At 54.3% G+C, this 70,581-nt stretch overlaps 1 protein-coding gene and 1 long non-coding RNA gene across 4 annotated transcripts; both read right to left on the bottom strand.

Moving 5' to 3' along the window:
• Positions 1-23,556: 23,556 nt before the first annotated feature.
• MAPKAPK2 (MAPK activated protein kinase 2) lies at positions 23,557-69,895 on the bottom strand. Of its 3 annotated transcripts, none has more exons than XM_052654256.1 (11): positions 66,636-66,931; positions 29,185-29,303; positions 28,690-28,829; positions 28,452-28,525; positions 28,128-28,207; positions 27,522-27,648; positions 26,849-26,924; positions 26,366-26,490; positions 25,767-25,852; positions 25,586-25,666; positions 23,557-25,075 (listed from the first exon to the last, which is right to left on the bottom strand). In XM_052654256.1, exons 1-11 carry the CDS (start codon positions 66,880-66,882, stop codon positions 24,932-24,934), a joined length of 1,299 nt encoding a protein of 432 aa, XP_052510216.1. In that variant the 5' UTR covers positions 66,883-66,931; the 3' UTR covers positions 23,557-24,931. The 3 variants fall into 3 exon arrangements, with proteins under 3 accessions (XP_052510216.1, XP_052510217.1, XP_052510218.1); XM_052654257.1 differs by having other exon boundaries at positions 28,461-28,525; positions 66,636-66,902; XM_052654258.1 differs by lacking the exons at positions 29,185-29,303; positions 66,636-66,931 and adding an exon at positions 69,587-69,895.
• Positions 36,442-61,996, bottom strand: LOC128061866 (uncharacterized). Its single transcript, XR_008200748.1, has 2 exons — positions 61,876-61,996; positions 36,442-36,752 (listed from the first exon to the last, which is right to left on the bottom strand). It is a non-coding gene; the product is annotated as an uncharacterized LOC128061866 (long non-coding RNA).
• Positions 69,896-70,581: the final 686 nt, after the last annotated feature.

The following is a 70,581-nucleotide window of genomic DNA, read 5'->3' as shown; positions in this document are numbered from 1 at the left end:
GATGTACTCTGCATATAAGTTAAATAAGCAGGGTGACAATATACAGCCTTGATGTACTCCTTTCCTGATTTGGAACCAGTCTTCTGTTCCATGTCCAGCTCTAACTGTTGCTTCCTGACCTGCATACAGGTTTCTCAAGAGGCAGGTCAGGTGGTCTGGTATTCCCATCTCTTTCAGAATTTTCCACACAACACAATACAGTAAAGCAATTATCCTCCAATTAAAAATAAACAATTGAGAGAGAGAGAGAAATGGAGAGTGTGGCATGGAAGTCAAGGGGATCAGAAGGAGCCAAATCCCGCCAAGAAGCCTCAGGATGCACCCGCCAGCAGGTTAGGAGCACCACCCTCCTTCCCCAGGATCATCTATCACGATGTGGCCTCATCACCATCGTGAGATCGTTCAGCGGCAGCTGCACCACACTGTCGGCCATACGAGGTGTTATGGGTTGAACAATGTCTCCCCTCAGAATTTGTTCAAGTTATCTCCATTTTAAAAAGAAAGATCTGTTCAAGTCCTAAACCCCCAGTACCTGGATTGTGATCTTGTTTGAAAATAGGGTCTTCGTAGATGTCATTAAGATGAAGTTATACGGAAGCTGTGCCGGCCCTAATCCGGTGACTGGTCCTTACAACGAAAGGGAAATAATCGGGATCCAGAGACATAAACACAGGAAAGAGGGTTCTGAGAAGACAGAGGCAGAGTTGGAGATATGTTGCCACAAACCAACGAACACTAGGATTGCTGGCGATCGCCAGGAGCCAGACAAGGCAAGGAAGAGTCTTTCCTGGCGCCTTCGCAATGAGTATAGTCCTGATGACTCCTTAATTTTGGATTTCTAGGCCCAGACTTGTGAGAGGATACATTTCCGTTGTTTTAAGACACCCAGATTGTGGCCACTTTTTTACAGAAGCCCTAGGAATTAATACCCTAGATTCAGTTAAAAGCCCATCTTTTAAATTTGAACTATGACCAAGTCACTTCAACTTCATTCTGTGCTGTCCACAGAAGATTTTTACATTAAATCCGTGGTATGTGCTCATCTGTGTCTCCTTAACTCTTCAATATTTTGGACAATTGACCTAGCTTTTGATAAATGTGGCTGCTCTATCTTTGCCCCAAAGTAGGCATGGCATATCAAGGCCACAGCATGTCAGACATCAGTCAAGGTCCTTCTGCCAGCTAGAAATAAGAGACAGCTAGAGCTCATCCAGAAACTGTTCATGTCAGACCTTCTCAGAGGCCTTGATGAGATCCACGAGGTCGAGCCTGCACCCTGGAAGTCCACATCTACTGGTCCAGTGGCCATGTGAAACAAGCAGCTTGTTTAGAGCAGAGAGACCTCGGATCTGCCCTGTCCACACCAGACGGCCGCCGTGCAAAAGTGTCTGCTCGTTTTGGTGAGTGAGCCTGAATTTCTCTGACCCACAGGCTTGCCCCAGCCTGCATGTCGGAGATGCTTTGTCTCCCAGGCATGGCTTTTTGGCTCCTCGGAAGTCTGACTCTGCACTCCCATCTGCAGACTCTTCTGCAACTGAGACTCTTCTGGTCTCAGTTGTCTCCCAGAGCCCCATCAGGACACAAAGCCATCACAACCTTCCAGGTGAAACTTCGGTGAAATTGACTGAACCCTGGTGACGGCTGCTTTCTCCTCTGCTTGCTCGCACACCACTGTTTCATAATCCGGGGCTCCTCTCCCCTCTGAGGGTGGAGGCAGGCAGTGGGAACAGTGCTTCCACATAGAAACTGGGTGTGGGAGACAGAGAGGAAAGAGAAACATATGCCAAGAGAAACACACGTCACGGGAGCTGAAATGTGTCCAGGAGGAGAGGGGACGAACGTAAGTCCATCTTTTCTTCGAGAAATCACCATTTCGGGTGAAATCTTGAGTTGGAGGAGGGAGGGGAGGGAAGCTCCTGACCTGCAGCTTTCTTGGGCTGTGGAGACTGCCTGAGGGGACTGCTTATTAGATGGCTGATTTTGCTGCTCTGGGTTCGTTCTTTCCTTCCCTTCTCCTATTGCTTTATAACACATGATAATCTTCTCCCTCCCCTCTTATTTCCATGGGAAAATACTATGAATGAGTGCTGCTGTTATTTTCCAGGCAAGAGTACTGGAGTGGGGTGTCATTGCCTTCTCCATGAATGAGTAAAGTCCTATTAATATGAGTAAATAATTCATCATTCCCAAATCACAGCATCTTTATTCCTACGTCCTGCATCAAATGGCTTTACTATCCACAGTCTCTTTGCTAGATAAGGAGTCAGCACCTTCTCTCAAGCCAGAAAGGGAGACATCCAGTGATTCCCCACCCCCCATCCCCCCGCCAGCTTCCGAGAAGCTTCTTACGATGTGAGGATTAATTGGACAGGCGTGACTAGAACTAGAGTCTCCTTTGTCATTGCCTATGGTAGTTACAGTAATACTAGCTTGCTGTGACAGGTAAACCCTGCAATCTCAGTAACCTAACACGATAGAAAAGTATTTGTCACTCCCGGAAGGGATGTGTGTGGAGGGGTCAGAGCAAGAGATACAGACAAGAATCCTGTTCCACACGTCATCCGTGGTGATGGAGGTTCTGTGTCAGAGTCACCCCGCAGAGACGGGGTGAACCCCAAATACTCCCAAATGTGGTTCACACTGATAATCACACACACACACACACACCTCAAGAGGATATGGAAAGTTTTATTGCTCACATAACGAGGCTCTCTGTGGAGAATAGGGCAGCTTCTCAGACTTCTTCATTCCTGGGGAACAGGTCCAGGAGTGGTTTGGGAGATAGCAGGGAGCTGGGGTCTCATGATATTTAGGTGAGGGGACTTGCTAACGGCTCTGAGGCTCGGGCTGACCCGCACGGTTTGCACCTCCCGCTAGTGCCAAAGGCCAGGGCAAGTTTCCTGGAGATGGAAGAGGCGAGGGGAGGGGTAGGCTCGAAGGATGTCCCAATCAAACATCAGAAACGAAGTCAGACTCTTCATTCACTTTGCTTCAGCAACACACAGCTTTCATTGCTGCTTTGAGTGTCGACACAGAGGCCAGAAGCGAAGGTAGAAAGGAAAATGGAAGACCGATGGGAGGTTTTCACAGGTAAAGCAGGGAATTCGGGCATTTCCTTTCTGCCCCCATTGCACCGATTAGAACTCAGTCGCTGAGGAAAACGCAGACGCGAGCTGGGCAGCTGTGGAAGGGGTAGGAACCCATGGCTCGGGGCCAGCCTTCCCTGCCACGGTGGATTGCAAGCAGCAAGCAATCTAGGCTTTGTAGGGCCCAAAGCCTGAGTAATGTAGAGGTGGTCTTTAAGAAAAAATAAAGGAAACAGGCCCCAAACTAGAAAAGGGCCTGTGCACGTCAGGGCTCTGAACTGAAGCTCCATCAGCTTCACTGTAAAGGTCTCATAGGACAATTGTAAATCAGCCAGCTCTTGCCCCTTTTCAGGGTCACTGGGGACGAACCAAGAGGAAGGGGGCATGGGTTCTGACACGGCTACAGAAACTCCTTTCTGGGCTCTGGGGGTAAACTGGCATGCTGGTGACCAGCTATAGAGTTCACGGAACTCCAGCCCAGATCCTATGAAAACAAAGGCAGATGTGTTATAAGAACTGGCAGAAATATTGCTACTGGTTGGTGAAACAGATAAAATGTTACCTCTTTGAGACCATATCCCTAAAGGAATGGCTTCCCTTTGCTTTCGCTCTGTGTGTAGCTATTCAGCGACTTAGGGCAGGGACACTTCTTAAGTAACAGCTTTATAGCGTGAAGTGTGAACAATATTATTTGATGTTACATGATTTTAGAAAGCTTGGGAAGCAGCAATATCCCTCCGCAGGCCTCCAGCCCTGAGATTCTCTGATTTGAGGACATTCTTAATGTCCATCACCCAACCTGGTCTCTGATGTACCAGAGAGGGAAGCAGCTGGCTTTTTTTTTTCTTTCTTTTTTTTTTTTGCTTTTGCTTTCCAGGTTAAAGAAGTGAGTTCAATCCCTGGATGTGGATGAGTCCCTGGAGAAGGAAATGGCAACCCACTCCAGTATTCTTGCCTGGAGAATCCATGGACCCATGGACAGAGGAGCCTGGCAGGCTACAGTCCTTGGGGTCGCAAAGAGTCGGACACAACTGAGCCCTAACCTAGGAGAATAAGGATGTACTCAATTCTTTTCCTTTTAATTCCCAAAGCAAACTTCAAGTCTTCCATGTGTGGACACTGAGCTGGATGACCCATGAATACCAGCAGGAACAGGCTTAATCTCTCGGGACCTCTCCCAGAAGGAGAATGGGAAAAAGCCACATTTTATCTTTTTACTAACCTCTAGTCAAAATGTAACCTCTTGTTTTTATTAAGAGGATAGGAAACAAATACAGACCACAGTAGCATTAACAGTGCCCATGACCTTGTTGCTGATAGAAATCACAGACATTCTGTGTCCCATTATGGCTGTTTTAGATGTCTCAACACTCATCACTATTTAGAAATGTCAACAATTTGTTGGCCCACCACCAGATCTTGTTAATTAATGCGTTAGTAAAGAAGCACATTCATTATGTAACACCATTGTCATTTTCACATTTTGATAGCTGTATATTAATAAAATTGGGCTTCCCAGGTGGCACTAGTGGTAAAGAACCTGCCTGCCAATGCAGGAGATGTAACAGACTCAGGTTTGATCCCCGGGTTGGGAAAACCCCTTGGGGGAAGGCATGGCAACCCACTCTAGTATTCCTGCGTGGAGAATCCCAAGGACAGAGGGGCCTGGTGGGTTACAGTCCATGGGGTCGCAGAAGAGTCAGACACAACTTAGTGACTAAACAAGAACAATGGGATCCCATAAGAATTGCGACGCCCCACCCTCTTGTAGACAATAGCAAGGCTTTGAATGTCTGGGCTTCAGCGTGAGCCAGTCCCGCTGCGGCCCAGAGCTTCTGGGGATGCACTTTTCTTTTTTCCTTGATTTTTATTTATTTTTATCCGGCTCTGTTATACCACAGTGAACCTTCTATTTGGAAAAAAGCGACATGAAAATATACTGCTAAACTGCTGATGTTCAGCTGCTCAGTTGTGTCCCTTTGTGACCCCACGGGCTGCGGCGCGCCAGGCCTCCCCGTCCATCACCAACTCCCAGAGTCCACCCAAACTCATGGCCATTGAGTCGGGGATGCCATCCAACCATCTCATCCTTCGTTGTCCCCTTCTCCTGCCTTCAATCTTTCCCAGCAACAGGGTTTTTTTCCAATGAGTCAGCTCTTCGCATCAGGTGGCCAGAGTATTGGAGCTTCAGCTTCAACATCAGTCCTTCCAATGAACACTCTGGACTGATCTCCTTTAGGATGGACTGGTTGGATCTCCTTGCCATCCAAGGGACTCTCAAGAGTTTTCTCCAACAACTCAGTTCAAAAGCATCAATTTTTCAGTGTTCAGCCTTTGTTATGGTCCGACTCTCAATCCATACATAACTACTGAGAAAACCATAGCTTTGGCTATACAGATCTTTATTGGCAAAGTAATGTCTTTGCTTTTTAATATGCTGTCTAGGTTGGTCATCAGAAAAGGCGATGGCACCCCACTCCAGCACTCTTGCCTGGAAAATCCCATGGATGGAGGAGCCTGGTAGGCTGCACTCCATGGGGTTGCAAAGAGTGGGACACGACTGAACGACTTCACTTTCCCTTTTCACTTTCATGCATTGGAGAAGGAAATGGCAACCCACTCCAGTGTTCTTGCCTGGAGAATCCCAGGGACGGGGAGCCTGGTGGGCTGCCGTCTCTGGGGTCACACAGAGTCGGACACGACTGAAGCGACTCAGCAGCAGCAGGTTGGTCATGGGTTTTCTTCCAAGGAACAACTGTCTTTTAGCTTCATGGCTGCAGTCACCATCTGCAGTGATTCTGGAGCCCAAGAAAATTAAGTCTGTCACTATTTCCATTGTTTCCCCATCTATTTGCCATGAAGTGATGGGACCGGATGCCATGATCTTAGTTTTCTGAATGTTGAGTTTCAAGCCAGCTTTTTCACTCTCCTCTTTCACTTTCATCAAGAGGCTCTTTAGTTCCTCTTCACTTTCTGCCATAAGGGTGGTGTCATCTGCTTATCTGAGGTTGTTGATATTTCTCCCAGCAATCTTGATTTCAGTTTCTGCTTCATCTGGCCTGGCATTTCACGTGATGTACTCTGCACAGAAGTTAAATAAGCAGGGTGACAATATACAGCCTTGATGTACTCCTTTCCCAACTTGAAACCAGTCTGTTGTTCCATGTCCGGTTCTAACTATTGCTTCTTGACCTGCATACAGGTTTCTCAAAAGGCAGGTAAGGTGGTCTGGTACTCCCATCTCTTGAAGAATTTTCCACAGTTTGTTGTGATCCACACAGTCATAGGCTTTACTGTAGTCAATAAAGAAGAAATAGATGTTTTTCTGGAACTCTCCGCTTATTCTATGATCCAATGGATGTTGGCAATTTGATCTCTCATTCAACATACTAAATACAAATAAATAATAGAATGAAATGACCAAAAACTTCTCTAAATAATGTAGCTGCTGAAATCTAGACAGATGCTAGGTTATTAAAAAGAATTTTCAGGGCTCCCCTGGTGGTTCAGATGGTAAAGAATCTACCTGCAATTCAGGAGACCCGGGTTCGATCCCTGGGTCAGGAGGAGCCCTTGGAGAAGGGAATGACAACCCACTCCAGTGTTCTTGCCTGGAGAATCCCATAGACAGAAGGGCCTGGCAGGCTACAGTCCATGGGGTCTCAAAGAGTCAGATGCAATGAGTGACTAACACTTTCACTTCCAAAAACGGGCAATTTCAAGACATAGATCAAGTATTAAAAGAGAGCCTTAAAAAAAATGGAATTCTCAGGACATCTTTTAAGCCTCAGCAGCATCCATCGGCTCACCCGGTATTTACATCAGCTTCCTGACAGGAACCAGGGACGGTGCCTCCAGGACTTCACTCCACTCCAGGGGCACATTTTTTCCACGTGCCCCTCGTAGGCTGCACAGGTTTGTGGCTGCATTGTGGCAGCCGCTGGTAGGCCTGCAGGGAGGTCAGGCTGAGGAGTGCGCTTGCGGGGCATGGTTAGTGCGGTTGCTGCCGCAGGACCCACTGAGGGCAAAACAGGAGGAAACTGGTGAAGCATCAGCGTTGGGGACGGGGGCCTGGCGGGGAGTAGGCTGCCCTCCAGGGGCCGGAGGCGCTGGCTCGGCCGACAGGAGGGCGGGCAGGGTCAGGTGCCCACCGCCCTCTCCGCTGGGAGGCCTGCTCCCCGGCCGCTGGGGACCGCTCCCACTGCCGCAAGTGCCGCAGTCTCTGCCACACCCTTTGGCACTGAGTCATACGCCGCCTCCTCGAAACTGTCAGGGAGGCAGGGCCTCTCCGCCTTGTGCTCGATGCTAGGACTTCCCAGGTTCCCGCCAACAATCACTGAACAGGGCCAGGAGTGCGGGAGTGAATAAAGCCGACCCAAACGCCTGCCCTCTAGGAGCTCACGTCCCAGTCATTATAAACAACTGAGGCAGCTTGTAAGAAGGTGATCAGACCTATGGGGAAGGGGGCTGTCTAACAAGGGTGATTGTTTTGCATGGACATCATACTTCAATAATAACGATTTTTAAAAATAAAGTCACGGAAAGGAACCTAGCGCCCAGAGAGGGGGTGGGGGGCGGGGAGGAAGCGGCAGTTTGAAGAAGAGCGATCAGGGTAGACGTCATTGAAAAAGTGACACAGGAACAGAACGTAAAGGAAACACGCGGCAGACATCTGAAGGAGGAGCGTTCCACCCTGGGGGCCTGTGGGAGGAGGGGGAGCCTGGGGGGCTGCAGGGAGAGGAGGTGCGGCACCTTCCAGTCCTCGGGTCCATGAGTGCTGCGGCTTGTCCAGGATGAGCAACATGAGCCTCTCTGAGCCTCAGCTGATGTCACTGCCTGCTCTTGGCCTTTCAGAGACATTCCAAGAAAGCAGTAAACCCCTGCCGATCACGTCAGGGTCCTGAACAACAAAGCATTATTTTCTAGGTACTCAATCAAGTTGAGCCTCCACTTACAAATCCATGAAATGGGGATGATAATACCACTATCTCACAGGGCTGCTGGAGGTCAAAATCTACATGAGCAGAGAGAAATCACAAAGGGGGATGGGATCTCTGAGCCGGGCTGGGTGTGTTCTTTCATTCACAGTGTGCCAGGAACTGGGCCAAGCGTTTACAGCAGTGAGCTAATTAATTCTCACAAAACAGCATGACAAAGATGCCTTTTCCATCACTGTTTCACTGATGGGAAAGGGAGGCTCTCACAGAAGTTGAAAGCTTTGAGCTGGTAAGCGGGAGAGCCGGAACGTGACCCGGGGCTGTGGGAGTCCCGGTTGTGGTCCACAGCACACCACAACCCCTCTGCTGCTCAAGCCACACTGTATTTGCTGGTGTGAGCACAAAGAACCAGGTTCTGAAACCCAACCTAGACTCGGCTTCTCTCACATTTCCTTTCCATCAGCCCCAGTCTCGGTGGCCTCCTCTGCTGGGATATAACCCAGGGGTTCTCACCCCTAAAGTCAGGGGCCTGATTAATTTTGTCAGCTGTGGGAGGGGAGGGAAGGAGACGTGTTCTTAGAACTGGGGCTGAGGCTGGGGCTGGCGGGCTCCACTTTCAGCTCATGCTAGATACCACGGGCATGGGGTTTTGAGAGAAACCTCGTGACTCACCCTCACCTCTCATGGGCCCCGTTTCACTCAAAGGTACACCATCTTCCCATCAGTCTCCCTTGGCCCCCAGCTCTGTCTGGCTGCCAACACCCTCCCCCCGAAACCCCCCACCCAGCCAGCTACTCAGGCTGCCCCCCTGCAAGTCACATCCCCGTGTGGGCAGGGGTCCTCTTTGCCGGGCTGGAGAGTCGCAGAGTCTGTGGGTCTGAACATCCCCGCTGCAGACCTTGTAGCAGCCTTGCTCAACCAAAGCCACACAGCATTCATCATCTTTTCCCAGGCAGAGGGCAACAGGGGCCAGCCCAGGACACCTCAGAGACAGCTGCCACCACTACGAAAGGGCGGGGGTCAGCAGGGAGAGGGAGCGGGAGGAAACAGAGCAGGGAAGGGGAGGGAAGGCACGTTTCCAGATCCCTAACCCCAAATTCTGCTTTTTAGTGAAGTCAACCTTCTCGCACTGATACAATAATAAGATAACCTCCTATGATGCATGGTAACAAGTGCTGTGTGCCAGGCATTATGCTTGAGATTTTACATGATTTTTATAGTTTTCATTTCTCACAACAACCAAATGAGGTCAGTGGTATTATTGTGTTAGTCTGAGTCCTCTGAGAGACAGATGACAAAAAGGGCCTAAACATGCAAGCGGTTTACTGAGTGGAAATGCCTTTGCAAGAGAAAATAGGGTGGGACCCAATCCAGGCAGAGAGAGCCTTCAGACCCCTCCTGACACCATCGAGGGGCAAGGGAGAAGAGGTTGGGCACAGGTGTGCTAGAGATTCCACAGAGTTGCCAGGAAGCCTCCAGTCAAAGCCACTGAAGTTCTGGCTCCCCCAGAAACCCAGGTGCCTTGGCATCCCTGCTGGGCCCAGTCATTGGCTGGGGAAGGATGGCCTCCAGGCAGAGGCCACAGGGGCTTCAGAGCAAGCAGCTGGGGCCCTTGGATGATCACGCTAGAACCAGAGGCCTGTGAGGCACATTCTCACAATTAATAATTATTATAAACATAGATACCTAATTAATAGTTGTGAGGCACCACAATTATTATCCCCATTGTACTGGCTGGTAAACTGAGGTCCAGAGAGGTCAAGTCACCTGTCCATAGTTGGAAATCAAATTGAGCACAACTACAGAGACTTCTGTGCAGTGTGCCTCTGAGCTATTGACCACCGCGTCACAAGCCAGATCTCAGACTCGGTAATCAGCCAAGGGCTGAGCATACGAACTGTGTCCCGAAAAGGGTTTTCAGGGGAAATGAGGCTGAGCTCCTGAATAGTAAGGAAAATATCCTTTCCTATCTCCTGAGTCCTCCATAATACCGGGGATCCTGAGTTAGAGTCATCTCCCCTGTCAGGAGCCTTTCTTCCCCCAATTTCCCTAATCGGAGGGACCCTCCCTCCTCGGTAACCCCGCACGGTACCCAACCCCCGCTGGGGCTCTTGCAGCACCGCTAGTCTTTCTTATATCAAAGTCACTTGCACACTATCATATACTTGATGTTCCTATCAGGGACACTTGCTTAGTCTCAGGAGTGGGTCAGGTAACCTGTCCGACTACCAGTAGAAGGTTGAACTAAGGCTGAACCTCAGAATTGTCTTTGAGCTATTCTGCCTACACATCCAAAACCTATGCAAATAACTGCAATTGAGTGAGCAGAGCTGCTGATGCAGGACAAGGTTTTAGGAATCCCCTTGCCCCTTCCAGATTTGATTTTTCCAGTCGCCCACAATGCAAGGTAGTATGCATCTGTTTTTTGGAGAAGTGCTTCAAACGCCCTCTTATCAGCTGACCTACTCTATCCCCAGATTGCTCCACTGCTGACAGCTAATTCTTTCATGGACTTCTTATTCAGAAACCAATATGCTAAGTGCATTCATTCATAAATTGATACTGTCTTTTTGGCAGTGCCACCAAAACCTAAAATGTGAATACCCGCTGATGTAACTATTCTGTTTCTAGGAATCTAGCCTATAGAACTCCTTACCACATGCATAAAGATATTGTACAAGATGCTTGCATCATTAATAAAGTTTTTTTTTAAATAAGACATCCATCAATAGCAGATAGATAAATTACGGTCCATCCACACTACGGAATAATCTCAGCTGTTAAAAATGAATATGATTGTTCTGAGTTCTGTCACAGGCACCCACTAAGAGATGCTAAATTTAAACAGCAAGTTGCATGATTAACGGGTATGAAAAAGTTCTGGAGATGGTTGCACAACAATGTGAATATACTTAACACTATTGAACTCTACAACTAAAGATGGCGGGGGCAGTACATTTTATGTTATGTGTAGTGTATTGCACCACAATTTTTTTTTTTTTTGCTGCACTATGTGGCTTGTGGGATCTTAGTTCCCTGACCAAGGATCAAACTCGGGCCCCGCAGTGAAAGTGCTAAATCCTCACCACTGGACCACCAGGGAATTCCCTCATTGCAATTTTTTTTTTTAAGGCAAATTGCTGAACAATATGCCTAGTGATCCCATTTTCAATTGCTATAGGCTTCATAGAAGTTTCTCACCTGTGTTTCTAAGCATATATGTAGACAAATAGACAAATCAAAATAAAATCAAGCCATTGAAAGCACTTACTTCAGGACTTCCCTGGTAGTCCTATAGTTAAGACTCCACACTTCTATTGTGGTTCTATCCCTGGTCAGGGAAACTTTACAAGTCATGTGGTGCAGCCAAAAAAAAAAAAAAGTAGAAAAAGCAGTTATTTCTGATGAGGGAGTTGGCATAGCTGGGTGAGACTATAAAGAGAAAACTTTCACATTTCACTCTGTATGTGTATGTAATTACGTGTATGTATAATTTCTTTGGGCTTCCCAGGACTGGTGATAAAGAACCCTCCTGCCAATGCAGGAGCTGCAAGAGATGCCGGTTCGATCTTGCTGGGTCAGGAAGATCCCCTGGAGAAGGAAATGACAACCCACTCCAGTATTCTTGCCTGGAGAATCCCATGGACAGAGGAGCCTGGCAGGTTACAGTCCATACAGTTGCAAAGAGTTGGACACGACTAAAGCGACTTAGCACACATAATTTATTTGAATGACTGGACTTGCTTAGGTTAAATTGTTCTTCAGATGCACTCATCCAGCCAGCAAGGACCACACACTTTCTCTGGGTGAGCTGCCATCCTCAGAATCCGGAATAGGAGAAAGAAACTGGATTTCTTGTCTTCCTTGCAGAGTCAGAAAATGGCCTGCCCTCGTCCGGTCGGCTGTGGCTGGGTGGGTGGAGTGAGAGGTCGTGTTAGAATCTCACTATGAGGACCGTTTCCGTAAAAGAGGTTTCTGATCAGAAAAAGAGACAGCTGAGTGCCAGAAAACCCTCGGCCGCTCTGGGTCTCACTACAGAAACCAGACCTCCTGCAGTACAGGCTCCAGTCACAACTAACCAAGGTCTGGTCTCAGAATCAGATGAGATTGTGATTTCTTTGAAAAGTAAACCTCTGCCTGGCGAATTCAGAACCACAGGCCTCCAAATCAGAGGCTAAGGGCTGGGAGAACTCAGCTCTTTCTGAACCGTAAGGCCTCAGGAGGCTCTATTTGAGGAACAAGAGACTAGCAGCTGCCGAAACTGAGGAAGGACCAGGATCACATTTCACATGGTCCCAGACACCAGTGGCCTGAGCCAGCAACTTGGCCTGGGCTTGGGCCAGAGCCATCCCGTCTGAAGGCTCATTTGCATGACCTTTCCAGTACTTCGCATCACAGGGCCCAGGAACACTCCTCCCCTAGGATCAGAGAGGTCAAGACCAGTATTTGGTCACACAGGACCTGGGGGACAGAAACTAAACTCGGGGCAGAGGGTGGGCGGGGCTGAAGGGAGGGGGGAAAGCCAGTCCCAGTATTTCACTTGCAAATCCTGGCAGGGGTGCCGGATAGGGTAGGAAACTTTACTGCCCCTTAGAGCAAGAAAGTTACGCAAATGAATGCATTTGCATGGCAGCCTACTCCCTAAAAATGACTTATCACATGAAGGTTCCCTGCTCTCAGGGGCAGTCACTCCCCCCAGAGTCCCACCTGAGATCCTGCAAGCTGGACAGACAAGACTTTCTGATTACCAGCTCTGACTTCCCTTCAGCGCAATCATTATTCCCTCCAAGGGGTGGATGGACATAACGCAGACCCAGGCCTGAGATGCTGCTGTGTGCAAAATAAGAAGTATGGAAGCTTAGGTACATTAAACTGTGTATTTGTTACAAGGAAGCTCCTAAGGGCTCCAGGTTTAACATGTCTGAAGCCCATGGTGTAGGGAGCATGGTAAACAGGGATCAGAAAGACCTGCAAAGAACTCTAGATTTTCAGGGATACTCAGGGGCTTCCCAGGTGGTGCTAGTGGGTAAAGACCCAAACGCCAGTGCAGGGGAAGACATAAGAGATGTGGGTTCGATCCCTGGGTCAGGAAGATTCCCTGGAGAAAGAAATGGGTACCTACTCCAGTATTCCTGCCTGGAGAATCCCATGGACAGAGGAGCCTGGTGGGCTACAGCCCACGGGGTTGAGGCGCAGTTCAGCCAAACAGTAAACGACGGGGGTGAAGAGAGGGAAGGGGGTGGGGCAAGATGACACAAACTAAGAGGCGCAAACTGCTAAGTATAAGATATGTCAGCGACACGTTGTATAGTGCAGGGAACAGAGCCGACAGTACTAACTCAGATGGAGCACAGCATTTAACAAGAACCGTACCTCGCTGCGCTGTACACCTGAAGCATACGATACTGTAAATCAACTGTATCGCAGTTTCTAAAAAAATAGGTGGGGAAATCCCTGTCAGGCTATGTTCCCAAATTTGGGTTAGGGGGAAACAAACATGGTGAAGCAGGGGAATCCAGGTTGAACGGACTGAGAAAACAGACAGAAAACACGGAGGACGCCCCACTGCCGGGGCTAAGTCAGGTTTCCATGGCCCGCGGTCCAGCTGCAGTGCTGAGCAGCTCAAAGGCCAGAGGGGTGATCGCAGACTCGGGGAGGGGAAGAGCGGGCCCGGACCCGGACTCAGACTCAGCAGAGGAAGAGCGGACCCGGACTCCGGAGAGGAAGAGCGGGCTCGGAACCGGACCCGGGAGAGGAAGAGCGGACCCGGACCCGGACTCGGGAGAGGAAGAGCGGGCTCGGAACCGGACCCGGGAGAGGAAGAGCGGACCCGGACTCCGGAGAGGAAGAGCGGGCCCGGACTCGGGAGAGGAAGAGCGGACCCGGACCCGGACTCGGGAGAGGAAGAGCGGGCTCGGAACCGGACCCGGGAGAGGAAGAGCGGACCCGGACTCGGGAGAGAAAGAGCGGACTCGGACCCGGACCCGGGAGAGGAAGAGCGGGCTCGGAACCGGACCCGGGAGAGGAAGAGCGGACCCGGACTCGGGAGAGAAAGAGCGGACCCGGACTCCGGAGAGGAAGAGCGGGCCCGGACTCGGGAGAGGAAGAGCGGGCTCGGAACCGGACTCGGGAGAGGAAGAGCGGGCTCGGAACCGGACTCGGGAGAGGAAGAGCGGACCCGGACCCGGACTCGGGAGAGGAAGAGCGGGCTCGGAACCGGACTCGGGAGAGGAAGAGCGGACCCGGACCCGGACTCGGGAGAGAAAGAGCGGACCCGGACTCGGGAGAGGAAGAGCGGGCTCGGAACCGGACCCGGGAGAGGAAGAGCGGACCCGGATCCGGACTCGGGAGAGGAAGAGCGGGCTCGGAACCGGACCCGGGAGAGGAAGAGCGGGCTCGGACCCGGGCTCAGAATCAGCAGCGGAAGAGCGGACACGGACTCCGGAGAGGAAGAGCGGGCTCGGAACCGGACCCGGGAGAGGAAGAGCGGACCCGGACCCGGACTCGGGAGAGGAAGAGCGGACCCGGATCCGGACTCGGGAGAGGAAGAGCGGACCCGGACCCGGACTCGGGAGAGGAAGAGCGGGCTCGGAACCGGACTCGGGAGAGGAAGAGCGGGCTCGGAACCGGACCCGGGAGAGGAAGAGCGGGCTCGGAACCGGACCCGGGAGAGGAAGAGCGGACCCGGACTCGGGAGAGAAAGAGCGGACCCGGACTCCGGAGAGGAAGAGCGGGCCCGGACTCGGGAGAGGAAGAGCGGGCTCGGAACCGGACTCGGGAGAGGAAGAGCGGGCTCGGAACCGGACTCGGGAGAGGAAGAGCGGACCCGGACCCGGACTCGGGAGAGGAAGAGCGGGCTCGGAACCGGACTCGGGAGAGGAAGAGCGGACCCGGACCCGGACTCGGGAGAGAAAGAGCGGACCCGGACTCGGGAGAGGAAGAGCGGGCTCGGAACCGGACCCGGGAGAGGAAGAGCGGGCTCGGACCCGGGCTCAGAATCAGCAGCGGAAGAGCGGACCCGGACTCCGGAGAGGAAGAGCGGGCTCGGAACCGGACTCGGGAGAGGAAGAGCGGACCCGGACTCGGGAGAGGAAGAGCGGACCGGATCCGGACTCGGGAGAGGAAGAGCGGACCCGGACTCGGGAGAGGAAGAGCGGACCGGATCCGGACTCGGGAGAGGAAGAGCGGGCTCGGAACCGGACCCGGGAGAGGAAGAGCGGACCCGGATCCGGACTCGGGAGAGGAAGAGCGGGCTCGGAACCGGACCCGGGAGAGGAAGAGCGGACCCGGACCCGGACTCGGGAGAGGAAGAGCGGGCTCGGAACCGGACCCGGGAGAGGAAGAGCGGGCTCGGACTCGGGAGAGGAAGAGCGGACCCGGAACCGGACCCGGGAGAGGAAGAGCGGGCTCGGAACCGGACCCGGGAGAGGAAGAGCGGACCCGGACCCGGACTCGGGAGAGGAAGAGCGGACCCGGACCCGGGAGACGAAGAGCGGGCCCGGATCCGGACTCGGGAGAGGAAGAGAGGGCTCGGAACCGGACCCGGGAGAGGAAGAGCGGACCCGGCCTCGGGAGAGGAAGAGCGGACCCGGATCCGGACTCGGGAGAGAAAGAGCGGGCTCGGACTCGGGAGAGGAAGAGCGGACCCGGAACCGGACCCGGGAGAGGAAGAGCGGGCTCGGAACCGGACTCGGGAGAGAAAGAGCGGACCCGGACTCGGGAGAGGAAGAGCGGACCCGGATCCGGACCTGGGAGAGGAAGAGCGGACCCGGACCCGGACTCGGGAGAGGAAGAGCGGACCCGGATCCGGACTCGGGAGAGGAAGAGCGGGCTCGGAACCGGACTCGGGAGAGAAAGAGCGGACCCGGACTCGGGAGAGGAAGAGCGGACCCGGATCCGGACCTGGGAGAGGAAGAGCGGGCTCGGAACCGGACTCGGGAGAGGAAGAGCGGACCCGGATACGGACCCGGGAGAGGAAGAGCGGGCTCGGAACCGGACTCGGGAGAGAAAGAGCGGGCTCGGAACCGGACTCGGGAGAGGAAGAGCGGACCCGGACCCGGACTCGGGAGAGGAAGAGCGGGCTCGGAACCGGACCCGGGAGAGGAAGAGCGGACCCGGACCCGGACTCGGGAGAGGAAGAGCGGGCTCGGAACCGGACTCGGGAGAGGAAGAGCGGACCCGGATCCGGACTCGGGAGAGGAAGAGCGGGCTCGGAACCGGACTCGGGAGAGGAAGAGCGGACCCGGATACGGACTCGGGAGAGGAAGAGCGGGCTCGGAACCGGACTCGGGAGAGAAAGAGCGGACCCGGACTCGGGAGAGGAAGAGCGGACCCGGAACCGGACCCGGGAGAGGAAGAGCGGGCTCGGAACCGGACTCGGGAGAGGAAGAGCGGACCCGGACCCGGACTCGGGAGAGGAAGAGCGGGCTCGGAACCGGACCCGGGAGAGGAAGAGCGGACCCGGACCCGGGAGAGGAAGAGCGGACCCGGACTCGGGAGAGGAAGAGCGGGCTCGGAACCGGACCCGGGAGAGGAAGAGCGGGCTCGGACCCGGGCTCAGAATCAGCAGCGGAAGAGCGGACCCGGACTCCGGAGAGGAAGAGCGGGCTCGGAACCGGACCCGGGAGAGGAAGAGCGGACCCGGACCCGGACTCGGGAGAGGAAGAGCGGGCTCGGAACCGGACCCGGGAGAGGAAGAGCGGACCCGGACCCGGACTCGGGAGAGGAAGAGCGGGCTCGGAACCGGACTCGGGAGAGAAAGAGCGGACCCGGACCCGGACTCGGGAGAGGAAGAGCGGGCTCGGACTCGGGAGAGGAAGAGCGGACCCGGAACCGGACCCGGGAGAGGAAGAGCGGGCTCGGAACCGGACTCGGGAGAGGAAGAGCGGACCCGGACCCGGGAGAGGAAGAGCGGACCCGGACTCGGGAGAGGAAGAGCGGACCGGATCCGGACTCGGGAGAGGAAGAGCGGGCTCGGAACCGGACCCGGGAGAGGAAGAGCGGACCCGGATCCGGACTCGGGAGAGGAAGAGCGGGCTCGGAACCGGACCCGGGAGAGGAAGAGCGGACCCGGACCCGGACTCGGGAGAGGAAGAGCGGGCTCGGAACCGGACCCGGGAGAGGAAGAGCGGGCTCGGACTCGGGAGAGGAAGAGCGGACCCGGAACCGGACCCGGGAGAGGAAGAGCGGGCTCGGAACCGGACCCGGGAGAGGAAGAGCGGGCTCGGAACCGGACCCGGGAGAGGAAGAGCGGGCTCGGAACCGGACCCGGGAGAGGAAGAGCGGGCTCGGACTCGGGAGAGGAAGAGCGGACCCGGAACCGGACCCGGGAGAGGAAGAGCGGGCTCGGAACCGGACCCGGGAGAGGAAGAGCGGGCTCGGAACCGGACCCGGGAGAGGAAGAGCGGGCTCGGACTCGGGAGAGGAAGAGCGGACCCGGAACCGGACCCGGGAGAGGAAGAGCGGACCCGGACCCGGGAGACGAAGAGCGGGCCCGGATCCGGACTCGGGAGAGGAAGAGAGGGCTCGGAACCGGACCCGGGAGAGGAAGAGCGGACCCGGATCCGGACTCGGGAGAGGAAGAGCGGGCTCGGAACCGGACCCGGGAGAGGAAGAGCGGACCCGGACCCGGACTCGGGAGAGGAAGAGCGGGCTCGGAACCGGACTCGGGAGAGAAAGAGCGGGCTCGGAACCGGACTCGGGAGAGAAAGAGCGGACCCGGACTCGGGAGAGGAAGAGCGGACCCGGATCCGGACCTGGGAGAGGAAGAGCGGGCTCGGAACCGGACTCGGGAGAGGAAGAGCGGACCCGGATACGGACTCGGGAGAGGAAGAGCGGGCTCGGAACCGGACTCGGGAGAGAAAGAGCGGGCTCGGAACCGGACTCGGGAGAGGAAGAGCGGACCCGGACCCGGACTCGGGAGAGGAAGAGCGGGCTCGGAACCGGACCCGGGAGAGGAAGAGCGGACCCGGACCCGGACTCGGGAGAGGAAGAGCGGGCTCGGAACCGGACTCGGGAGAGGAAGAGCGGACCCGGATCCGGACTCGGGAGAGGAAGAGCGGGCTCGGAACCGGACTCGGGAGAGGAAGAGCGGACCCGGATACGGACTCGGGAGAGGAAGAGCGGGCTCGGAACCGGACTCGGGAGAGGAAGAGCGGACCCGGACCCGGACTCGGGAGAGGAAGAGCGGGCTCGGAACCGGACCCGGGAGAGGAAGAGCGGACCCGGACCCGGGAGAGGAAGAGCGGACCCGGACTCGGGAGAGGAAGAGCGGGCTCGGAACCGGACCCGGGAGAGGAAGAGCGGACCCGGACCCGGGAGAGGAAGAGCGGACCCGGACTCAGGAGAGGAAGAGCGGGCTCGGAACCGGACCCGGGAGAGGAAGAGCGGACCCGGACCCGGGAGAGGAAGAGCGGACCCGGACTCGGGAGAGGAAGAGCGGACCCGGACCCGGACTCGGGAGAGGAAGAGCGGGCTCGGAACCGGACCCGGGAGAGGAAGAGCGGACCCGGACTCGGGAGAGGAAGAGCGGGCTCGGAACCGGACCCGGGAGAGGAAGAGCGGACCCGGACCCGGACTCGGGAGAGGAAGAGCGGGCTCGGAACCGGACCCGGGAGAGGAAGAGCGGACCCGGACCCGGACTCGGGAGAGGAAGAGCGGGCTCGGAACCGGACCCGGGAGAGGAAGAGCGGGCTCGGAACCGGACCCGGGAGAGGAAGAGCGGGCTCGGACTCGGGAGAGGAAGAGCGGACCCGGAACCGGACCCGGGAGAGGAAGAGCGGACCCGGACTCGGGAGAGGAAGAGCGGACTCGGACCCGGACCCGGGAGAGGAAGAGCGGACCCGGATCCGGACTCGGGAGAGGAAGAGCGGGCTCGGAACCGGACCCGGGAGAGGAAGAGCGGACCCGGACTCGGGAGAGGAAGAGCGGACCCGGATCCGGACTCGGGAGAGGAAGAGAGGGCTCGGAACCGGACCCGGGAGAGGAAGAGCGGGCTCGGAACCGGACTCGGGAGAGAAAGAGCGGACCCGGACCCGGGAGAGGAAGAGCGGACCCGGACCCGGACTCGGGAGAGGAAGAGCGGACTCGGACCCGGACCCGGGAGAGGAAGAGCGGGCTCGGAACCGGACTCGGGAGAGAAAGAGCGGACCCGGACCCGGGAGAGGAAGAGCGGGCTCGGAACCGGACCCGGGAGAGGAAGAGCGGACCCGGACTCGGGAGAGGAAGAGCGGACCCGGATCCGGACTCGGGAGAGGAAGAGCGGACCCGGACCCGGACCCGGGAGAGGAAGAGAGGGCTCGGAACCGGACCCGGGAGAGGAAGAGCGGACCCGGACCCGGGAGAGGAAGAGCGGACCCGGACTCGGGAGAGGAAGAGCGGACCCGGATCCGGACTCGGGAGAGGAAGAGCGGACCCGGACCCGGACCCGGGAGAGGAAGAGAGGGCTCGGAACCGGACCCGGGAGAGGAAGAGCGGACCCGGACCCGGGAGAGGAAGAGCGGGCTCGGAACCGGACCCGGGAGAGGAAGAGCGGACCCGGACTCGGGAGAGGAAGAGCGGACCCGGATCCGGACTCGGGAGAGGAAGAGAGGGCTCGGACCCGGACCTGGGAGAGGAAGAGCGGACCCGGACCCGGGAGAGGAAGAGCGGACCCGGACCCGGACCCGGGAGAGGAAGAGCGGGCTCGGACCCGGGAGAGGACGAGCGGGCGCGGACGCTGCAGAAACTAGAGCAGAGACCTGTAGGGAACACCTCCACCGGGCCGGCTGTCAGCTAGGAGTCTGCAGGCGCGGCGCTCCCCTCCTCACCACGGCCAGGGCCACTGACCCGAGAGCGGCGACCCTCCCTGCCCGGCGCGGTTTCACGGCCCCCTCCTCCAGGCGGAGCCCCAGGAGGCCTGGAGCTGCATCAGAGCGTGGCCTTGCTGCTCCTGGAAGGAGTCTCCTCAGAAAGGCTCTGACCCTCTGAAGGGCGGCCCGTCCGGGGAGGGGCCACCCCTGCACCTGGTCGGTGCTCCCCACTCCTGAAGCCCAGGCTTGGCCACATTGCACGCTCACGCGTCTGGGTCAGGGAGGACCAACACTGTCCGCCCCCAAAGAGGCACCCACGGAGGGCTTCATCCAACAGAGGATGACGGTCCAGGATCTTCTGACCTCACTCATCCCGCCAGTCTCAAAACCTCTGGGGCCCACAGAGACCACCTGGGCTGGGACTGCACCCCCTCACTGGGGCAGTCTTGACCGAATCAATTCAGACCACAACGTTTATGTATCCGGGACTCCAGATGCAAAGAAGGGAAAGACAAGGTCTCTGAGGGTCGCATGCAGATTTTGTATCTCAAGGACTAGCAATCGGGCAGACACTGGGTCTTACACTTGGTTTTTGCACTAAAGCATAGTACAGGTAGAAATGCCTGGGCATTCATTTGGTGACTTAGCATGCTGGGTCTGACTGAGTGCAGGGAAAGGAAGACAAATTCACTGAAAAGGCCCCACCAGAGCCTGGGGTCCCTTCCAAAGAACGACTACTCCCCAACTCGGCCAGTCTCCCTCTTGCGGGGTGGGCGCTGCATGTGGGCTTCAAGAGACAGAGCCTGGGAGGGGCTGTATCCACAGGGCTGAGGGCACGAGCAAGCTCAGTCACGTCAGACTCTTTGCAACCCTAGGGGCTGTAGTCTGCCAGGCTCCTCGGTCTATGGGATTTTCCAGGCAAGAATACAGGTGTGGGTTTCCATTTCTTCCTCCAAGGTATCTTCTTGATCTAGGGATCGAACCTGTCTCCAGCATTACAGGCGGATTCTTGACCACTGAGCCACTAAGGGAAGTCTGAGGGTTACAGAGGCCGCCCCCCTAAACCACCTCCCACCACCTGGAGAAGGCCCGGCAGGTTTGCGAACATTCAGCTGGCTGGGGAGATAGCTACTTTCCCCGGCCTCATCAGCTCCACCCTCGTCCCTTGAATAGCTGTTTCCTTCACACCTTGAGCAGCCCAGGACCTGCTCTGCCCACCAGCTCTACCCACCCGTCACTCACAGACCTCCGCGTTTCCTGTCTCCAACCCCCTCAGAGGAAAACCCCACATTTTCTGTTATTATTTACCAACCCAGCGGCCTCAAGTGGAGCAGGAATGTGGTTTCAGCCTAGACGACACTCCCAGCTTCAAACCCGGGAGGGCAGCCCACCAGAGGGCGGGACACAGACGTGAGGAAAGTCACTCAGCCCGATGAGACGTCCAAGTCCACCATCTCACGGCACTCAACACGCCCAAGGCCGAGAAGAGCCACCGCCATTCCACAGAAATGGGAACGTGCCCGGTGGAGAGGAAGCCTGCTGTCTCCCTGTCTGACCCCTTTTCCCTTCCTTATCTTTGGTGGGTTTTTTTTTTTTAAGAAGCTCTAAACTTGGAAGCAGGAGATCCAAGTCAGATCGACCTCTGCTTAGTCATGAGGCCTTGGGAGAGTCATTTCACTTCTTTGAGGCTGAGTTTTCTTCTTCATTTTACTTCTCTGAGGTCAGCTGGAGGCTAGACCGACTCTCCCAGAAGCCGTTTTTATGACGGTGAAGAGACCCGGGGGATCACCCAGTGCAGCACCAGGCCTGCCTGGTGGCCACGAGTGTCCGCAGGCCTTCCCTACCTCTCACACCACTCGAGGGTGTTCGAGGATCACATCCTATGTTGCTTCCTCCTCCAACCCTGCCAGACAGCATGTGCCTTTAGGTACAAAAGTTTCCCCGCTACCCCACCTGGGAGTTTAGGAGAAGGAGGTAAAGTGCTTCCCAGAGGCAGAGAATTACGGGCTGATGCCAGCGTGGACCATCAGGAGCTTGCAGAGGGTAGACACCCGTGGTAAGACCGTTCTCATCAAGCCAGGCCCCTCCTGCCCTTCACCCTAGCCACCCTTCCCGAATGCCAGGTCCAGGCTGTGAAACGGGCCAGCCCGGGTGGAGGAAGCAGAATGCAGGGCTAACGTGTGGGGCGGGTGGCATGACATGGGCCTCGGGGACGGGGCAGCGGCCCCATGATGCTCACAGCCAACCCCGGGGCCTGGGAACACACCGCTTCATGGCAAAGGGACTCTGCCGGTAGGACTGAGGTGAAGGGCCACTGCAGTGTCTGTGTAGGCCCCCTCTGACCACACAGGTCCTTCAAAGCGGAGGCTCCTTCCTGGTGAGATCAGAGCGATGTGACGTTGTCAGCCTTGAAGACGGAGAAAGAGGGCCTCAAGCCAAGAAACGGAGGCATCTCTGGAAGCTGCAAAGGCTTCAGAGAGAAGCGCAACCCGACCAGCCCTGTGTCGATCTCAGACTGGGGGACCATCGGACTCCTGACTTCAGAAGTCTAACAATTAAACATGTGCTATTTTAAGCCACAGAACGTATCAGAGCAGCAACAGGAAACTAACACGGCCTCCAAAGAGAGCAGAGCACTGGGAAACGGCCCCCTGAACCCCAATTCCCACCCCTGCACCCCTCATTCCCTCTTTCTCCGGGTTCTTATCACCTCTGATATCCACGTTAAGCGCAGACATGACTGGACTTCTCTGACAGGAAAACTTCCCGCTGGCTCATTTGAGCAGTGGTTTCTAGAGACATGGGTTGAGCTTCAAGGCAGGAGCCAACCACACTCAGGATTTGTGAGGGGTAGGTTGTGGGGGCCTTGTCTCTGCCACGAGGCTGGGCAGGGGAGACGGGACCCCACTGATGACAGGGTGAGCAGGCCTCTCTCCTCCAGGCAGGAGGAGGTCTTTGGACAAGAACACCCTAGGCCTTGCACCCTGAGTTCTAGTCCAAACCCACTAGCAGGAGGACCCCCAGTGCATCCCTTCACTCTCCTCACTTTTCTCACTCATAAAATGGGGATAATGATCTTGGCCTGCCTGTCTCCCTGACAGCTCTGAGGATCATGTGAGAAAACGCAGGTAAACTCATCAACAGCTCCTTTTCCATCTGACTGGCCGGGAGAGCAGTGAGGTCAATAAACCAATTTCTTCCTTAGGCGCTGCCACAAGTCAATTCACCGTGCGATCTCAAATATCCCAGGCCTTGGCCTTCACATCTGCAGACTGAATGCTCGCAGGAGCGCCGGGGCCGCTTCCAGCTGATGGTTTGGCTTCTGCCTTCTGTCTGGCCTCTGGCACCCCCTACTGGAGCTCTCAGGAACACCTGCTCCTCGACACTCCCCCCGGAGTCTCCATGCCAGCCCCAACCCTAACCCTAACCCTGACCCTGACCCCAACCCCCGGCTGAGAATGTCAGCATCTGGCCATGGCTAAACAAGTCTAAGACCGGGCTGGGAAGCAGCTGGGCTCCTGATTCAGTAACTGGCAAAGCGCGCGGGCTCCCCCGCTGCAGGGCCCGTGCCCAGGCCAGAGACATCCCCCAGGCCCCCAACAGGGCGGGCGCTGGCTCCCTTGGGCCGGGGGCTCGCCTCTCTCCCCCAGGATACCCCGACTCTGCCCTCCCCTCACCACGCGTGGGAAGACGAGAGGTGGAGGGCGTCAAGGGGCTGAACCTCAGGAAGGAAGAGAGAAAGCCTTTCAACTATTAAATCTGTTTAGTAAAGACAATTTTGCTCATACAAAACGACAAGAGTTCACAACAGTCTGAGAGCTGGGCGCCGTCAGAAGCGGGGAGGCGCTGTGGGCAATCGGAGCCCTGCCCTCGCACCCCGAGAAGGCCCCGGGCACCCCCAGCCCTGCCCGAGGGAGATGAGAGCTGAAGCATCACCGCCCCTTGCCCCAGGGACCGCGGTGCGGGGGCCCTCCCCACAGTGCTCAGGTTAACACGGGGCCTCCCCACCCCACACTGGCCTGGACACGTCGCTGAGTTGTTTGGGGCGGGAGGCGAGGGAGCGGCTGGTGGGAGAGGGGCAGAGTCGGGACATCTTTGGTGCAAAGCCTTCCCCACCCGCCCGCTGGGCTGCGCCATGGACACTTGCAGAGGCCACGGGGGGATGCCATGCTCGCCCCCAAGGGGCTGCGGACCGACAACCCGGAGCCCAGGAGGCACTCGAAAGCCAGCCTCACCCACGTGGGCTGAGGGCGGGCCTGCTGCAAAACGGCTGCAGACATGAGAGAACACCAGCAGGTTAAGAACGGCAGGAAGGGGGCGCAGAGGCCTGACTCGACAGCTCGGCGCCTTGGCGGAGGGTTCCAAGCGGGGCTGGCACTGTGCCAGTGCTCCACGCGCCCTTGACTGCGCGGGGAGCGGCCCATACAGGCGGGGCGGGCGGCCTGGCGCAGGGCCAGACAGGCTCCCAGGCACTTGGGCAGGCCCAGCACGGGCAGGGTGGGCCCGGGCACGGGAGACGGTTCCGAGCACGGCAGGGGCCCCTCACACGCACACACACACGCACACACACTCACTCCTATCCGTCTGGCACACCGGGGACATCCGAGGGCTCAGCAGAGCCTCCGGGCCCCAGGCCCCACGGTCTGCAGCTCCTGGCAGGCCTCAGCCAGTGGGGACCTGGGGCTGTAGCAGGGAGGTCAGGGGGCCAGCGACGCAACGCAGGACGCCCCCCAAGAGGGTTCCACAGACACCCTAGGACACACCCCAAACCCTTGCAGTCTCCAGACAGGACGGGGCTTGGGGGACACGGGCGGGAGTGAGGGCAAGAACAATAAAAGAAGGTTCGTAAAAATTCTAAGTCAAATTACTGATAAAATTGCCAAATGAGCACAGGATCGAGGGCGCGGTGCTCCCTCTCCCCGGGGCCCCAGCCTCCCGGGCGCCCCCTCTCAGGCAGGTGGCCGGAACCGAAGGCAGAACGCAGCCTCTGAAGAGGTCCTGGCCCCTCGCGGCCGAGGAGGAGGGGAAGCGGGAGCAGGCGGCTCTGGGTCTCTCTGTTTAAAAAATCCAGCCGGGTCGATAGTTATTGCTTGTCCTCCAGCGGAGCAGCAGGCCCAGCTCAGTGAGCGAGGGCTGCGGCTTCCAGGGCCCGCGCTTTCTTCCGCCTCTTCAGAAGGAGAGGGTTGGACGCATCTTCAATCTTTTTTATCTTGATCTGCTCGTAGTCGACCCGCATCGTGGCCAAGGCACTGGTCATCTCCTCCTGGGGGTGGCGACCGGGAGAGACATCAGAGACCACAGACGGAGCAAGGCGAGGATGGGGTGATGTGCGGGAGCGGAGACAGAGGGCAAGCCGGCCGGAGAGCCCAGGGTCGGCTCAGCAGAGACCCCCTAGGGCCCAGAGCCCCCCAGCGAGCCTGGGGGAGCAAAGAGGACCGACTAGGAGCCAGGAGACCTGGTCTCACGTCTGCTCCAGCCAGTCATTGGCTGGGCGACTGTGAACAGGGCACGCCCCCCACTCCCGGGCCCGCCCAGGCCTCAGTTTCCTCCTCTGCAAAGTGAGGAGACTGCAGAGGACCTTTCAGAGGCAGAATGTAACGGCTAGCAGGAAACGGCCACAGCCAACTTTACACTGACACAGAAGCCTCTGCCCACAGCCAGGTTGGGGAAGCAGCTCAGAGTCGCTGTGGTACCAGATGACACGGGGTGAGAGGATGCAGAACCAGCCGCCTCCCTGAGCACCACTGAGCCCCCCGGCCAGGCGCCCCCTCACCTTGACGTCCTCCCACCTCTCCTTGTCCTCCTTCAGGACCCGGCTGGTGTGCAGTGGGGTTTGAGGGACCTTCGTCGATTGCTGGGGGCAGAGAAAAGGGTCCGGGTGAAGACCTGGAGCGGGGCGGGGCCCGCAGGGACCGGCCCCGTGGACCCAGGCGCCTCCAGCCCGCCGGGCTCACCATGATCCAGGGGTGGTTCATGAACTCAGTGATGGCCATCCGCTGGGTGGGCTCGGTCTTCAGCAGGTTCCGGATGAGCATCTTCACTGCGGGGGGAAAGCAGGGTGCTCACAGGGCCCAGAGACAGCTCGGGCTACCCGCCCCTCCTGCTCCTTCCCAGTTTTCAGGGAGAAGCCAGACTTACAGGGGGCATGGACATAGACCACTCAAGATGCTTGGCCCTGAGGACCATTACAGACAGCTCCCACCACTGGATGGCCCCGCACGTCCCAAGCCCTGGCCCTACTGGGCCCTTCACACAGAGCAGGTGTGGGCTGGGTGAAGACCTACAGCCACATCACTGATAGGAGATCATCCCTACACACACACACACACACACACACACACACACACCACAGACACAGACACACACACCACAGACACAGACACCACAGACACAGACACACAGGCAGGACATACCCAGCAGGTGCGGGCTCGGTGAAGACCCACAGCCACGTCACTGATGGTAGACCGCACAGACAGACAGACAGACACAGACACACACACACACACACACACACACACACACACACACACACACACGCACGCACACTCTTTACCTTCCTCTGAGACTTCTGACCATTCTGGGTTGGGGAATTCATACTGGCCCATTCGGATGCGACTCTTCATGCCCGGAGAGATGGCAAGGCCATGGTTGGAATAGAAGGGGGGGTACCCACACAGCCTGAGCCGAGAGGAAGCAGGAAGAGAGGAACAGAACTGACGTTATTTAGGTCCCACACCAGGACTTCTTGCAAAGTTCACAGAGAAACTGAGACTCACTGATTCAGGTACAAAGTCAGGGACAGGGCCCAGGAATCCAACATACCGAGTATCTAAACCACACATCTTCCTGCCCATTAGCCAATTCGTAGCAATGAGCTGTCAGAGTCCACTCAACACTGAGAAGGGACATGCAGGACCCCCAGGGCACCCCCATCCACAAGAGGACACTAACCATGGCCTCTTCCTCTCACCCCAGAGGTAGAGGCTTCGGTCCGCGCCTGCCCAGCCCGCGCCCCCAAGCCCCACCCCACACTCACAGGATGTACATGATGACGCCCAAGGACCACATGTCGCAGGACTTGTCGTACTTCTCTGGGCCCAGCACCTCTGGAGCTGCAAACAAAGACGAAGGCAGTGAGCCTGGGCCTCGGAACACCAGGATCCACCCAGGCCCTCTGTGGGTGGTGTGCCCACCTGACCCTTCAGCCCATCACGACGGGACTGCAGCTAGGCCCGGAAGGCTGTAGCCCAGGCCCAGGGCTGGGTAAAGGAGACCCGAAGACCCTCCTCAGGGGGAGCCCGAGGGCCAGAATCTCAAGATAAAGCAAGTCTTGAACTGCAAGAGCCTTTTAGACTGCCTTTTAGTTTGACAAACCCATTTTGAGAGTTTCCTCTGTGCAGTCGGCTGGGGGTCCTGGACCAGAGGCACATCCCTGACCCCCTGGGGGTCTGACGGGAACAAGAGCTCTTCTCAGTGAAAGTGCACACGTGCACAAACTTCCACCCGTAACCCCACACACATAACTTCCCATACCACTTCAGGCCCAGCGAGACCTGCTAAGCCTACTTCAGGTCAGGTCACATCAGAACCAGGCTACAAAGGGCCGGCAGACACAATTCTCCTGGGCCCTGGGGCCCTGACACCAGCAAGAGGAGGCTCTGGGAGAAGCTCCAGGCAAAGACGGGCTCCCAGGGTTTCTCCAGACTTACCCACGTAGTATGGTGTGTAACAAGGAGTGGTCAGAGAGTTGTGACTGGTGGTTTCCTTGGCAAAGCCAAAATCAGTGAGTTTGAGAATGGCATTGGGCCTTTTGGAGGTGTATAAGAGGTTCTCGGGCTATAGAGAGAGAGAGACAGGAGCATCTCTGCTGAACCTGTGAGCGGCCATCAGAAACCCGCAGGGGAACGATTCCTCCCTTCCTTCCCGCCCGCATTCAGCAACCGTCTGTCCGGCCCCTATGATCCGTACACCATCGGGACCCTCAGCCCCTGCCTCCCCAGATATCACAGCAGGCGTGGGAGTAAGACACTGACGCAGAGACAGAGTGAGCACCACAGGGACACAGACCAAAGGTGGGGCTGTGGGGGGTAACTGAGGAGCACGGCCTCAGAAGGCTTCCCGGCCGGGAGGGGGATTTGCCCAGAGGACAGGGCCTGCGGGGCAGAGAGGTGCTCTGCCCACTCTGCTGCAGGAGCCAGGCTGCAGGGACTCAGGACAACCCTGGGGACCCTTCTGAGGGCGACCGTGGCCCTGACCCCTACGGCCTCCGGGCCCCCTGGGTTGGGGGCTGGGTGGGCAGTGCAAACAGCTGGTACCTTGACATCCCGATGGGCGATGTTGATTGAGTGCAAATACTGGATGGCCTCGCCGATGCTCTTCATGATCTCTGAAGCTTCTGCAGAGGAGACGGGAGCAGGGAGACAGAAGCCAAGTCACAAGATGCGTCCTTAGGTTTGAAAAGCTGAGGCAAGAGCCCTCCCGGGAAGCCTAAAGCCCCTGACTCCCCCACCCACCCCAGAAGGCGAGGTGCAGGAGCGAGCAGAGCCCGAGCAGCAGGTGGGCGGCGGGCCTGAGTACCTCCCCAGGAGCAGGCCCCTGGAGCCCCGCTGCCCCACTGCCCGGCTGGGCCCGCGACAGACCCTTTCTACCTCTTTCCGTGAAGGCTTGGTCTCCTCGGTCCTGGATTCGACTAAACAGTTCTCCGCCATCCAAACTGAAACAAAGCCACAGTTAGACCGAGGCCGTGACATCGCACTAGCGCGCAAGCCACCGCGCTCCAAGAGGAACGAGGCACTCGCATGTTGAGTTTCGGCGCCCCCAGCCGGCAGTCCTGGGAAGGAAAGGGGACCGGGCGGGGAGCAGGGTCGGGCTGCTCACCACTCCATGACGATCAGCAGGCACTTCCGCCCCGCGTACAGGTTCTCGTAGACGTCCACGATGCGCACGATGTGCGGGCACTGCGAGGCGCGCCAGTGCAGCTCCACCTCGCGGCGGGCCTTGGGGCAGTCCTGCAGCATCTGCAAGCCAGACCTCCTGAGGGAGCGCGGGGGCTGCCCCTCCTGCACCTCCCCTGACCCGGCCCGTGTGCCCGCCAGCCCCCACCGGCACGCCACCGAACCCTGCCCCCCACCATCTGCACCCCGTCCGCCCCAGCCCATCAAGTCCCCTGCCCCAGCCCATTGACGCCCCACCCTGGTCCACCTGCCCCCCGCCCCGGCCCATCTGTCCCACCCGCCCCCCGCCCGGCCCAGCACCAGCCCTCTGCCCCGGCCCCGCACCCCCCGCCCCAAGCCTGACTTGGGGCTCTGCAGCTCTCTTATCTGCTCTAAAAGAAACTTCAGGGTGACCCCTTGTGAGGTCTCCACCGCTGACCGGAGACCACCCTTGACCACGTAGGGAAAGACGGTTGGTCCTCTCCCCAGCTAAAGGCATGAAGTCTACTCCAAAAGGCAGGCAGGGCTGAGCACTGGGAGGCAGAGAGTACAGGATGCCTGGGTGGGAAGAAAGACTGACGAAAATCCAGATAACCGCAGAAAGGGGCCTAGAGAGGGGAGCCTCCAGATCTGTTGGGAAAGGAAGCTCTAAGATCCCTAAACCCAGCACACCAAATCCACAGCCATATCTTTTCAACAGCACACAGCCTCAGGAGCCAGCCAGTGTGATCTAACTCCTGGTTCTTAATAGATCCCCAACCTGGAGCAAGTCACTTAACATGAGCCTTATTCCCAACCCCTCTTCTTTCAGGGACCAGATGGCCAAGGTATTAAAGGAGCCTGGCTCCCTTACCTGCGTCCAAGGCCGAGATTGGACTAGTCTAAGCCGGTTTCATTAATCCCAAGCGGTTTACTAAGACCCAACACTGGTCAGGTAGCACTCTGCAGGAAGTCTGCAGAGGCCTCTGGAAAGGGGCAGAGAAAGCGGCATGGCTCCTGCGCATGGCACCTGGTGCCAGGACAGTCACTCTGGTACCAGGGGCTACCCTGAGGTGGGGGTGGCACAGCGGAGCACTGAGACACCTGCTGGGAAGCGCACGAGTCTTGGTGAAGAAGATCAGATGGCCAGAGAGGAGCCCGATTACACAGGAAGGGGAAAGGCAAACAGGTACTCCCAACAATAAAGCTAACATTCAGTTATGCTGTGGTCTATGACATGCTGGGCTTTGCCTAACTGTACAACAGCTGCCCGTTTTACAGGCTGAGGAAATTGAGGCTCACAGAAGCAACGTGTCCCAGGCTCATTTCCTGGGGGAAGCCAGGGCTGGAATCCAGGCCATGTGGATTCCGAAGCCTAAACCTTTTCCACGATACCATGCAACTTTTAGAGGAGGGGTGGAAGCCAAGACTTGTTAGTCTCAGATCACCAAATGCAAACTGGTTTCAGAGACACAACCCCCAACAGGTGCCCAGATAATTCAGTCTCCTAGAGAGCAGTCACCATGAGGTCACACTGCCACCTGGTGGCAGTCTAGGGACACTGCACAGATCCTGAGTTTTGCTCCCTTCAACTTCATTCATTCAAAAAGGTTATTTTCCCTTCCCACACCCTATGAAAAGCAGGAAGAGACTCTGGCCAATCTCATTTGAAAGTATTTCAATTCAACAAGCATTTACAGAGCTCCTACTATGGACCACACGTTGTGCCAAATGTGAAAACCAAAGAGTCCCAGTCTGAAAGAGACAGTTGGATGGCATCATTGGACATAAGTTTGAGCAACTTCCGGGAGATGGTGAAGGACAGGGAAGCCTGATGGGCTGCAGTCCATGAGGTCGCAAAGAGTCAGACACGACTGAGCAACTGAACAACCTGAAAGAACTCAAACTGGGGGAAGGGGAGTGAGCGATGGTTGCCACACAGAAAATGCTTATAACCCAGTGAGAAGCTGCTGTGAGACTGCTAAATTCAGAGTTCAAGAGAAAGAGTTCTCCCGGCAGGCCCAAAAGAAAGACCTCTATCGCCCCCTACAGGCACACAGTGCTGAAGCCCAAGCTGTCACAGTCACTCAGAGGCAACAGGAGGTCAAGGATCTGCAGTTAGGAGACACTTGGGCCTGGGTCTGAAATCTGTCCATTTCTGGTTGCACAGCCTTGGAGAGACCGCCACCTTTTGAGCCTGCTCCACATCTGCAAGTCAGGGGTTAGAATATCTGCCTCCCTCCCTCACAGAGCCACTGCAAGCTTCTAATGAAAGAACCTCTGAGCACACTTTGTTATCAGAAAGGCGCTCACCTCTGCAAGCCATCAGTGTAGCTGCCACAGCACAGGAGCCCTCTCAGTCACCTCTGAGTGAGGCTGGAACACCCTGATATAACCGACAAACCCTGATGTTACAAGTCACCAGCAAGACCGTAGGCTGGGTTTGTGTCTGCAGCCCCATGACCACCGCCTAGAAACCAGCTCTGCTCAAACTTTCCACAGCTGTGCTAAGTGAGCACGCTGCTGCTGCTGCTGCTGCTGCTGCTAAGTCGCTTCAGTCTTGTCCGACTCTGTGCGACCCCAGAGACAGCAGCCCACCAGGCTCCTCCGTCCACAGGACTCTCTAGGCAAGAACACTGGAGTGGGTTGCCATTTTCTTCTCTAAGTGAGCACACACCAAGGCCCAAACCCACGTGCACGCCCCTCAGCCCCTCCTAAACTCAGAGTACACACTGCAGGCCCTGCCTGCTCTCTTTACCCCAGACACAACAACGTGCGGGGCATCAGACGAAAGAGAACGTGCAGCCAGGAAGCCTGGGCTCACATTCCGCCTTCAGACTTGCACACAGTTCACTCCGTAGCTGGCAGAGGAGGTGGACTGACACCGTACAACAAACCTGGCTTTGCGAATCACACACAATCTACATCCCAGTTCTGCACTTCTCAGCTTGCCAAAACAAGAAAACAGGACAGAGGAGTACCTTCAAATTCTAAGAGAAGCAGAGTAAGAGTCCCCATGAACACCAGTAACTGACAGCCAGGGTTGTGTCCGACATCCTTGAATGGATATAAAAATCAGCCCACAGTGAAAGCAAGACCTTCAACCCGGTGAGGCTTCCAGGCTGGCTGATATCATGGGGCAGAGCCATGAAGAGCCAAAGAGGCTGTGTGGACAGCTGTGGGGCACCGACGCGCTGAGAGGCTGGCAGGAACGTGCTAATCTGGAGGACTGGGCTGAGCAGAGACCGACAGGGGAGGTGCTGAGCTCTGGCCCGAGGAGCGACAGGGAGAGAAAGCAGGATTCTGGTGCGCCGCCAGGGGCCACCAGCAGAGGAACGCAATAGGCTTGACCAGGAGCCAAGAGAGTCACATGGAAAGGCTTCCACCTCGTCGGCCTGGACAAGGACAGGAGAGGCCAAAAGGCCCAAGACCGCAGTCCTGAGGGCCCACAGCTGAAGGGCCATTTTCTTCTCTAAGTGAGCACACACCAAGGCCCAAACCCACATGGGAAGGAAGGGTCTTCCCACCAGAAAGCCAGAGGCCCGGAGACAAGGAATGCCTGAGGGGATTATAAAACATTTTAAGCCCATGCTAAGCCTGCAATGGATACTGTGACTTGCCAGGGCCCCCCAGGGTTTGCCTCTGAAATTCCCTTCCCCAGTGGAGAAGGTTAACTGTCACATGTGCTAAACTTCAGTGCAACAGGTAAGGCCACCTGCCTACAGGTGTGCCAGGAGGCAGGACCAGACTAGTGCCCGCTGCCTGGGGAGGAGCCTCTAGGGTAAAACTCCAATCCAAAGAGATACGTGCATCCCAATAGCAGCACTATTTACAACAGCCAAGACAGGGAAGATGTGGTGCATAAATACACTGGTAATGCCATCTGTAGCAACACGGATGGACAGAGAGATTATCACACTAAGCGAAGCAAAGAGAAATATCATATGACATCATTCATATGTAGAATCTTAAAAAAAATGATACAGATGAACTTATTTACAAAAGAGAAAAAGACTCACAGACAGAAAACAAATTTATGGTTACCAATGGGGAAAGGGGAAGGGGACGGATGAACTAGGAATTCGGGATTAACAGATATACACTACTATATATAAAGCAGACGGTCAACAAGGACCTACTGCATAGCACGGGGAGCTCTGCTCGGTATTCTGTGATAAACTATGTGAGAAAAGAATCCAGAAAGGAGTGACTATACATACACATAGCTGAATCCCTACGCTGTACACCTGAAACTCACACAGCACTGTAAATCAACTATACTCCAATTCCAAAAATTTTTTAATCCAAAACAAAACACTGTTCCATGCCTCTGTCTTCGCTGGAATCTGGAGGCAAAAAAGGACGGTCTGCCTCATATCCCTCACCAAGTGAATCTTCCATCATGGGACCACATGACAACCCAGGGTGGTGGTGGGGGGGTCAGCATTCTACGCTTAGGTGAGCCAGAGAAGTGGAAAGAAACAGAGGCCGGGGTCTGGGCGCTGCTCACCAGCGAGGCGGATCTGCGAAAGACAGGAAGAACAAGCCCCAGGTCCCCGGGGACCATCCCTCACAGGCTCCAGCACTCGCCAAGCATGCAAAGTTGGGGAATCCCTTTGTGCCTCAGGTTCCTGATCTACTAGCTCAGTCGTTCAGTCGTGTCTGACTCTTCGCAACCCCGTGAACCGCAGCACGCCAGGCCTCCCTGTCTGTCATCAACTCCCGGAGTTCACCCAAACTCACGTCCATTGAGTCGATGATGCCATCCAGCCATCTCATCCTTTGTCGTCCCCTTCTCCTCCTGCCCTCAATCTTTCCCAGCATCAGGGTCTTTTCCAATAAGTCAGCTCTTCACGTCAGGTGGCCAAAGTATTGGAGTTTCAGCTTTAACATCAGTCCTTCCAAGGAACACCCAGGACTGATTCCCTTTAGGAGGGACTGGCTGGATTTCCTTGCAGTCCAAGGGACTCTCAAGAGTCTTCTCCAACACCACAATTCAAAAACATCAATTCTTCAGTGCTCAGCTTTCTTTATAGTCCAACTCTCACATCCATACACGACCACTGGAAAAACCACAGCCTTGACCAGACGGACCTTTGTGGCCAAGTGATGTCTCTGCGATCTAATTCGCTGCCTCGGCCTACCTCCTGAACAGGATGGCGACAGCGCCCACCTGCGCCAAGTGAACCAGCGCGTGCACATCGGTGCTGTTACTGCTCTGCTCCAAACCCCCACACGAGCCCCACTGGGTCGGGCAGCGGGCACCTCGCTCACATGCGTCTCATTCACGGAGCTGTTGGCGGCTCCAGGCGCTGGGACAGGGGCACCCAGGACACCGGGGAGAAGTGGGCTTTGGCATGTTGGCCCTGGGTCTCCCTCCCCCTTCACACCACCCAGACAGCTGGGGGCAGGGTGCACGTGTCCAGAGAGAAGGAAGCTATCCATCCTCCCCACGACTGACTGAGTGCCCAGAGTGAGGGATGCGAAAGCCTGGCTCAGGCACAGAATGCAGTGCCCACATGTGGGGCACCCTGGTGAGTAGGACCTCTGCCCTCCCAACAGAAGGGCAGCACCTCTGCCATGGGCAGGCTCACCCACACGGAAGGAGGTGACCTGGGCGCTGAGCAGGCCAGAAGAAAGCAGGAGGACTTGGGGAGGAGGGCTGCTGCTGTGGGCCGAGTCCCAGCAAGCAGCAGCCTCGGAGGGCCCAGAGGAGCCGGGCAAGGGGAGCCGTCTGCACCAGCAGGAGCCCGCACACCCAGCCCACGAGGACGCATGCTGCCCTCTGAGAGGGAGAACACAGGAGCAGAGCCACTGAGCTCCAGCTAGAGGCCCCTGAGCTGGCTGCTCCCAGCAGCGCTGGGGTCTGAACCCCACTCCCACTGCGCCAGAGCCCCTTTCCCACCACCCCGAGGAAGGGCAAAGGGCAGAACATATGCCCGAGGGTATCCATGATTCCAACAGCCACCATCAGGGGCTGAAAACGTACACAATCCTGAAAGTGCAAAGCAGCTCTTTGACCCTGAAATCCCAGAATTTTACCCTTTGGCACTAATCATAGGAGCTTTAGCACTATATATATTCTAAGCCTGGCTTACTTTAACTAGAAATGAGTAACAAACTGAACGCCCAGCAACAGGCAACAGAGTTGCTTTTTCAGGAGTTTATCTATATGATCTTCAATCATTAAAATAATGTTTCAGAAGAAAACTTCAGGGGAAATGGATTTCTAAGGGTTTCAGTCACCTCGACACTATCAACAGTGGCACTTTATGTTTTCTTTCGCAGCACAAATCTTCATCTGAAGTTTCCTTAAGTCTGTCTGATGGTAAGTGAAAACGCTATATAGAGTGAAGTTAAGTCAGAAAGAGAAAAACAAACACTGTATATTAATGCATATATATGAAATCTAGAAAAACGGTACCGATGAACCTAACTGAAGGACAGGAATGGAGTCACAGACAGGAGCGGGTCTGTGGCTGCAGCGGGAAGAGAGACTTGGGGGCACTCATGCAGGCTCACAGCCACGGGTGAGGCAGTGCTGGCGGGGCGCTGCCAGGCAGCACAGGGCCTCAGCCTGGGGCTCCCTGGTGAGCTGGGGGGTGTGGAGCTCAGAGGGAGGGGGCCATCTGTGTGCTCACAGCTGATTCACCATGCTATACACAGAAATCAACACCACACTGTGGAGCAATGCTCCTCCAACTAAAAGCCTTAAAATGATCTTCTAAAAAAAACTTTTAAGTGTAGTCCTATATGTATATTTAAGTAAGTACAGTCCTATATGTATATTTGCATATGTATACATGTATTTGTGTATGTATACATGTGTATATTTATATTTGTATGTATATGTACACAGATGTCTAAATCTGCCTGTATATGTGTGTATATATACACATATATATGGAACAGCAGTCACACTCGGTAAAACGTTAACAACGATATATCTGAAAGATACGATGATAGGCGCCTTAATTTTCTTTACTGCATCTTTATTCTCTAAGTGACTCATAATTAGCATGTATACTTTTTGAAGAGCCAGAGAAGCTCAGCTCTCTGCATCTGACTCGGAGGCTATCCCTCAAAGCCCCGGGCCCGGTGGCCAGGGAACAACAGCTGTGGGCGCCCAGGCGGCTCTGCCAGGGGCTGCGCCCTGGAGTCCTGAGCGGGGCAGTGGCCTGTGCCCAGCGGGCGCCTGCTGCCACACAGGCCCCCACGGAGAAGGGACGAACAGACCTGTAGTGCGAGCCACACAACCACGCTCTGCGCGCTCCAGCTCACCCGGCCCCGACCCTCGCCTCCCCAGCGCCCCGGCTGGCAGCGGCGCATCCGTGTCTGGCAGAAAGATCACGGGACCTCTTCTCTCATTTAGCCTGAAACCTGGGAAACGGGGCCCCTGCAGCCCTGGACGGCCAACAAGGAAGTGTGCGGAGTCAGGAGGTCACACACTGCCCCGGTACCATGCGCGACCTCCCTGAAGAGCGGGGTCCCCGCAAGCCCCCCTCCCTGGGTCTGCAGCCATCAAGGGGGCGGGAGACACGCAGCCCTTGCAGCCCCTGACCTCATCTGCCCCGACGGTCATCGCCAGGCACGCGTCACGTGCTGGTGTGGCGTCACGTGCTGGCGTGGAAGCCGCTGGAACACAATGGAGAACACGGCAATGCAAGCCTGCCCCACAGAGCTTACACTTTGGTGCAGGAAGGAAGCACGCGACGAACACATTTTATGTTTATTTTTAAACTACACATCATAATTTGTGCTATAAAGGACATAAGTTATGTGCTGTCACAGAAGCAGCAGTGCTGCTGAGCAAGAATCTCTTTTTTCCCCCAGATTTCAGAGAGATGAAAGGCTGCAGGGGTGTCTCTTGTCTCTCTTCATCCAGCTCAGCTCAGGACACGAGACAGGAGACACGGGCAAGTCTTGGGTGAAACGATGGTTTTCCTCTACATCTTCAGGGGCAGAAAGAGTAGGATCCCCTTCTCGAACCTCCGCCCAGCTCAGAGAGGAGCAACTGATGGACCTCGCCTAGGAAGTGATTGAAACAGAAATCTAACAGCACGTTTTTTTTCACTCTTTGAAGGTGAGAAAGTCTCTGAAATAAAAGGCACACAGAAGTACATCATCAGGGTCCCACATGTTGGCACACACATTCCCAAACATTTGGTTGGGAGGTAAAAGCGATTTTCCATATTGTTTACTGATTTTCATTAATGTGACAGGAGAAAATCCCAACCCAAAGCAAAGCTAAAACTTACAGCGGGGAACCCAGTACTCAAAGCCTTTACAGCCCTGAGCCACTCTGCACAGGAGGGCGTGACCTTCCCTGCGGTTCCCGCCTCAGCCTCACTCTCACTCTCCTGGGCAGACTGGAAGGACCAGCCTCCAACCAAAAGGCAAGAGGCTTACAAGTTATGCTTATAAACGACACATTTTTTAAAATATTTGCAACATGTGCTAGCCAAAGGTTAACTTAACTCTGGCAAATCAACTGTAAAAGATTAACAATCCAACGTAAAACTGGCCAAAGAAAAGTAACAGACAGCTCAAAGAAAGAAAATCAAACGAAAGAAGGTTGCTGCCACTCATTCAAAGAGAAATGTTTATAAAACATAACAATAATTTCACCAGAATGGCAAATTTTCTTTTTTTAATGTTTGACCAAAAAAAAAAAAACCAAAAGAAGGAATTCTCTGGCAATCCAGTGGTTAGGACTCTGAGCTCCCACTGCAGAGAACGTAGGATCCATTGCTGGTCAGGGAACTAAGACCCTGCAAGCCATCCAACCAAAGAAACAAACTCCTAAGCTTATGCAAAGAGACTTGAGGAAGAGGCACCCTCTCATACACACAACAGGGATATAAACCAGTATATTTTTGGCTATGTCTATCAAAACCCTAATGTTCAAACCTTAGGCCCAGTAACTACTTAGCTAGGAAATCATTCTATAAGTATGTTCCTAAAGTATCTTAATGGCAAAAAAAATTGGTCATAACCTAAACGTCTACCACTAAGGAACTGATCAGATAGGTGCCACACACGACAGAGGAGGGCACAGCCTGCTGCGAGGGAGAGGCAGGGCTGCATTCACCACTGAGAGGGGACTGGGTGTTAATAAACGGGGACGCAGAAAAGAACAGGAGCATCCTTTGGCTTTTTTGTTTATGTTCTAATTTTTTTTTAATGGAGGTGAATTCACATTACTTAGGTAACTTTTAAAGTATGTTCACAAAAACAAGAAGCAAACACACCAAAAGGTTCATTAGTGGAGGGCACAGGATCCATCCCTGGTCAGGGAACTAAGATCCTGCAAGCCACTAAACATAAATGGTAGTACTATAGGTAACATTTTCTTTTCTGCCTTTTTAAAATTTCCAAAAATAAAAAAAGTACTAAATAGAATGCAAAATGCACCACTTGGGTGGTTGTTTTGTCTTGATTAAGGCAGAGCGAGACGACATACAGACTCGTGGATGTTTAGCATCTTTCTGGAGGCTAAATTACCTCCCCCCAAAAACATCTATATTTTCACATCTTTCCCCTTTTTCATTTTACATTTTTGTGTACTGTTTGGGTCTCTATCATCTGCATGTATTTCTTCTTAAAAATTAAGTCTAGTAATTCTCAGCAGGTGCAGTATGCTTTGGTCCTCCATTTGACCACCAGCCTGAGTCCCTCCAGAAGCAAGCCCACCTTCTTGTTAGAGCAGGAGGAGCGGAGATGGGGATCCCTCGTGGACCACAGGGGACGGGGCAGGGGGGGCGGCTGCTGGTACTCAGAGTACGAGGGGAGCCCAAATGATGAGAAGACCTGCCATCTTCCTGGAGAGTATATGACCCGAGTATGGCTCCCCTGGGGGCTCAGCGGTAAAGAATTTGCTTGCTAATGCAGGAGACATGGGTTCAACCCCTGGATTTGGAAAATCCCCTGGAAGAGGAAATGGCAAACCACTCCAGTATTCTTGCCTGGGCAAACCCATGGACAGAGGAGCTTGGCGGGCTACAGTCCACGGGGTCGCAGAAGAGTCGAACACGACTTAGCAACTAGACAACAGCGATAACCCGAATATGACAAAGAGGAGGCTGCGGCCCCGAACCACCACTGCTGAGCACTCCTGACGCGTCTGGGAAAGAAGCCCTTCACTCAGCGTGGATGTCACCACGAAGGAGTCTTAGGGAGGAACCCAAAAAGCCACAGGACACAGAGATTTCTGTTTCTTCCAGCAGACAGAGAAAGAAGAATCTTCATGTGTGCCGCACCGACCAGGCATCAGGTGTACTTTATATATAGAAAATACGCTATATTTAAGCCTCCTACAGGCCTCTGGAAAGCCTCCATTGCTGATTCCATTTGCAGGTGTGGCGACGGGCTGGTGAGGCAACTTGCCCCAGGTCACACAGCCAGGATCCAACCCCATTCAGACCCCAACCTCCAGGTCCCTATTTTCACAACACTCGAGGCTTTGACAAACAAACCCCGGGCTGTGGACACGAGTGCCTGTCCCCAAAGGCCTCCCTTCCCGGCCCGTTTGGGGTCAGCCCCGGCCATCTCTGTGTCCACCAGGCCCCGCTCAGAGCTTGACGCCAAGGAGCTGCAACACTCACTGACCAAATGGGGGTTGCAGATCCGGATGGAGCCACAGGCTGTGGCTCACTGCCCGAGACACGGCATATTTCCCTGGACACAGGTGGACGTGGGCAGGGAGGAAACACACGGGACTAGCCGAGCGTGCTGGAAGCTCAAGTCCGAGTGGCGGGGATAGAAACGCCCTGTTCTTTGTAGTATGTAGGTATGACTTTACGAAACCCAGAGATGGGCAAACCATCGAGAGAAAATAAGACAAGAGGAGGTCATGAACAACACTTCTGGCCCACACGTGGCCCCCATCCATCTAATCCTACGCAGCTAACAAAGCAAATATAAACCTTCAGTTGGAAGCGATAAATGACGCTCATCTTCATCATGCTAGTTCAGCGGAATGAGATTCAAGGAATGTGTGCCCTAACCAATGGATCTGGGGGGACGTGGAGGGAATTGAGAGAGAAAGTAGAAGAGGAGGGTCTTGTAAGACAGCTGGGTAAAAGCAGAACGAAAAAGAACAAGAAGTGGGTACTGTGGGAACACGTGGGGGGCTATGCGGTAAGAGATGGGAACTGCTCTCTCCTACACAATTGACGGAAATGGACCAGATGCAAGACAGAGCTCCAACCACCCGCCATGAGCACCTGGACATCGGAGAGAGATGAAGTCCTTTTCTGCTAAGAGCAGGGTCCCTGACACAGCCCTATCTTGCCTCATTAAGGAGTTCACCTCTCAAACAGCTGAAAATGCAAGAAGGAAAGTGTTACCTAGAACTTGATTCTAACCAGAAAGCAAAGGCTAGCAAATTACATTAAAAAAAGAAAGAAAGAAAGAACCTCGATTAGCAAAAACAATAACAACAACAAGAATACCACCTTGGGGGATAACCTAGTCAACCTGGAGTTCCAAGGAGGGAAGAAAAAGCCTGGAGACAAAAACAATTGTTTCGCCTAGACTTCCTGAAAAATCTGAGACAAAGGAACAGTATAAACAGAGATCCCAAAAGGGAATGCAGTTGGAAAGACGAGGCCTGGTCTCCAACAAGTGGGTTCTGAGCATCTAAAGCACGATAATCCCCAGCTACCAAAGGCAAAGTCACAGCACAGGGGGCTGAGGAGATGTCCAAAGACACGAGCAACTGCCCGAACCCTGGACATTCCCAACGAGAGTGGGATGAGCTCAAAGAACAGATAAGCATAGCTGATGGAAATGCAAGAACTACTTGAAATAAGTCTTAAACCTACACGTGAAGCTGGAAGAAGACCCAGGGAGGAAGTGCGCCCCTCGTGGGGAGGGACAGAGGCTCTCATTTACCGAAGTGATAGCGACTGTGCTATCATTGCTGTCAAGGCGAAAGCTCTTCCAACTGGACCATACTTAAGGCAGACCTCAAATCCAAGCTCGCCCAAGAATCGACTGCTGCTGCTAAGTCGCTTCAGTCATGTCTGACTCTGTGCAACCCCACAGACGGCAACCCACCAGGTTCCCCCATCCCTGGGATTCTCCAGGCAAGAACACTGGAGTGGGTTGCCATTTCCTTCTCCAATGCATGAAAGTGAAAAGTGAGAGTGAAGTCGCTCAGTCGTGTCTGACTCCTAGCAACCCCATGGACTACAGCCCACCAGGCTCCCCCGTCCCTGGAATTCTCCAGGCAAGAACACTGGAGTGGGTTGCCATTTCCTTCTCCAATGCATGAAAGGGAAAAGTGAAAGTGAAGTCACTCAGTCATGTCTGACTCTTAGCAACCCCATGGACTGCAGCCCACCAGGCTCCTCCATCCATAGGATTTTCCAGGCAAGAGTACTGGAGTGGGGTGCCACTGCCTTCTCTAAAGAACCAACTGATAAGCACCCAAACATGACTGAGCTGAAAGACACACCCCAGTCTCAGAAGAATCACACCCCATGACCAGAAGCCTGGTCGGCGGAGCGTGAGGCCGCCGTCTGTGGGGTTGCACACCTGCAGCAGGTGTGACGCCCAAACCACCACTGGTCAGCACCGAGGAGCCGTGGGGACAGTGGGCAGTGCCCAGCTTTCTGGCAGCGAGCACTCCCCCAGTGCCCGCCCTGCCCCAGGCACCGGGGCGGGGGCGGGGGGGTGGCGCGGGTGTCAAGGAGTTCAGCCTAGTGAAGGAAACAGCCAAGGAAAAAGAAACAATGCGTACACAGAACTGCTAAGAAGAAGGACCACACGACCTCACATCTGTCTCTCGCACACCTCTGGAGCAGGTCGTGGACTAGACCGACACAGCCTGGGCTAGCTCCCTGAGAAGCCAGGGTGCGCGAGCCGTGCCACCTTTTCCAGCAGGCTTACTAAGTTACAGGCCAAACAAACAGCAGATACTAACGCACGGGTCCTTGACTGCTACAAAGGACGTGGACAAAGTCCCCTGCCAGCCTCTGGGATGGTAGAGAGGCGGCGAGGTGACGAAGCACTTTGTTCGTAATGGCCATCAACGGCCGACACTAAAGTGGTATCTCACGGATCCAGGACAGGCTGAGTGTTGCTGTTTAGTCGCTGAGTCGTGTCCGACTTGGTGACCCCACGGACTGTCGCCCGCCAGGCTCCCCCGTCCCTGGGATTCCCCAGGCAAGAACACTGGAGTGGGCTGCCATTTCCTTCTCCAGGGGACCTTGCGGACCAGGGGCCGAGCCCGTCCTTCCTGCATTAGCAGGCAGACTCTCTACTGCTGAGCCTCTGGGGACAGGCTGAGCATGCGCCAAACTGAGCCCGGCGCTCACTCTGCCTTACTGCCCGTCTCAGTGACACCACATGCGGCTGGGCTCCCGGATATAAGCCTCGAGGCAGGCGTCTGCGGCCTCTCTCCACCCGTCCCCAGCAGAGCCACCCCAACTCTGTGTATGCAGAGGTCTCCCCAGTCAGTCTTCTCTTTCCCAGGCTGGCTGCCACTGGCTTGGCCCCCTTGGGCCTTCCGTGTTCCCCAACCAGCTTCTAGACTTGGTCTGCCCTCCAGCACATCCCACATCAACCTCGAAAAGGCAATTCTGAGAAGACACATTTTCTTCCTTAAACATCACCACTGGCTAAGAGGACGGAATCCCAATTCCTTAGCTTGGTCGTTCCTAGCTCCTGCCCGTAATACCTCTGCCCTCATCCTATTTAAACTACACTGAACCCCTCTGGTCCTCCAACATGCCACGCCTTGTCAGGATGCCAGTCTTCGCATCCTTCCAGCACCAGGGCAATGCCACCTCCTCTGTGAAGCCTCCCTAGTGACTTGTAGGCAGTCGGTCCCTCTTTCCTCTCTGCTCACACACGACTCTTGCTAAGTTCCTACTTCCACACACACACACTGTTGCTATTTACAAGACTGGTCCTCCTTCTGCTATACAGGCCACGTGCCTTTTGGAGACTAGGACCGTGTCGTATTCACTTTTTGATTCCTAATCCTGGGCCTAATACATGGATTCATGGACATACTCAGTAAATATTTGCTTGCTGACTAAACCCAGAGAACACCTCCAGTGACAAGCCACGGAATGCCGTCACTGGGTCTGCCGACAATTTCACCAATAAATACGCTGGCTAAAGATGTGGTAGACAGGAGTGCATCAGACTTGCAGGTGACTCACACAGTGGGCGCGTGTAGTGAACAGGTTTTTTTTAAAGATCACAGTAAGTGAAAATACGGGCCAAAGTAACTCCCTAAAAATATCATCTGTTGGGGCTCAAAAAACATCTACTAAAATAATAGCATGTGATGAGAGAGACCTTTCTGAAGTCAGATCCACACAACTCGGTGAGTGAGAATGAAGGCTCTGAAGGCAGGCTGCCTGTACGAGTCTCAGTTCTTCCACTAGCTAGCCACAAGATTCTGGAAGTTTCCTAACTTACACCTCCAGTTTCTTTCATTGCATTGCAGGGACAGTAACAGTACCTACTTCATAGGGCAATTCAATACACTCTACTATCGTTTCTTGATGCTGCTGCTGTTACTGTTGTTAAAAGTTACTTCTAAGAGAAACTATAAAGCAGCAAGGGCCTTACAATTAGACTGCCCTAAATTCAAGCCAGCTCTAAGCTTAGTATTAATAGCTGCCTGACCTTAGGCAGTTATCTCATTTCCTTTTTTTTTTTTTTAAATGAGCTCCCTGACCAAGGATAGAACCTAGGTCCCCAGTAGTGGAAGTGCAGAGTCCTAACCGCTGGACTGCCAGGGAATTCCCTTACTTTCTAATCTCCAACGTTTCCATCCATTAAATGGAGCTAATAGTAGTATCTGTCAGAGATATTCACTTTAGCATTACAGTTAATCCTCGAACAACAAGGGTTTAAACTGCACATTTACATGCGGGGTTTTATTAATAAATACACACTATAGGACAACAGCATCCCCAGTGGGCTGATTCCAAGGATACGGAGCTGCAGGTGCAGAGGACCGACTGCAAACTTTTATGTGGGTGTTTGACTGCATGTGGGTCAGTGCCCCTAACCCTCACGCTGTTCAAGAGTCAAGTGTATTAGTGTATTTCAAGTGGGTTAAAAAAATGATGTAAACTAAATGCCCACTACTAGAAACTGGTCAAATAAATCACGGTATACCCATAATGGCACATTAAATCCCGTGCAATTATAAGACAGGAGGTAGATCTAGACAAACTGAGATCACAATTTCTCCTAAAAAGATATTCTTCCATGAAAAAGGCAAGCTGCAGACTGATACATACAGTCTGGTCCCAGTTTTGCAAAATGTTTTTAAAAAGAAAAGGCAGATATGTGTACATACGTGTGTGTTTACCCACTTTCTTGTAAATACAGCCTTGCTTAGTAGTTTGTGTGTGTGCGTGTGTGTGTGTGTGTGTGTGTGTGTGTGTGTGTGTGTGTATGTACACTCAGTCATGTCCGACTCTGCAACCCCATGGACTGTAGCCTCCCAGGCTCCTCAGTCTATGGGATTTTCCAGGCAAGAATACGAGAGTGGGCAGACATGCCCTCCTCCAGGGGGTCTTACGGACGCAGGGACTGCACCTGCATCTCGTGTCTCGTGTCTCCTGAACTGGCAGGCAGATTCTTTACCACTGGGGCCGCCTGGGAAGCAACATGGAACCATGCAAATGACCATACAAAGTAATCTTAATCATCAACGGGGAAAACGGATTGTTCCATGGTCTTTAGAAATTTTTATCAAAACATTAAAACCTCTTTTACTGTCAGTTATAAATGAATAAAGAAGAAACTAGTATAAAACTAATATTGATTTAGCACACTAACTAAAAATTAGAGACACTGAGAATGAGTGTTTTGTTTCTTTGTAAAAACTCATGCAGAGCAGGCTGAACAGGGCTTGCCTTCTCAAGGTTTCACACACAAGACAGAGCAAACATCTTTTCCACGCCTTTATAAATTGCCACACTCTTTGTAAATCTGAATCAGTTTCCAACATTTTATCCTTTGGGTTTTTAATGTTGCAAAACACCTTCGAGAGTCCCTTCCATGTGAAACTGTTCCCCAGTGTCACTTCCTCGGGCACTTCTTTGTCCTCTGCGTCACAACTGCCAGGTCAGGGGATTTGCCTTCACTTAATTCTACGCAGAGTCTCAAACAGCAGCAGTGTCGACATTTCTGCAGTCAGCTGTAATTCCACTTAGGTTCAGTTATGGAATTTCACTTTCAGCATTACCATTTTTCATTTCTTTGCTGAAATTTCATCAGTGTTGGGCAATTTCCTCTTTTGATTATCCATTTTTGTAAAACATCACATGAGTTTATTGCTAGGAGACAAGGAAGCAACACAACAGCTGCACACTTGCCCGTGTGAACTCAACGGCAGACGGGAGTGACCTCCACCAACAGACACGCAGGAGGGCCGTGACTGGCCACTGAGCCTAACACACATCTGTTAGGCACATAGGGATGTGTGAACTGAAGAGCTAGCTGCAAAGTTTGTACTCTGTACAATTACTCATAGTTCACATAGCATAACAACTTGAACTGGAACTATGCCGTTTTGGGAATGGTGCTATTTAACTAAGCTATAGCAAATGAAATTCATGTATGCTGTAACTGTGAAAAGCAAGGACTGCCTGCACAATGAATGAACATAAGAGGGAAGTATACATGTAAATAGTAACAGTGGTTACCTTTCAGGAAGAGCTCCGTTATTTAAACTTTTTTCAATTACTAAGTTCTACACCGTGGGAATGGTTCTCAGCCTGACATGATTTTCCCCATGAGACATCTGAAAATGTCTGGAGACATTTCTGATTGTTGCAACTTGGAGCGGCACAGAGAGGGCTGCATCTGAGATCTGGTAGGTAGAGGACCAGGATGCTAATTCCTAAGAAGCACTGGACAATTTCCACAACAGACTTATCTGATCCAAAATGTCAATAGTACTCAAGCTGACAAACACTGTTTTAAACCAAACAGTTTTTATTAAGTTCGTTTTAATAGTACCTTTCTCATAAAGTGGTGGCAAAGATAAACTGAGAAGATGGCAAGCAGAAGGTACACAAGATGCTGTTAATATCAAAGGTTCTAACCAACTTCGGGCTGCAGGAGTACCTTAATATCACCTTAGATTTGTGGTATTCTGTTTTACAAATATCTGATCCAATGCCATGATATGGTCATGATGCAGCTGCCAAGAAGTGAGCGTCACCTGCAGCTCCCTGGCAGATCAAGATCCTAGATCACGACCGGCGTCCAGACCCAGCCACACTCGGCACTTCTCACACACACTCTCACATCACACGAATCCACAGTCACGTCTAAGCAAAAGGAAACTATTAAACTTCCAAACAATAATGACCAGGGCATAAAAGGTCTGAGAAGAAACTCACAGGACAAATGGATCAGTAAACTGGGACAATTATTCTGAGCAGTTGAGAGACTGGATGTGATAACACTCCCAAAATTCCGTAGGGTTGTCACAGAGAAGAGGGCGATGTGACTCCCCCCCGCAGAAATTACAAGGAGCTGTCCTCCAACAGTAGGGGCTTGGAAGGTACTAACCTCCCCGCCCCTGGAAACACTCAGGCAGAGGCTCTTGGAGGAATCCTGCACTGAGTGAAAGAATCATCCAGATGAGCAATAAGGTGTTTCTAATACTCACATCAACAGAACACAGCACGTTATTTCGAGAACAAGAAGTAGCTGCCTCCTTTGACCCAGCAATCCCACTCCTGTGTACTGACCCAAGAAAAATGAAAACATTATGTCCACAAAAAGACTTGTGCAAGAATATTCACAGGAGCTTTACCCATCATAGCCAAAAACTGGAAATGCTCCAAAGGAGAACAGATAAGCAAACCGTATCCCATCCATACAATGCAAAACTGTGCCGTATAAAAAGGAATGAGCTACCAATACAGGTAACCAGGTGCATGAACTTTACATAAGAGAGGTCATGGTGATTGATTTCCTTTTACATGACATTCTGGAACAGGCAAAACAAACCCCTAGTGCAAAAAACACACCAGAATTGTGATGGCCTGGGAAGGACCATGAGGGAACTTTTAGGTAATAAAAATTTTTGTTCTCTATCTTGACAGAGGTTTGGATTGCATGGATGAAAGTCACCAAATGATACACTTAAAACCTGAGCATTTCACTCCTATATAAATTTTACCACAAAATAATTAATTAAATGCACGAACAAATACTGAGCTCCAGTGCTTACATATGCTAAAATGTTTAAGGGCAAAGGGTACTAATGTCTGCCACTTCCTATAAAATGCATTCTCAAAATAAGACAGGCTGATAAATGAGTAGAGAGACGGAGAGACAAGAGACACAAGAAAGCGAGTGGAGTCGGATGTTAGGGGTAGAATCCAGGCCGTTGGGTCTATGAGTGCTCACCATACCGTTCTCTCAAGCTCGCTGCCTATTAGTGTTTCCTAATGGAGAGAGGGGAACGTAGGAAGTAACAGCCAGTAAGGGGCACAGGGACAGAAGAGTGGCCAGGAGGTCATGGCAGGACAGCAGCAAGGGGAAGGACAGGGGCTGCTTCAGTCAACGCAGGGGCCTCTCAAGGGCAGAGCTGCAGAAGGCCCGGCCAACCTGGGGGCAAGAAATCTTAGCCAAGATGGAGCACACGGAACCGTGCTGGCGTAAGTTCTTGTTCCCATGGGACTGGCTCCATCACTCTCTGGCCCTAGCCCCGCCCCTCTCTGGCTGTGGTCCTTTCCCCTGGACAGTGAAGGAAGCAGTTCTGACAGCCAACTATTCACCACATCTGTGCAAACCGTGTTTCCAGACAGGAGCCGAGGAATGCAGAGACGCAACTGCAGCTGCAGTGAGCTCCAGCCAGTTTCCTACAGCAAGGAGTTGGCTATCAAATCAGCATGTCCGCAAAAGAAGGACTGGGGCAACTAACTAGCTCTGTCTGCATGTGAGTTATCCACTTGGTAGATGATCCAAAGCCAACACTGACCCCTGCCCCACAGCACACAGCAGGTTTCTGGGACACAGAATATTATGGAAACTCAAGAGAATTAAGAAGATAGATTTGCTGGACCCCCCCCCCCAAAAAAAATCACTGATACTTTGAGAAGTCAAATTTCAATAATCTGAAAATTATTTACTTGACTATCCCTATTTCCCTGCCTGCAACAGCACAGACCATGTAAACCTTTCTCTGTGGTACGTTTTACCTACTGTTGGCTCTCCACCCCGAGGACACACGTCCTGGAGCTGGCCTAGAAAAAGGAGACTGGAAAGCTGAGCGGCCTGGTCCTCGGCCCAGCTCTGCGGTCACCTCGCTAAGAACCTGAACTCAAGGAACCTGCGCTCAGCCTCCTCCTCTCTAGGACAGGCCTAGACTACCTGAGGTCAAAGTTTCTTCTGATGCTAAATTCTTTAACATGACTCTCTCTTCTAGGTTAGGAAATACAACCCGAAAGCGTGTTTGCTGCTGCTGCTGCTAAGTCGCTTCAGTCGTGTCCAACTCTGCGACCCCATAGACGAGAACCCACCAGGCTCCCCCATCCCTGGGATTCTCCAGGCAAGAACACTGGAGTGGGTGCCATTTCCTTCTCCAATGCATGAAAGTGAAAAGTGAAAGTGAAGTCACTCTGTCTTGTCTCTTTGCGGACCCCATGGACTGCAGCCCACCAGGCTCCTCCGTCCATGGGATTTTCCAGGCAAGAGTACTGGAGTGGGGTGCCATTGCCTTCTCCAGAAAGCGTGTTTAATTTCTATGTATTCCATAGCCCTTTAAAGTCATAAACCATGTACAGCCGACACGATCTTCATTTCAAATGTGTGGAAACTCAGGTGCAGAGAACTGAGCACAGCCAGCTGCTGACCGAGTGAGGGCTGCGCCCAGGCCCCTAGGAGACCACTCACGTTCCCAGAGAAGTACAGAAGAGCCCAGGAACCTCTCAGGACTTTCAGTCCCCATAACCAGTCCCTTCTTTCCCTGCCTGATCCATCTGGTTTCCCTGGAAACCAGAGAAGCTAGAGCTTCTTGGCCTCAGATCTTCAAGGAGAGGGGTATACATTCCATGCTTCTCAAACCAAGGTTACCTCACAAACCAAAAGACAACTTCAGGCAGGAATTCCCTCCCGCCATTCTCCTGGGGGAGGGCGTGAGGGCAGGCCGCTTAGGGGTCAAGACTCTCCTGGAGGCGGACTACCTGTGGGTGGGGAAATCCCACTACCCTCTTGGGCCGGTACCTAGGGAAAACCTGGAATCCTCATCAGGCCGGTCCACAGGACACCCTGTCGAGGTCCCGATGTGCCCCAGCTGCAAAGAGGGCCATGCAGGAGAGGAAGACCCAACAAGGCCTGTGGGAAAGATGACACAGGGGCGCGGGGCCACTCGTCCCCAACCCCTGCCTGCTCTGCTGGGCCAGAATCAGGGCAAGACTGGGCAGGGGACGGCGGGGCAGGGGACGGCGGGGCAGGGCAAGACTGGGCAGGGGACGGCGGGAGAGGGGATGGCGGGGCAGGGGGCGGCGGGGCAGGGGGCGGCGGGGCAGGGGACGGCGGGGCAGGGGACGGCGGGGCAGGGGACGGCGGGAGAGGGGATGGCGGGGCAGGAGATGACAGGGCAGGTGATGGCAGGGCAGGGGATGGCGGGAGAGAGGACGATGGGGCAGGGGACGGTGGGCAAGGGGACGGCGGGGGCAGGGGATAGCGGGACAGGGGACGGCAGGGCAGGGGACAATGGGACAGGCGACGGCAGGGGCAGGCAACCATAGGGCAGGGGAAGGGGAACCAGAGAGAGAGACCACAGGGTGGGGCTCAGACCATGCCCTGCCTTCTAGCCTTGAGGGGTCAACAGGGCAACAGCTCTGTCCCTCAGTGTCAGGACCTGGAAAGAACACAGATGAAGGTTCTTCTAAATAAGGAAAGCTCCACCCCGGGGTCAGAAAGAATTTCCATAATGACCGATTTGCCTACAAGTGGCCTGAGAGCATTCCCAGCAGTGGCGGTGATGCATTCCAGCCGACGAGGGGCGGAGGGAGGAGCCGCCCCTCCTCCCCGCTGCCGCCCAGCCCAGCTCTCTGCTGCCGTTACAGAGGCCCACCTCGAGTAAGCTCAGAGCTCTCTGGCAAGGGTTCCCTCCCTGGAGGCCACCAGTCCCGGGGGCCCAGAGTTACTGGTCCCTCTGGGACACTGGAGCCTGGGAGTCTGCAAACACAGCCCCGGCTGGCGGCAGAGCTAATACTCAGGCTTCCCGGGGCTGGCGGAGCAGCTGCCCTTCCCCTCCTCAGCTCACACAGCCCGGGGCCGGGCGGCCCCTCCCCACCTGAGCGATGCCGGAGGCTGCCGGGGGTGGAAAGGCAGGGAGATGCCAGGGAAGACGCCAGGGAGACAGGCACCCTCGTTCCTGAGGACACACCTTGTCCCTTTCCTCTGGAGGTCAAAAGAGGAGACGCGACACAAAACTACAAATACACACACACACAGGGAGGAAGTCCGGGGCCTGCCCTCATGGCACAGAGCTCTACCTACATTGGCGGTGCGCAGTCTCCAGAAGCGCTAGCGGCTCCCACCAACACTCCCCGGTCCCTCAGCTGCTAACTTCCTTGTAACCAACCATGACCCCCTAGCAAGCTGCCCGGAGGGTGCAGAAGCGCGCAGCGGGTTCAGGTGTGAAGTGAGGCTCTTCTGCGAGTGAAGAGCTCAGCGGAGCCACCGACCCCTTCCTCAGGAGCCGCCGTCAAGGGGACCAACCTTCACATCCACCTCCGGTCACCGATGGTCTGAAAACAACTCTAGCCTGAATTTTAAAATTCCACAGACTTTACTAAGTCCACTTCCCAATTCTGAATCCTTACTTAAATTGAAGCCAAAAAGCCTTCGTCTCGGTTCCCCAGTGCCTTTCCGCCCTGGCCAGTGGGGAGGGGAGAAAAGACACAGTCTATCTGCCTGTCCCATGGCCACCTCAAGGTGCAGAGATGGGGATCAGACCAGGAGGCCACGCGGAGGCAAGGGAGCTAACTCTTGCGCCCCTGCACTTCCAGACCTGGCAAGCAGCCGCCTCTGAATCACCAGGCCCTTTCTCCAAGGGCGAGGAGCTCTCAGTAGCCTGGGGCTCAAGCGGGGGTGACCGCCTACTGCTTGCTCCCCCCACCATCCCCCCCCCCAACGCTGCACACTGCCGCTTCCCAGGCATGACAGATGTAACTGCTATTCAGTGTGTTCAAGACAGGACAAAAGCCTTCTCCAAAAGCACAAAGCCAGCAGGAATGCAGACAGGCCAACGTCAATGGAAGCCACCTGCCAGGGGGCCCTTTTCTGCCACACCCCCAGCGTGCACACACACAATTTTTTAAGCCTCTCAAACCTGTGTTAACATACAGTCAGGTGAATTTTTCTCTGAATCACTGGACAGTTCTCCCAGAGCAGGGAGACTTCACCACCATTTCTCAAATAGTATACTGCAGGATGTTAATAAGTGACAGGTATCAAGAAAAAGGGGCCCGACCTATGTCAGAAGCACCAGCTTATACAAAGCCGGACAGATTTTTCTACTAAAGGACTTATCGGCACCTTTAGAATGTTAATGTGTGCTGAAGAATGTTTCCCAGATTCATTTGATCACAGGGTGTCTCAGGACTGATGTTCCACCAACACAATCCAAGACCGTCTGGTGTTTGGAGAAATGGGCGACTCTGTTCCGTGCTCATCCCCTTATGTAGCTCTTCTACTATTTGAAATGCATGAGAAACATTTTGCTTACGTGCTTCCTTCTCAATAAGCTTCCGGTGAACAGATAAACAGATTCACGAGCGTGCTGTGGTATCTCCATAGTTCGGTTCAACCAGTGATGACGTTTCCACAAAGACCACTAGAACTTCATCCAAAACACTGAACCCCTGCATACGCTCAAGACAACCCTGGCTCTGAATCACCTGCACTTATGCCACCAAGGACCAGGGTTCAAATGCGGATGAACCAGCTGGTTTTATTCCCTGACCAAACCTCTCCCTAGACTTCCTCAGCTGTTCTGCATTTGCCCCTAAAAGTAACTGGGTGACTGCCCTGAACGTGCACGCCTGTGGCCAGTGAGATGCCACCACTGTAAGTACCGCACGTGGTCGGGGCAACCTCAGCCACTGACACCACCAAGTCCAACAGAGAAGCCTGAAAGGAACAGCGGGCTAACCAAGCTGGACCCGAAAGGGTCCTCACCCAACCTTCCTCCCATCATGGGCGTGACAGACACTCAGAAATGACATGAACCGTCAACATCTCCCAGAAAGTCCAGTATTTTTATATTCAAACTATGTATTTCCGGTTGTCTCTTAGATCTGGAAGTAGTGCCCCTACTAAAAAAAAAACTTGTTTGTCAGACAGACCCTTCCTTCGGCTTGGAAACAACAGAGGCTGTGTGTTGGGGTAACTTTGTAGAAAAGCCCCTTCAGGAGCCCCTCTGGTACCCTGGGGCGAGCTTCCTGCTTCTTTCACAGTAAAGGGCATCCTGGAGGAGCGCCTCCCCCTGACCTCCGCAGCTGAGCCCCAGGTGGCGCCCTCAGCTCCCCCACCCGCCCCGCACCCAGGAAACCTCTGCCTCTTACAGCCTCTGCCCTTGTTCTGAAGCCACAGACTATTCCCGGCGTGCACATTTCTGAGAACACCTTTGGTGGAGATGGAGATTGTGGTTCTTCTCTGGGTACCACCAAGAGGTCGGGGAATTCCAAGGACTCTGGTTCTGACCTAAGAAGTGGGGAGGGCCCTATGTCAGCTCTCCCCTCCCAACCCTGGAAACATCAGAAGAAAATAAGGTGAGATTCCACGAGGCAACGCTGAACAGTCTCCACTCATAACCAAATACAAAAGGGCATGTTTTATCACCTTAGAAAAAAGTTCATAGCTTATTTCTACCCTATTTCCCCAAATTTCTCTTCTTGCCCACCCAGCAAAACCAGTTCAACCTCTAGACAGCGGGAGGGAAGGGAACACCGACAGCCCTCTCCAGAGAAGCACCCCCAGTCTTCCCAGGCAACCCCAGACCCCAGACCCCTGTTCCTCGAGACAGAGACGGAAAGCGCCTTCCCCAGCTCCTGCCAGCCCCTCAACCTCCCCACAGGGCTTCCTGTCCCTGGACTCCTCAAGGCTACAGAGAATTCCTTGGTTCCATTATTCCACTTCTCTTTTCTAACTGGGCGGGCTTGTGTTTGGATGTAGCTCTTCTGAAGCTGACACTTTAATTCTTGACTTTAGCAACTTTATTGTTTAAATACCAGTTTTGCCTCTAAGGCAGCCAAGGCTCCACTCAGCCTGTTAATTATCAGCTGATAATTAACTGAGCAGTCGTTTCTTCACCGAAGCTGACGTGGTTGGAGGACACCAGGGGTAAAGAGCTGGTATTAGGAAAGGGGCCCAACTCCCTCATGGCCACCTCGTTAGAATCCAAATGAAGACAAACAGGCAAGAGGCTCAGCCATTCCCTGGGTCTGATGCAGCTCAGCTAAGTGCCTAGCACTGTGCTTACCCTGGGGTTGCTGCTGCTGCTAAGCCGCTTCAGTTGTGTCCGACTCTGTGCGACCCCACAGACAGCAGCCCACTAGGCTCCCCCATCCCTGGGATTCTCCAGGCAAGAATACTGGAGTGGGTTGCCATTTCCTTCTCAAATGCATGAAAGTGAAAAGTGAAAGTGAAGTTGCTCAGTCGTGTCCGACTCCTAGCAACTCCATGGACTGCAGCCTACCAGGCTCCTCCGTCCATGGGATTTTCCAGGCAAGAACACTGGAGTGAGGTGCCCATTGCCTTCTCGTATCTTGTCCCTAAGGCACTCAGAGGCTAGGACATGGGAGGGCTATCATTTAAATTCAGAGCAGTAGCTAGTGTGAACTACCACTAAAATAGGGCAGAAAGTTATTCTTCCTGGAACTGGGGAAGAGGGGCGGGGGAGGGGGGCAGTGAAATCTAAGCTTCCAAGTAGAAACAAACTTCTACCAGGAGTAAAAGGATGAACATGAGAAAGACACAGAAGATCAAGAAGCAGAAGAAACACACCACAGGGTGGGATGGAGTCCTCCCCAGGAAGGGAAAGAGTGTGCGTGTGTGTGCTTGTGTGAGTGTGCGTGCGTGTTCACAAAGGTGTGTTGGGGGTAGGAGTAGGGGAAGAAAGAAAGGGCAAAGCCAGCTTGCCTGAACACCATATTTAGGAGTTTAAGTGTCACACTGCAGGCAAGGAGAGGCCACGGGAGGTCTCTAAACAGACGTAACTGTGGTCATATCTGGCTAGATGGCTGTCCCTGAACGGCTCTGAAGAAAACCAGATCAGTGGCCTCAAAAAGCAGGTGTGAACCATGCAGAGAAACATGGAGCAGGATGGACACTGGGGGATGACCAGCTTGATGGCCCTTGGGGCCCTCCACCGTCAGGGTCCCCCGAGACGCGCACCTCTCCACGATCTCTCAGCGAGGCCTGACGATCGGCAGGATCCCGGGAATGACGTCGCAGCCTGCATCTCTCGGGGGCCCTCCCAAGTTGGGTACTCTGAAACCCCACCGTGGCAAGGGGGTGGCAGACACAGCCGCGCACAGGTGTCTGCAGAAGGCCGGGTGGGGATGGGCTGATGCGTTCCGTGAGGCTCTGGAAAATGCCACTAGCACCAAGGAATAATGCACCTTCAGGGAACCAAACTTTGACTTGATTAACATAAAACTTTAAAAAAACATAAAACCAGAAAAAGTTTTTAAGAGTAAGGTTTTCTTCAAAAGAGGTAAGCTCCCCATCACTGGAGGAATTTAAGAAGAGGTTCCATAGGATGCCAAACAGAGAGATTGATCATAGACAAAAACACACATTCCTGAACACCACCCCACAATCTTGGACTCAGTAAAATATAGAGTGGGGCCCAGGAATCTGTATTTTCAAATGTTACCCACACAGGTGATTTTGACAATCGACTTGGTTGGGAGCCACTGAGCTGGATGACCATTTGTGGGGAGGCAGTCCTAAACAAGACAAACAAAAGTTGCCTTTCTAAAGATCACCTTCTCTGGACTCTCGCCCCAGGACCGCAAAACCTCTCCTCGTGTTCTTCCACAAATTCCCTCCCAACTCTGCTAAATCCGCCAGGGTGCAGAACAATGGCCTCAGAGTCTGGCGCTGTGTGAGAGCATTCTGAAACGATGGAATGTTCTCTATCTGCACTGCCCAACATGGCAGCCACTAGTTCTATGTGACTCTTGAGCAGTTGCCATGTGGCTGCTGCTACGGTATGGAGAAACTGATTTTTAACTTTATTCAAGCACTTAAATTTAAATAGTCACATGTGGCTGGTGGCTACTGGACCAGCAGTACAACTAGCTATGGAAAAGGGCTTCTGCATTCACTCTGAGATCCACACAGATCAGCAAATTCTGACTGCTCCTTCCCCCACCACCTCTTGGAGGTCAGCTCCAGCCTGAAGAGACCGGCCTGTGACGGGGAGATACAATTCAGAGAAAATGGCAGGAAAGGAGGAGCTCTGTGTCAGCTGCACCGCAGACAACAGGGACAAAGAACAAAAAGCCTTAGCAGCAATCCTCACCCTGCAGGGCTGTGCCCTTCTCTGCCCAAGAGAGCAATTAACACTAGCAGCCATCACCCCATCCAAGACATCAGAGCCTATCGCCCGGTGCAAGGCCCCAGCGCCCCCAGAGCAAGAGGACCTCAGTCTCAAGGATGACCTGGAACAGCCCTCAGCTGTCCGAAGCTGGAGTCTCAAAGCTGATTTGTACTGGAACTTTTGGGCTGTTCTGGAGTATAGATATCCTGTGGTACATCTGGAGTACCCTACAGGGATACAGGATAGTATATCTGGAGTATAGATATTGGGTATCTATACCCAATACATGCTCAGTCACGTCCAACTCTTTGAGAACCCATGGACTGTGGAATTCTCCAGGTCAGAATACTGGAGTGGGTAGCCTTTCCCTTCTCCAAGGGATCTTCCCAACCCAGAGATCGAACCCAGGTCTCCCACTTTGCAGGCGGATTCTTTACCAGCTGAGCCACAAGGAAAGCCCAAGAATACTGCAGTGGGAAGGCTATCGGTTCTCCAGCAGATCTTCCTGACCCAGGAACTGAACCGGGGTCTCCTGCATTGCAGGCAGATTCTTTCCCATCGGAGCGATCAAGGAAGCCCCACAGATATCCAAGGGAGAAGAAATAAACCTCACCAAAAACAAGTTGCACTACTTTTCCAAACCTCAATAGTCTTCATCAGGAAAATGTATCATCTGCACACTAAAAAAGATAACTGGATTCCTGCCCAAGTACAGCTGCTGCTGCTGCTGCTGCTGTTTAATCACTAAATTGAGTCCAACTCCTTGTGACCCCATGGTTTGTAGCCTGCCAGGCTCCTCTGTCCATAGGATTTCCCAGGTAAGAACACTGGAATGGGTTGCCATTACCTTCTCCAGGGGATCTTCCCGACCCAGAGGTAGAACCTGCAACTTCGGCATTGGCAGGAGGATTCTTTACAACTGAGCCACCTGGAAAGCCCCATCCAGGTGCAGCACAAAGGCCAGATTCAACCTGACCAAGGACTCCAGCTTCACATGTGTAGTCTTTCAACTTGACTCTCGCTCCCACGTTTGGGCCTCTTTCCCCACCATCTAACTGGACATACACTCTATCAAAGGGGGTGGTTATCTGAGCCAAGAAACAGGTACCACCTCAACCTTCTGGGGCACCAAGTGAACACAGACCAAAGCTGCAGTGAAAGAGGCCAGGTGGGTATCTGCAGTCACCCGTCGTATTTAAATAATTCTCAGTATGTGGGGAGGACAATGGACAGGACGCTCCTTCAAGGCTCCCGCAGACCACCTTACTGTCTCCTCTTGGGAGAGGTTCTTATCCTGCTTCAGGGACACAGAACCTCAGAGAAGAAGGGCCCGGCAGGGATGGTGGGAGGAAGCAGGATGGGAGAAAGACCACATGCTAAAAGAGCACTGTGGGGGAGGGGAGAACCATCCAGCAAAGGCTAGATCTTTCTCTGAAGTTTACTGGAAGACTGGGGTTTTTTTCCCCTTCTTGCTCTATAAAAAGAACGAAAGAAAGGGGGTAAAATGTTGCAACTTCCTTTGTCACAGCACATGCTCAGGAAGAAGCGACCGAAGCCATTGCTTCACTTTCCCATCCACACTAACGGCCGGTTCCATCCTGGGCCCGGACTTCCGCTCACCGAGCGCCCGAGAGGCAGGAGGCAAGGCGGCCAGACCGAGGGCTCAGAGAGCCTCCCGGCGCCCCGGTCCACCTGGAGGCCCCCACAGGAAGGACGCGACTCTGCAGGGAAGGGAGGAGCCCCGTGAAGGCCCAGAGGAGGACCCACGGCCTCAGCTGCAGCCCATTCTCATCACCCCATCCTCCCAGCTCCATGGATGGCCAGTCAGCGCAATCCCGAGCGCTTCCGGTTATAGAAACAGCCTTGGGAGACCTGCGCCGACGGAAGATGGGAGCCCTGGGGAGAGCCCGGCAGCCTCGCTCTCGCCGCCTCACTCTCGCCCTCCTGCTGCCCAGCCGTCTGTGTGCGGTGGTCCCTGGGAGGGTCACAGGTGCGAGTCTGCACCAGGCAAAAGGGACCACACCCCCGACCCGTCTGTCCTGGAGGAGCCCACCCGAGTCTCTGTATTCTCTGAGGCTCTGATTCTACCACTTTCCCCCAAGTCGGCCACCTGAACCTCTTTACGGGTAAAACCTGGATCAAGCCACCCGGAGGCACTGCTTCTGTTGGAGAGCATCAAGAGGGAACACCTGAGAACCGGCACAGCACAGACGGCGGGGTCAGGCTATTTGCACTCCTTTATACACAAAGCTGTCCGCTCCTCCTCTAAACTCTAAGTTCCCAAAGGCAGGGCTCCCATCTGACCACTGTAGCAATTTGCACACAATAAGCATTCCATAAATATTTGATGAAAAAACAAAGAGCGGAATCAACTAAGTACTGAATCACAGTGGAGTCAGGGAAGAACTATAGGAGGCAGTACTGGAAGCTCCATGGAGCCAGGTAGGAAAGCCAGACGCACCCAGCATCAGTAGCCTCAGGGCTCTACACTTGTATTCCTTCTGCCTGCCTCTCCCCCAAATATTTCTAGGGCTCACTCAAATGTCACTTTTGCAGTGAAGCCTTCTCTGAGCCCCTATTTGAAACTTCAACACCACACACACGTTCCCAGCATTCCAGGGTCTCCTCCTTTGTACCTACAGCCGTCTGACAAGCTATATCATTTATCTGATTGTATTTTGTCTGTCTCCCCATACTAGAATGCAAGCTCCACACAAGCAGGATTTTCTTTCTCTTTTTTCCTTTCTTTTTTTTTTTTTTTTTTGATCTTCTTGGTACACTGAGGTATCCCTAGAGCCTGAAATAATACTTAGCACTTAGTAAGTGCTCAATAAATAACTGCTAGGGACTAAATGATTCTGAACATATTTCCTCTTCCATAAAACAGGGGCTTTTACTTTGCAATATTAAGGATTAACAAGAATGTAAGTGAAACACTTAGTACAATGCTTGATACACAGTATCCGCTCAGTAAAGACTTGCTATTAACCTGGAAACCCTTCACAGTGTTGCTAAGCTTTGGACAGTGATCTGAAGGAGGCAGAGGATAGAATATTGTTGTATGTATCTCTCATTCTGCTGTTCTGATCTTCCTTAGGGAGATGGCAAAAGTCATCCTTGGCAGTGCTAATTTTCTTGAGTAGTAAGTTGCTTTGGATCTCAGAGAGCTACAAGGTACCCTGGGGCAAATTCCACTTAGAAAGGAAGGGGTCCAGTCTAAGTTGCTAGAAAAGAATCAACGCTCCTTGTTCTAAACCCCTCTCTTCTCACATAGCAGAGGTATTAAAGGAGTCTAAACCCAAGAGGAAGACCCAGAGTGGTCGCCCCTCCAGGCTAATCCTGCCATCTGGGCCTCCTAATGGCCACTCAGCAGGGAAGACAGGAGGCAGGCACAGAGAGGATTCACATTTACAAACATTAGTTGAAAGGCTGAATGAATAAAAACACTACAGCCCAGGGAGGGATGAAAGAACACTGGCCTGCAGAAAGTGAGGGCAGAGAGGGTGGCTTCCAAACCCTGGAGCCCTGGAGCCCAGGCTGACCACCTCTTTCCCAGCAGAGGGGCATCAGCAGCAGTGATGAAGAGCGCCCTTCAGCACAGGAGAGCCCTGGATTTATGATGAAAAAGCTGAGTGAGGCCCCGACAGGTTCAAGAACTTGCTGAGACCCACACAGCCAGGTGGGTGCTTCAGAGGCCAGGCGGGTTCTCTCCCCCCTGCCTGGAACTCAAGGGTTCCCCGAGGTTCAAACCTCTAACCCCAGTCCCGGCATCATGCTGCTCAATGCTGGCCCTTTTGCAACACATAGGACGAGGCCAGGAGACAGGAAGACCATCTCGGACTGCATCCAGGTGTCTCTGCGTGTCTGGGGCTGACTCGAAGACGCCAAGAACTTTGGGAGAGCTGGCAAGCTCCACACCTGTCCCTCCCTCAGTTAAAGTTCTCCAAAGGGCAGGAGGGTCATCTCCACAGCACAACACAAGACAGAGGAGCTCTGAAACAGGGAGGAGAGGCATCAATGGGAAATTGTGGTCAGGGCCCTTACAAGAAAGAGAACTCTGTTAGCAGAAATGCAAGGTGCCAGCTTGAGTCAGCAGACCCCAGTGGGTGAGGGGAAGACCTCCCAGAAGACTGTCCTGAATGGCCTTTTAGCAGACAGGAGGGAGAGCAGGGAGAGACCCTTAGGGAGACCCTCACTACAGCCCCAACTCATTCTCAGAATCCAGGCCAACCCTGTCCCTCACCCAGTCACTCCCTGAAACCTTGAGGATCACCACTAGCACATTACACTTGTGTAGACAGCATCCACTATTGCTCAGTAATCACATCTTCATGAGGCAGCTGGGTGTAATGCATAAGGCCAAAATACTCTGGAATTTTTTTAATGATGGATATAGTCACTACACAGAAATAAAAGGATACGAAAATAACGGCGATGTAGGTCTTCACGGAATTTGCCATCCGACGTCTGCACTTCGCGCAGTGGAGAATTACACTTAAAACCAGGAAGAGAAGATAAGAGTGTCTTGGCAAGTGTGACGGGGAGGGATGGGAAGACCCACTTCTGGCCTGAAAGGGTTCACGAAGGAAGGAGCAGCGCAGGCACAGGGCGAAAGAGGCAGGCCCAGACAAGGGCTGGGGTGAGGCGGGGGCCAGGACAACCCAGGACCAACGGGAGACAGACGCTGGGTAGAGGAGCAAGGGTTAGAAAGCAGGGTCCCATGAGCAAACAGTAGACATACGTCACTGAGGCTGAAGCGCAGCATACATTCAGAAAAAAACAGACTGAGGTCAGATCTGAGAAGGACGTGGAAGCCTCCTGAGCTCTGCAGTCAAAACGAACCCACCATTCAAGCTGGGAAGCGACGTGACCAGAGCTGTGCTTCAGGCAAACTAGTCCCCATGCTCGCTGAAGAACCCGGGGGCAAGACTTCATTCCACCACCAGCCCTCTAACTACACCTCAAACTCAGTTTTATTTTCCTTTTAAATATCTAAAGCAAGGAAACCAAAAATGCCCTTGAGAGCAGCAGAGCCGAGCACAGGTGAAGGGGCGCTCGCGGCCCCTGCTCCCCCGAGAGCACCGGTGACCGAGGGCCACGGCTGGGGAGGACACAGAGGCGGGAAGTCCTGAGGGTCCCACTGGGGTCCAGCGGGAGGGATACCGAGCTGCGGAGCGGCAGCCAAGGGGAGGAACAAAACAATGCTTCTGTAAGCGTGAGAGGTGACGCTACTCAGTCCACTGTGGCCTCCAGCCTTCCTTAGACCTGGGTGCCTGTATGAAGCCAAGCACAGAAAAGGTACAAGATGACCTTGCAGCCGGACTGCAGCAAGCTCCAGGGCACGCGAGCTCTTCCCCCGTCCACCTGCATTCCTCGGATGCTCCGAGTTCCACACACGTGGCTTTAAGCACCCTGGGCTCCGGGTCTTCCTCCCCCCGCCCCACCCCACCCCCGACGCTTTGAACTCTGCAGAAATCAGACCGGACAAGCAATCTACAGATTCTTCATTCAGAAAGACTGCCCTCACCTAAGGCTCCTGGAACCCTGCCTTTAAAATTCTCCCACATCTTCCTCTAAGAATTTCAGAAGCCAGGCCCAGAGGCCCATGATGCGGGGCGGGGGGGGGGGGGGGGGGGGGGCGGGGGGGCGGCGGTGCGCAGCGCGGCGGGAGGAGAGGGAAGGCACGGCTCCCCCAAGGACAGGGACTCCTGTCAGAGTTAAAAATAAACCATTAGCAATCTACACCCATCTCCTCCCCTCCAGAGGCCCGTGGGCCTTGGCAGAGAAATCCCTCCCTGCGGAGCAAACCAGGCCCCAGAGGAAAGCCGGGAGCAGGCGGTCACGGAGCCGGGCTCGGGATGGGACTCCAGCTGCAGGCGGAGGCTCCCCCAAGGCACCCCTTCTCCCAAATAAGCCCCCACACCAGAAAACAGACACAGAAGCCCCCTGTCTGACGGGGTCAGCACCGACACCCTCCGAGGATTAGGAACAAGAGGAGAATGTCGAAATCATAAAGGGAGCACTCTGCCCAGTGTCCATCCGGCAGCCAGGAATGCCAGCTACCTAAGCCCATGTCCTCATGTGGTTCTATGGTACCAGGGGTACCAGGACCACCTGGGATACAAGGACCCACGGGCAGCAGGAGAAGAGGCCACCTCAGTGGGCCTCAAGGGACGCAGATCACCAAGATCCTGCCCCCCCAGTCAGGAGGGAGAGGAGACCCAGCTCCCAGTGACATCCTGCAGGTGGCCCAGGGGGAGGCTGGGGGGCCGTGCCTGACTCATGACAGAGGATATTCTTGGAAGCCAAGGGGATGAGGTCACACTGTGGATGCGGTAACCCGAAGCCCCAGGCTGCCGAGCCATGCACAGGGGCAGGTAGCCACTCAGTCCCCGGGCAGCTGGGGTGAGGGCCTGGCAGCTGCCCTGGGCTCCCCACTCAGCCCCACGCCCCCCACCCACCCAGGGAAGCCCCCCAGCAGGCAGAGCCTGGAGGAAGGCAGAGCTGGAGGCTAGCACAGAGTGCCTCACGCCCCTCCCTGGCTGACCAACCCTTCCAGGAGCCCACGGAGCCTCCGGACATGCATCTCAACACCTGGAGGCCAGCACCCGCAGCTCACTCTCAGCACAGCCGGCCGGGCCGCCCACCAAGCTCCGGCTGGAAGAAGGGGCGAACGGGGAGCGGGCGCCAGTGAGTGTGAGGACCAGCGCAGCGGTGCGGCAGGAAGGCCTGGGCCGCTGTCGGGCCAACCCGAGATGGAGGCGGCAGCAGGGCAGGTTTATTTTTAGCAGCTGAGACAAGAGGGGCTGAGTGACAGTTCTGGGCCCTGGACAGGACGCCAGGTGACACACGTCCAGTGAGGGCTGGGAGCCTCATGACAACATGAAGAATCCAAATGAAAATGACAGCGAGGCGGTCAACTCGCTGACCTGCCTCGGTGGGGCGGGGGGTGGGGGGGGATGTTGGGGGAAGCGGGGAGGAGCCCCTCAGGAACATGAGGGTGTAGGAGCTGGTGGGGGCACATCAAGAGGTCCCCTCCCAGGTCCCCGTACCTGGGACTAGAGAGATTTTGCTTTTGTTTCATGTTCGAAAGAACCATCCCAGAGTAAGCCACACAGAGATGCTGCCGTCCTCTTCTCTGAGACAGGAAAGGCTTCGTTCTGCCGTCGGTCACCACCCCTCACCTCCCAGGAGAGTGCTGGAAGGCCGCTGACCACAGAGGGACCTGCAAACATCCCTCAAGAGGAAGGTGCCCTTTCATATGACCCTTCTGGACAGCTCAGGTTCCAGGCGGCACACACACAGCTTGGCTGGTCCTAGAAGGGAACATTGCTTCCGATAAAGGGTGACCTTGGGGCCACGTCCCAGCCTCTCCTCCCTGCCAGAGGGCACGCAAAAGTGTTTACCAGGTCAGAGAAGAGAGACCCTCGAGCACTCAACACTGCCAGAGGCTGAGCACAACCACAGCCCCCTTTCCGCTGAGTCTTCTCTTCCTTCAACCAAATCTCCTGGCCTGGCACCGAGGACCCAAGTTCAGGACTGAAACCACTGCGGTATCCCTAAACGGGCTGGAGGAAAAGAAGAGAAAACGCCAGGAATCCCCCTCTCCTGTTGCCTCCTCAGTCCCGTCACATCCCCTAGCACCCAGTCCCATGGGTAAGAAAGGGTACCCAGGCATACCTGGTATGTATTCTAACTTCCCATAAGCTCTGGGAATCAGTTCCCAATTCTCACCTCAGAACAGCCCCAAACCCATACTATCACTTCAGGTGACTCAGAAGGCAGCACCACTTGGATGGACACAGACATACACCAAGGCAAAGCCTGACAACTGCAGGGCACAGCCGACCTCAGCGGCCACATCTGGCCCCACAGCTTCGAATGCGAAGGAGGGTCAGATGGAGAGTTCCCGGCTCTACCCTGAGCCACACAACACCGGTTCTTCCGATTTCTAAGGGAGGAGAGGATTCACAGCCCACTGAGTTACAAAGCCCATCCTCTCCGCTGAGGCTCTTGCTGGAACACAGACCAAGTCTTCACATGAGAGAAGGAACAGCTGGTCCACGATGGTATTAATTAACGGGGCGGAAGCTGCCCTGGAACCCTGCAAGGAGCCTGTCAAAAGGGTATCCATGCTGGATGGTACTGCTGATGGTCAGACGTGGAGCAAGGCAGCCAGCTCTCCTGCCTCTTGCCTCCAGCACGGCCCACCTACCCCACACTACTGTGCCCAGGGGTCACCAGTAGCCTGACCCTTCGACATGTACACTGATGCCTGGGAAGCTTAACTAACCTATTCAACATCACACAACTCGTTAGCAGGGCACCAATACTAGATGGATCTTTCTTTTCTTTCTAATCTAGCACATAGCCCATGGTAATACGGTCATCCCTAGGTATTTACATCCATACATATCTTAAAACATAAAATATCAGTATTTCCTGAAAGACTAGAAAAGGTACAAAATCTGGTTTTGGTTTCATATCTGATACACATCAAGATGCTCAGTGGCACGACCTTATCTCCTTACCAGCGTCCCCATTTCAAAGCCGACTGATGAGGAAAGAGCCCAGTGACTGGTTAGTGGACACTGAGGTTGGCACTGCCAGGCCCACAATCCCCACACTCCCTCCATTAACCAAAACACCAAAGGAATCCAGACCCAGAGAAGGTTCCAGGGAACTGGGTCCCAAGACATGGCTCTGATGCTAACAGCAGGTGAGATCTCGGATGTGTGGCTGAACCTTTCCAGAATGGCCCAGCCTCTTCCTCGGTGAGGTGGAAAAGGTCAAGAAAGAGGAGCAGGGAGTGTGAGGAAAGTGATCGCTAAGCTATGAATTGTGGGTCCCTTCAAGATGGGTCCCTGAGCCTTTCATCACGACCAAGAGTAGCTGAAGCCTCTTCAGACACAAAGAACAGCTCTGCACGGGTCACGGCAGCTATGAGAAAGGTGCGGCCCAGGGAAGAGGGGAAAGACAAGACTCCACAGGACCCTGGAGAAGGCCTGAAGCAGAGGAGGGGCGGGCAGTCAAATGTGAATCCTGGGCCACAGACACCAAACCACCAGGAGCGTCCTGCACCAGGGCACAGGAGGGCCACTTGGGGATCATGGAAGAACAGCAGACGCTGACACCTGACCTTCCTCCAGGCACAGAATCCAAATACCCCCAGGCTCTGTGGGCAGGGAGGGGGACCTCCCTCAGCCCCAGGACATCCAAGGGGTGCAGTGCTCCTCCAGGCCTCTCCCAATAAAACCATCAACTGACGATGGCCCAGCTCAGATTTCAAGCAACCAAAACATCTTAATCAGGAATACCAATACCTTCATCCCCTAAAAAGGAGCCCCTAAGAGCTTCCCTGGTGAGTCAGTGGTAAAGAATCCAGCTGCTAATGCAGGAGACGCAGGCTGGATCCCTGGTCCGGGAAGATCCCACTTACCGTGAAGCAACTAAGCCCGTGGGCCACAGCGACTGAGCCTGTGCTCTAGAGCCGTGCTCCACAGCAAGAGAGGCCGCGATGAGAGTCCATGCACGCCAACTAGAGAGCAGCCCCCCACCCGCCACAACTGCTCAGCGACAAAGAACCAGCCAAAAATAAATACATAAGACTGTAAGAGTAAATAAACGAAAGCCACAATCAGGACACAAACTGAAAATAAGAATCTGGTTGTATTCTAGTCCACCAGACATTAAATTGATTTTTAAAAAAGGCGGGGGGCGCCCCTCAATTCCCAGATGCCCATCAATATTTGGTCCTAAGGCTGCCCTTCTCCCCAGTGCTGTCAGCCGCTGACCCCACATCCTAGCTGGAGATTGTTTTCAAGCTCTGTCGGAGCCCAGAACTCCTAAGTGAAAAGGAATCACGCGCTGGCCCAGCTCTGACCCTGCCTCAGTGGGCGTCGAGAGCCCTGCTGCAACAGGCAGAGCCCAAAGCAAGGCGCAGGGTCTCTGAACCCAGAAGCCAGACCTTCCCCCAAAAAACCACAGGCCCCAACCTCAAAGATTTGTAACTTTTCTTTATAACATCCTGTTAGTTTACTTCATGCTCCCCAAACACTTTAACATCCGCTTTTAACACAAAGATCCGTTAGGCTCCTCGCTGAGCCCCCAGCCCCGCGTGCTCCTCACAGCCGGACCCCTCCCCCGCTCCCCCACGACCACCATTCCCTCCCGCAGGCAGACGTGTGCATCCCCCAGGGACCAAGCCACACTGTCCTCGGCGCCTTCAGTCCTCACAGATGCCCTCTTCCATGTTCCTCTACTTCCAACCACACAACTTAACCCCTAGACCAGCAAAACCCGGCAGAATTTTCTACCAGCTCGAAAACGCTCCTCTCCACTGTTCAATGCAGTAGTCATTAGCCACATCTAGCTACTGACACTTGACATGTGGCTGGCAGCTGGCTTTTAAATTTAACTTAGCTTAATTTAATTCATCAATTTTAACTAGTTTTAATGTAAACAGGTCTGCACGAGCATTGGCTACCACAGTGGACAGTACAGCCTTAGACTGCGTTTGTTAAGTTCGTAATTCCCCCTTCTCCAAAAGAGTTTCTGGACCTCCAAATTTCTACAGCCACTTGCAATGTCTGTATCCTCCATACAATACAAAGCACATGGTAGGATGCTCAGAGAACTGTTAACTACCTGTAATGATAGTGGAGATAAAAGAGGCTGGCCAGTCAGTGAACCTTTCCTCACCTTGTAATTCCATCCAGCAAACCCCCATCTGGAACACTGCCTCTCACCCAGCTATACTAACCCTGCTTGCTCCCTGACAGGCACACAGCAGAGGGTGCTGCCTGCCCTGCGGGGATGAGGCAGCCCTGCTCTCTCTCTAACAGTGTCCAGACCAACCCTGAGAGGTTCTGATCAGCGGCCCTTGGTATCAGCAGACACCAAGGAACCCACGTGGCCGCGACGCGAGTCATCTGGGGAGGGAGCACAGGAGAAAGGGAAGGAGAAGGAACAGGACTTTGCTTCCTCTAATTCACACAATGGAAAGACAAACAGAGGTACATTACAACATTCTATACTCTGTAAAGCAATAACATGCCTCACCGAATCAGAGTCACACAGCAGAGGGGGACAACGGGCGCTGGCTTTAATTAAATTTGTTCAGCTAATACCTAAGAGTCACCATGACACAATGAAGCAGGAAGCAGCAGGGAACAGGACCAATTAAGGCACGAGTGGGTTGAGACTAGGTGTCCCTACTAAAGACACAGTGAATAGAATTCTCATGTTCTTGCACAAAAAAATAATAGTAGTAAATAAGATTTCTAGCAAACACTTCCTAAAAAGAGGAGGGGGGTGGTAAAAGAAAAAGTTACTCCAGATCAAAACTCACTTACGGAGCTGCTGAGTTGGTTTACAAGCTGCCCCTTCAACTCTGGGGTCAGTGCTGGGAGGCGACAAATCCCCACCCGGCAACCCGGACCCAGCGGTCAAGGAGGGGCCTGCAGTGAGAGCAGTTCCTGGGGCGTGAAGGGCTCTGGAGCAGCAGCCAGTCCTGGGACGAAGCCCACTGATGTCACAGCAGTTATCAAGTGGGAAGAGGTCAGACATCCTGGGTTCTGATCCTGATTCTGCCAAGGGCATGGCTGTCTCACCTCAAGAAAGCCTTTGCTCTGGGCCTTGGTTTTCTCATCTGCAAAATGAAAGAGTCAGATGGGATGACCTCTACTCACAGTCCTTCCAACTCTGAGTGAAGTATGAGTATGACTCAGACCTTAGCAAAAGTAGCCAGGAGAGACCATGAGGCAAGGTCACCGCACCAACCAAAAAGCATTTAAATGCCGCATCTCTCAGGTGGATGGAGAGAAATAGCAGGGTGGGTTGAGGCTATTTTTAAAAGTACTGATTACATTTAATAGGACTAAGAGGTCACCAGACCACAGAGGAGCAGGCCATCACGGCAGCTGCCACCTCTCATCAAGTCTCAGGGCTGTGAGATAGCAGAGAACCCCGTCAGAGACCCTGCAGCTCTCTGCCCTAAACCCCAGGAATGGCCTCACGCTCTACACAGAGCAGAAGGCCTCCTCCCTTTCTCTTCAGGCACCTTTCCGATGAGGCGATCCCCACCACATCTTCCTCCCTTGCTTCATAATCAAAACACTCCTGGTTTTGAAAATCATTTCACTACTCAGCACCTACGGTTAAGTTAGTCGAGATTCAAGATCTGGAAATCTCTTTGGTGTGTCTCTGGAACAGAACTGTTTGAAGCAGGCTTCCCCCACAGCTGTAATTATGTCTTTCCAGCATTTGGATGTGGAAGCACTGTTGATACTGCTGTCAGTCTCTGAATGCCTCATCCCTTCTTTCTTCCTCTATTATTAAGTTTTTATACAAAGATGTGTGGGAAATCTACAGTTTAACAGTTGAGGCAACTTGTGAGATCTGGGAGCAGGCTGCCTGTCAAAACACATTCTGACTTCAATCGTCACCTGCTTCTAACCTGAGAAGGGCAAACTAGGAGTGTTATTTAAAATACTGCCGGCTCTTCCCTTTCAAAATTATTTAAAGGGGAAAAAAATTGAAATCTCTCTCCTATGGGTAGTTTTGTGTGTCTATCAAATAGAGTAAGGAGCAGAAGTTGAGAGCTTTTGTTCTGAGTCTTTATACCATATTCCAACTATCCAAGAAAATGAGCAGCCAGTGTCCCCAAACTGCTGGTGGATGAAGGCAGATGGCATCTCAGAGGGGACAGAAAACTCTCCTGGAAAGAACATCTGTCACTTCTTCAACGGTGCAGGTTAACTGTGGTCCAACAGTATCCACTCCCCAAGGTCAGAGCCACGGTCAAACAACCACTCTCCTTCCCTGCCCCAGTTTTGAGTATGGAAAGAACAGTCTAAGGCACAAATACTAAAGGGTTCAGGATACTGATGCACTCCTTCTTCAAAAGTCCAAAGCAATAGCTTGTAGTAAAACCAAAGAAATCTGACAGTACTGAGGCTAGCTGAAGTTCTCCCCGGAAAGGAAGAATTGAAAGCAGCAAGAAAACAATCTTAGAAGCCTTAAAATCTGTAAATCAAACATGTCTGCCTTCTACAACCCCAAGTACCAGGGTTTTATTATATCTAATTATATATTCCAACAGTCCCACCCATGACACATATCTGAGTTGTGTATGAATAGCTGAAATACAGCTAGCCACAGGGGTTGAGGGGGAAGAGAAAATATAACACAGGAAGTATTTTTCTCCTCCTCCAATCATTAAAGACACCTCAAGGGAAACAGGCATTGTGTGTCACCTTTAGAAATACGGTTTGATCTGAAACCCCTCTTAGGGGAAAACCTTTTTAGTGACCCTAGACACTTGCTCACACTGCCACTGGGGAGTCATCAGACCTCCAAGTTCATTATTTTTAACTTCGAAGTAGATATTCCCACTGAAATCCCCTTTCTCCTCACACCAGGCTCCTTAAAAAAAATAATAAAAAGAGGTTGGCTTTTCCCAGCTCCGGGAAAACGCTCCCTCCTACTGTCCACCAATCGCCCAAGTCCAAGACTCAAGCGGCCATCTCCGATTTGTGGAATCAGCCCGGGTCCAAGCCGTGGTTTTCCAGACCCAGTTTACAATGATCAACGGAACTAAGGAAACAGCAGACACCGCGCTGGAGCCTGCTGGCCTCCCATCTGGAGCCTCGCGGGCACCGAAGGTAGGAGGCGGCCAGCTCCCGGATCAAAACAATCCCTGCCGCCGCGCCCGGAATCTCCAGCCTTGCACCTCCCCGGCCGGCGCGCGCCCCGAGGCGGCACAGCCGCACTCACGAGGCCCAGGGAAGTGAAATCACACATTCCGGCTCCCAAATAAGGAGCGAGGCTAAATAAACCTCTTGAGATCCGACTTCTCCAAACCAACCCACCAACCAGCTCAATGAGTAATGGGCCTTTTGTGCCCGCGCAAAGGAGAGGCGGGAGGAGAGGACCGGGAACCACAAGCCCCCCGAAAACCGCTTCCTGAGACAGGGAGACGAGCCCAAGTGGTCCCCGAAGCCAACCGCGGCGACTCGGCCGTAAGGCGCTCAGACCCCAAACGCCTGCGTCCTCAAGAGTCCCCGGGAGTCCCCACAGGTGACCGGAAACCCGGCCCGCGCGGCCACGACCCTCCCGCGGCGCCCGCAGCCCCCGCCGCGGGGCACGCGCGGGGCGCGCGGGGCGGGGAGGGCGGCCCGGCAGCGGCCACTGCTCGGCCGCCCGGACGCGGGTCCTGGGAGCGCGCCGGCACCGCCACGACCAGCCGCCCGGGAGTGCGGGGGCGCCGGCCCTGGGAGCCCCCCACCCGCCCCGCGCCACCTACTTTCAGGGCGAATTTCTCCTGCGTCCTCTTGCTGAAGATCTGCAGAACTTTGCCGTTGATGCCCAGCCCCAGGACCTGCGTGGTGACCTTGTAGTCGTCGATGATGGCGTTCTTCTTGATCTGCAGGCTCGACCTGACGTGGAACTGGGGGAACTGCGGCGGCGGCGGCGGCTGCGCCGGGGCGGGGGGCGGCGGCGGGCCGGGGCACGGCGCGGGCGGCGGGCCGGGGCACGGCGCGGGCGGCGGGCAGCACGGCGCGGCGGCCGCGGCGGCGGCGGGCGGGGGCGCGGCGCCCGCGCCGGACAGCATGGTGCCCGCGGGCGCGGGCGCGGCGGCCGGCCCCGCCTCCGGCTCCGGACGCGGGCCCCGCCGCCCCCCGCCCGGCCGCGAAGTTTGCTCCGGGGGGGAGCCGGCTTCCCCGCCCCGGCCCGGCTCCAGGCTCGGCGGGTCGCGCGGCTCCGTGAGTCCCCGATGCGCGCCGCTGGCGCCCGCCGGCCCTGCTGCCTGCCTGCCTGTCTGCCGCCCTCCCCCCGGGGGCCGGGCGCTCGGCGGGACGCGGGGAACGGCGCGCGGGGCCCGGCCGGGGGGGAAGTGGCCGTGCGACAGAGTACCCAGCCCGGGGGCCGGCGGCCGCGTCACAGCCGCGTCTGCGTCCGGGGCCGGGCCTTAAAGGGGAGGGCCGAGGGGGCGGGGCCGGGAGGCGGTAGGGATGGCGGGGGCGGGGCCGGGCGGTGTGGGCGTGTGGGCGGGGCTGGCCTTAAAGGGGAGGGCGCGCGGCGTCCGGAGAGCCGAGGGCCGCCGGAGCTGCGGACGGGCGTGAGGCCCGCCGCACCGAGAAGTCTTAGTTGTCCATTACTGAGGACCGCCGCACCGAGAAACCCTCAGTTCAGTTCAGTTCAGTTCAGTTCAGTCGCGCAGTCGTGTCCGACTCTTTGCGACTCCGTGGAACGCAGCACGCCAGGCCTCCCTGTCCATCACCAACTCCCGGAGTTCAC

The sequence above is a fragment of the Budorcas taxicolor genome, chromosome 16, assembly GCF_023091745.1.
Source record: "Budorcas taxicolor isolate Tak-1 chromosome 16, Takin1.1, whole genome shotgun sequence".
Taxonomy (NCBI): domain Eukaryota; kingdom Metazoa; phylum Chordata; class Mammalia; order Artiodactyla; family Bovidae; genus Budorcas; species Budorcas taxicolor.
The sequence above is the reverse complement of the archived record's forward strand: the minus strand, read 5'-3'. Positions and strand labels throughout refer to the sequence as shown.

Coding starts and splice junctions, on each gene's coding strand:
- MAPKAPK2 (XM_052654256.1), bottom strand. CDS start 66,882: ATGCCCTTGGCAGAATCAGGATCAGAACCCAGGATGTCTGACCTCTTC. Junction 28,526..28,689: donor CTGCTGATCGTCATGGAGTG/GTGAGCAGCCCG, acceptor GCTTTGTTTCAG/TTTGGATGGCGGAGAACTGT. Junction 26,925..27,521: donor TTACACACCATACTACGTGG/GTAAGTCTGGAG, acceptor CTTTGTTTGCAG/CTCCAGAGGTGCTGGGCCCA.